Source organism: Narcine bancroftii, chromosome 11, assembly GCF_036971445.1.
Source record: "Narcine bancroftii isolate sNarBan1 chromosome 11, sNarBan1.hap1, whole genome shotgun sequence".
NCBI lineage: Eukaryota > Metazoa > Chordata > Chondrichthyes > Torpediniformes > Narcinidae > Narcine > Narcine bancroftii.
In genome coordinates, this window is record NC_091479.1 from 48,306,792 (window position 1) to 48,367,739 (window position 60,948).

A 60,948-nucleotide genomic window follows, 5' to 3' on the forward strand; every position below is an offset into this window, starting at 1 on the left:
CCTTTTCCCCATTTCCATTTCTCAGTTTTCTTTTTTTGAACGCACTGTATGACAACACTTCTAAAACATAAAATATTTCCACCATTCCCACATCTATAATTCCCTTAACCCCAACTGTCCCCCATCTCTGAGTCACCCCTTGTCCCTTGCTGGGCAACCACAACTTCCCTCTCCATTCAGACTGCGAACCCGTTCGCAAGTGTCAACTGATTTCGCAGTAACTGTTATTCTCTCCCACCCAACCCCCTCCAGAAAAGACTTTTATCTTCACATTATAACAAAGCTCCTACTCGTTTCTTCTCTTTTTCTTTTTATGTTTTATTTATTTATTTGTTAACTCCTCCTCTTTTCTTTCCCCCTACTCCCTGACTTCCCTTTTCTTCCCTCCTTTAGTTCTTACTTATACATTATTTTTACATCTTTATATATAGTTTATTGTTGTTCTTTGTTCTTGCAACATCTCTTCATCTCTCTGTCTGTCTTGTAAGTGTTCTGCAAATTCTCGTGCATTCTCCAGATCCGAGAACAGTCCGTTTTGCTGCCCCGGGTAACTATTTTAAGCACCGCTGGATATCTTAACATAAATTTAAAGCCTTTCTACCATAGGATCGATTTTGCTGCATTAAACTCCTTCCTCTTCTTTAGGAGCTCCAAACTTAAGTCTGGGTAGAAAAAAAATTGACCTTTGTATTCCAGTGGTTTTTTCTCCTCTTCTCTAATTTTATTCATTGCCTTCTCCAATATAGTTTCTCTTGTCATGTGCTTCAGGAATTTTACTAAAACGGATCTTGTTTTTTGTTGTGACTGTGGTTTCGGGGCTAATGTTGTGTGTGTGCTTTCTATTTCCATTCTTTCCTGCTTTTCTGGCATTCCCAGGACCTTTGGGATCCATTCTTTTATAAATTCTTTCATATCTTTGCCTCCTTCATCTTCCTTAAGGACCACTATCTTTATATTGTTTCACCTACTATAGTTTTCCATTATATCCAACTTCTGCGCTAACAACTCCTGTGTTTCTTTAACTTTTTTGTCACTTTCTTCCAATTTTCTTTTTAGGTTGTTCACTTCCATTTTTACCACCATTACACGTTCTTCCCCATTATCTGATCCTTTCCCTACATCTGTTATGACCAGCTCTATACTACTCACTTTTTCTTCTGTACTTTTAATTTCACTAAATTCTAGTGTCAGCCATTCTTTTAATGCTTTCATTTGTTCTTGAAAGATAATTTTTCTTTATGTACTCTCCATTCATTTTACCTCCGATTCCTCTGTGCAGAGCTTGGTGTTCTCCTTCTTCTTCTTCTGTGTCTGCTCTTGGGTTTGTGTCTTCTATTTCTCTTCCTTGTATCTGTATCTCTTTGGACTTTCTGGTTGAGCTGCTTGTCTCAGTGTAGAGCTCGTCGAAAGAACCAAAGACTTGTTGATCCAAACCAAGGCTTTTATTAGCAAAAGACCGGAGCTCTTCACAGGTGGCCGACCAGTCCGGAATGATCCGACCTGGCTAGGGACACAACCCTTTAAGGCCCAAACAATAGGTGTGGCTTAGCTCTCAGCCAATCGCTGTAAGCACAGTCTAGATACAGTAACTATATACACTATGTACATTGGTGATAGATCTGTACTATCACATTCACCCCTTCTTGGAGAATTGACCCGGGAAAAAAAAACAAAAACGAGGGAGAGAATGAAAAGGAAGGGGTAGGTCAAGGACTGTAGCGGTCAGGGGGTCTGACCATCCGGCGTGACCGCCGTGGCGCCGGGATTGGGGTCGCTGGAGTGGTGTCACCAGCGGGCTCATCGGGTGCGACTGCTCCGTCACTCAATTCCCCAGTCGTTTTGTCGGCAGGGTGGCCCGAGTCATTGGGGTGCTGTTGGTCCTTCTGTTGCGGCACAGGGCCTGGAGCATCAGGAGTTGGGGGGTTTGCTGGGTCTACCGCGTCCTGAGCTAGGTCCCGCACCGAAACAGTGTCCTCCCGCCCGTCTGGGAACTCCACGTATGCGTAATGTGGGTTCGCGTGGAGTAGAGTCACTCGGTCGACCAAGGGGTCGTTCTTTGAGTGCCGGACGTGGCGTCGCAAAAGGACGGGGCCAGGGACGGTGAGCCATGCCGGTACAGTGGTTCCCGATTCGGATTTCCTCGGGAAAAGGAACATCCTTTCGTGGGGGGTGGCATTTGTTGCAGTACATAGGAGGGAGCGGATGGAGTGTAAGGCACTAGTGAGAACCTCCTGCCAGTGAGAGGTGGGGAGACCTTTAGACCGGAGAGCCAGTGTAACCGCTCTCCATATGGTGGCATTCTCCCTCTCGACCTGGCCATTACCGCGTGGGTTATAGCTCGTGGACCTGCTTGAAGCAATACCACACTCCAGAAGGTACTGTTGCAGCTCTGCACTCATGAATGAGGACCCCCTATCACTGTGGATGGAATTGGGGTACCCGAAGATGGTGAAAATACTGTGAAGGGCCTGTATCACTGAGGTGGCAGTGGTGTCTGGGCAGGCCACGGCGAATGGGAAGCGGGAGTATTCGTCGATGGCCGTAAGGATGTAGGTATTACGGTTGGTCGACGGCAGAGGTCCCTTAAAGTCTACGCTAAGACGCTCGAAGGGGCGGGTGGCTTTGATGACGTGGGAGTTATCCGGACGGAAGAAGTGGGGCTTGCATTCGGCGCACACCGAACAGGCTCGGGTCATGGAGCGGATCTCCTCAACTGTGTAGGGTAAGTTGCGCGCCTTGACAAAGTGAGCAAACCTAGTGACCCCTGGATGACAGAGCGCCTCATGGAGTTTCCGTAGTCTGTCCATCTGTATGCTGGCGCACGTCCCCCTGGAGAGCGCGTCAGGCGGGTCGTCGAGCTTACCAGGCCGGTACAGGATGTCATAGTTAAAGGTGGAGAGTTCGATTCTCCATCTGGCGATTTTGTCGTTTTTTATCTTACCACGCTGGGTGTTGCTGAACATGAAGGAGACCGCGCGTTGATCAGTCAACAGTGTAAAGCGCCTCCCAGCGAGGTAATGTCTCCAACGACGTACCGCTTCAACTATGGCCTGGGCCTCCTTCTCGATCGAGGAGTGTCTACTCTCCGGACCCTGGAGGGTTCTGGAGAAGAAGGCTACAGGCCGACCGGCCTGGTTCAAGGTGGCTGCCAGGGCGAAGTCGGAAGCATCGCTCTCGACTTGAAACGGGACAGACTCATCGATCGCGTGCAGCGTCGCAGCAGCGATGTCAGATTTGATTCGATCGAAAGCCGCTGTGGCTTCGGTCGAGAGGGGAAAAGAGGTGGTCTTGATAAGAGGACGTGCCTTGTCGGCGTAGTTTGGAACCCATTGGGCGTAATAAGAGAAAAGGCCCAGGCAGCGTTTGAGAGCTTTCTGGGTATGTGGGGGGGGTAAGTCCATTAAGGGACGCATGCGGTCAGGATCTGGCATGACTATCCCGTTTTCCACCACACAACCTAGAATAGCGAGTCGTGTGGTCCGGAAAACACACTTGTCCAAATTGTAAGTCAGGTTTAGCTGACGGGCAGTTTGAAGAAATTTGTCTAGGTTGGCGTCATGGTCCTGCATGTCGTGGCCACAGATGGTGATATTGTCCAGATACGGGAAGGTAGCGGTTAGCCCGTTCTGGTCCACCATCCTGTCCATTTCCCGCTGGAAGACCGCGACACCATTTGTGACCCCGAATGGTACCCTGAGAAATTGATATAGCCGCCCATTCGCTTCAAAGGCCGTGAATGGTCGGTCCTCGCAGCGGATCGGGAGCTGGTGGTAGGCCGAACGTAGGTCAATAGTGGAGAAAATGCGGTACTGGGCGATCTGGTTCACCACATCCAGGAGTGTGAAGCGGTTAATGGTCTGGCTATAGTCGACCACCATCCGTAGTTTTTCCCCATTCTTGACAACCACCACCTGGGCTCTCCAGGGGCTTGAACTGGGTTCGATGATGCCCTCATCCAGCAATCTACGCACCTCACTCCTAATGAATTGCCTGTTTTCGTAACTATATTGCCGACTTTTGGTGGCCACAGGCTTCCAGCCAGGGGTGAGGTTTGCGAAGAGTGCTGGCGGGGCAATCCGGAGTGTGGAAAGGCCGCAGGATTGGCCCCGGGGCACGGGGGCGGGTTGCTCGGGTGCTTCGGGAGTGGGGCGATGGCAGACCGAGAGGGGGGCGTGGGGTCCCCCAAAGTGTAGGGACACCGTTTGGAACTGACACTGGAAGTCTAATCCCAGCAACACTGGGGCGCACAATTGGGGAAGGATGAATAATTTAAAGTGGGTGACCGTCACGCCCTGTACTTCCAGCGTGGCGATGCAATACCCCTTTATCCCAGTCGAGTGCGACCTCGTCGCTAATGAGATCCTCTGGGTAGTGGGGATAATGTCAAGTCCCCAACGGAGGGCCAGATCTGGCTGGATAAAACTGTCAGTTGACCCAGAGTCAAATAAGCAATTGGTGTAGTGTCCATGCACTTTAATCAGTTCCATTGCTCTGGTGAGGGGATGAGAGCATTGCTGGTTTAATGTTATTGAAGCAGTTGACAGGCAAGTTTTGCGCGATGACGTCACGCAACGGGATGACGTCACACAACGGGATGACGTCACGCAACGGGATGACGTAGTCAACGCTCGAGGAGAAGGTTGGAGAACCTCCCGGAAGTGCTGTTGTGGCAGGTGAATGGTAAGTAGTGGGGTTTGTAGTCGCTCGTGATCGGTGGTCGGGCCCTGGCGGTCGTCAGCGATGGACGCTAGGGTGAGCACCTGGTTGGCCGCGGGGGTGGCTGCGGCGGCGGTAGCGTCGGCCCCGGGGGTGTCTGTGGCGGCAGCAGCAGCGGCGGTAGCGTCGGCCCCGGGGGTGTCCGTGGCGGCGGCAGCAGCGGCTGTAGCGTCGGCCCCGGAGGTGTCCGTGGCGGCGGCAGCAGCGGCGGTAGCGTCGGCCCCGGGGATGTCTGTGGCGGCGGCGGCAGCAGCGGCGATAGCGACGGCCCCGGGGGTGGCTGTGGCGGCGGCAGCAGCGGCGGTAGCGTCGGCCCCGGGGGTGGCTGTGGCGGCGGCAGCAGCGGCGGTAGTGTCAAGTGTTCCGCACGGGGGCGAGAGGCAGGCCATCACCATGGTTGCGACGGTGGGTTGCCCCTTCCGGGTTCGGCGTCTCCGTGACGTCAGGCGTTGCCGTGCAGGGGAGCCCTCGCTCTCATTGGACGAGAGCTCTGGGGAAGAAGAGTTTGAATGGGATAGTGGCGGTTGAGCTTCACACGAGGCACTGTGTTTGCTGGCGGCCATTTTAGACCTACAGACTGCAGCAAAGTGGCCCTTTTTAAGGCACTTCTGGCACCTGGCTTTTCTTGCTGGGCACTGGGACCTGCTGTGCTTGTCCCTCCCGCAGAAATAACATTTCGGGTTCGCACGGGGCAGGGTAGCAGCAGCCGACAGGCCGTCAGGGGTAGGGTAGAAGGGCACTTTACTCACATCAGAACGAGGGGTCCAGTCCCTAGAGAGCTCGGTGGACTTTAAGGCTGCATCCTCCATTGTGATTGCAATCCGGGCCACGTCCTCTAGTTTTTCTACCCCTTGTTCGAGCAAACGCAGCCTCACTTCGTTCGACCGGAGCCCGGCCACATAGGCATCCCGGACGAGGTCGCTAGTGATCTCGGCAGCAGTTTTGTCCACACAGTTACAGTCCTTGCCCAATGCCTTTAATACTTGTAAATATGCCTTGCTGGACTCGCTGGGCTGTTGTTTCCTCGACGCAAGCATGAGCCGGGCATGAACTCTGTTCACCGGTTGATCATACAGTTCTTTCAGTACCTTTATGGCTGCGGTGTAAGTGGTCTCATCCTGGATGTTCTCGTAGACTCTCAAGGACACCATAGACAGCAATGCTGTTAGACGCTGGTTATCCTCCTCCACCCGAATGAATCTCAGGAAGTTTTCAAAGTTCAGCAGCCAGAAGTTAAAGGCTTTGAAGGCTGTAGCTGACTGTGGGTCGATATCAAGTTTTTCTGGCCGAGTTAAACGCTCCATCCCTTTCAAAAAAAATTCTTTTTGCTAATAAAATTGTAGAGCTCGTCGAAAGAACCAAAGACTTGTTGATCCAAACCAAGGCTTTTATTAGCAAAAGACCGGAGCTCTTCACAGGTGGCCGACCAGTCCGGAATGATCCGACCTGGCTAGGGACACAACCCTTTAAGGCCCAAACAATAGGTGTGGCTTAGCTCTCAGCCAATCGCTGTAAATACAGTCTAGATACTGTAACTATATACACTATGTACATTGGTGATAGATCTGTACTATCACACTCAGTTTGTTGGGTTTTTTTTCCATGGTTTCTTGATGTTGGTCCTCTTTTTCTGGGCTGTTTATCTGTTGTGTCTCTTGCTTCCTTTTTTCTTTCTCATCCCTCCCTTTCTAGTTGCTTTCTTTATCTTCCAGCTGGGAGCCCTGCTGTCGGGCATCTCACAGCTGTTGGTGCTGTGGAGTTTAACTCCACAGCCGGTCCCCCTCCCGTCAGTATTCCCTTGTCGTGCTCATCGCACATGCACGATTCTTCGCGTATCCGCAGTGGTGCACCCCTGTTTGGCTCCGTGAGCCATTTTTGCTGTCCCACAGTTGGTGGGTCGCGACCCTGCGGGGTCTCCACTCACCTCGGGGAGCGGGCTCCTCTTTCCACGGTGGGTCCCTGCTTTTTCGTGCAGGTAAGGCCTTCACTTTCTCTTCTGCTGTCTTTATTCTTTTCTTCCTGTTGTTTTGGCTTTTCTTTCTGAGGAGCCATTTTCTCCACACCTTTATTTTTTATTTGTTATGATTTGTGTGTCTGGGGCTGTAATGGAGGATTAAAACCATGTGCACAGATGCTTTTTGCTTATGAGGAACTGACGACACTGGGTCCACACGCAGGTCACCTTACTTTCAGAACTAGCAGATGTAATTAATCTCAGCCATGGGGATTTATCTGAAGATAGACTTTGAAATGGAATTCCACTGTGAGGCCCAGGGAAAGCAATTGTCAAATGCAACACTCTGAAATTGACGAATTGGTCATAACCTGTCTTGCTCGAGAAGTTTTAATAAGTCTTTGTATCTACGAGATAAACCAGGAAATCATAACATCCTGGTTCCATAATAATTAATCTTCTAAATTGTAGAATATAATGTTCAGTTTTGATTTTGACTGACAAATGTTAGAAGGAGGAGGCGCATGATTAATTGTTTTTGGGGTATATAAGCCTGTGGTCCTGCTACTGAAGTTTAGACTCTCCGAGGGGTGGGAACACCCCTTGTCAAGAAGGAAGAACAGCCAGAGTCCGAGCAACGTCCCTGTCGGGGGAGGTGGAGAAGCTGCTACCGGCGCCATGACAACCTACTACAAGTGTGCAGTCATTGCCTCGCTTCGGCACTTGGGACCAGTCCAAGCGTTGATAAGTATAGTTGGGAAGAGCTTGCATATTGTACTGTGAAATCAGCTTTTGAATTTGTAATAAACATTTGTATAAACTGAACTGTTCTCGGTGTGTGTGTGTCTATTTTCTTTCGGTAGCTCAAACACTGTGACCAATCTAAAATGAACAAAATGAGAGGTATAAGTTTACCCAAGACAGGGGCTTTGCTTTTTCTTCACTTATTTCCTTTTTTTCTGGAGAGGGCTGGTATTCTCCTACCGGCCACTACTCCATTACATGACTCTTCCAGTTTATCTTTCTTATTGAGGCGGATTCCACAATGTAACTTTGTTATTTGAATGAGTTCATCAGAATGAACATGTGATGTGATTTTTACCCGCCGTCTAACCTTGTAAGTGAGTGAGTCCCACTTTTTGACCTTCTTTTCTCATTGGAGTTTGACATTGAAAATGTTTTGTTAGTGAGTTCGACAGTGTAACCTTGTGATGTGAGTGAGTTCCAAAGAATAATCATGTTTTCTTTGTGAATCCCATATTGTAAACTTTATGTTAGTGAGTCCCACAGTGTAATCATGTCTTCTTTATGAATCCCACATTGTAAATGTTATGTGAGTGAGTCCCACAGAGTAAACTTGGTATGTGGGAGATTTGCACAGTATAATCTTGTTTACTTTGTGAATCCCACATTGAAAATGTTGTGTGAGTGAGTCCCACAGTGTAAACTTGGTATGTGAGAGATTTGCACAGTATAATCCTGTTTACTTTGTGAATCCCACATTGTAAATGTTGTGTGAGTGAGTCCCACAGTGTAAACTTGGTATGTGAGAGATTTGCACAGTATAATCTTGTTTACTTTGTGAATCCCACATTGAAAATGTTATGTGAGTGAGTCCCACAGTGTAAACTTGGTATGTGAATAATTTTCACAGTGTGACCTGGTGATGTGAGTGAGTTTCAAAGTGTGACATTTTTATGGAAGTGAACTTCACAGTATCAACCTGTAAAGTTCCTGAGTCTCAGAGTATAAAATTGGGATGTTAAAATGGAAAGGAACTACAAACACTAAAATAAATGGCATTTTGGGAAATGTTTAATCTTTGTTTTCACAAGCTATGAACTGTGTTGTGTATAAATTAACAGCACATGTAAAACGATTTTTCTTCAAGAAAACAAAATGTACATCAGGAAATTCACATCGACATTTCAATTTTAAATATGTGCTAAAATGTAACTACAAACACTAAAATAAATGCTATTTTGGGAAAAGTTTTATCTTTGTTTTCACAAACTATGAACTGTGTTGTATATAAATTAATTTCATATGTGAAACGTTCTCAGAGGTTGGAAAAAATACTTTTCTACAAGAAACAAAATGTAGATCAGGAAATTCACATCCTCATTTCTATTTTAAAAAAACATAATATAAATGCTAAAATTAAACTACAAACATTAAAATAAATGCTTTTTTGGGAAATGATTAAACATTGTTTTGACATCTATGAACTGTCATGTTTAAATATTAATAGCACTTGTAAAACAGTTAAAGAAGTTGAAATATGTACTTTTCAACCAGAAACCAGAATGTAGTTAGGGAAATTTGCATTTAAGTTTCAATTTCATCAAGGATTCCACAGTGTCAATCTGTCAGGTTAGTGTGTCTCCGGCGGCTGGCGTCCCTGCGGAGACTATCGACGACTCAACGAGGCAACCATTCCTGACCGTTACCCCATCCCTCACATCCAGAACTTTACGGCCAACCTGCACGGTGCGAGGGCTTTCTCCAAGGTTGACCTGGTGTGCGGATATCACCAGATCCCGGTGCACCCTGAGGACAGACCCAAGATGGCCACATCACCCCCTTTGTCAATATAAGCATCTGTATGAGTTAACCCTTGGATTACCAAATTAATCATCCTTTGGAATGCAGCAGGGGCATTTTTCATGCCAAAAGGTAACACGTTATACTCATATAAACCGGATGGAGTTACAAAAGCCGAAATTATCTTTCCTCTCCCAGTTAAAGACAGACACCAGTAACCTTTCAACAAATCCAACTTAGTAAGAAATTTAGCTTTGCCAATTTTATCAATACAGTCATCTGTTCTCGGAATAGGATAAGCATCTGTTTTAGTTACTGAATTAACCTTCCTGTAATCTGAACTGAACCTAATAATTCCATCTGGTTTCGGTACCAGAATACAAGAAAAAAAATCTTTCTGAGTTTGAAGGTCTAATAATGTCATTTCTCAACGTAAATTCCACCTCCTGATCCATGATTTTACTCCTTAATGTATATACTATATGGGTGTTTATTCATGGGACTTGCTTCTCCCACGTCTACATCATGATAAATCACTGATATGTTTATTTTGGGACATCAGGAACAAATCTGTAAATTTCAAAATTACTTCCTTCAATTGCATCTGTTTCTTGTGATTTAAGATGACCTAACTTTTCCTCCAAATTTTCCAAAATTGCTGAGTTCGACAGGCGCTCAGGAACCATGGTTTCTTTAAGGTTACCCTCACAAGATTTTGTTGCCATAATCTTATGATCGATAACTTCTTCAACCCTCTCAACAGCAAACACCTCTGAAACAGATGGTTCTCCACTCCCCTTATCCTCATCATAAGGTTTGATGGTGGTGCACATCTCTGTGAATGAACCGGCCCTGTTTGTACCACTGCGCTGGCGGGGCAGCTGAAGAAGATGGCACTGTCAGGGCTTGCTTATTGCCTCGTGGCCTCAGTTTGTGTCCCGGGCCACTTAATGACGTCACCACTGCGTGGGGCAGAACAAACGTTGGCCTTAAATTGGGGCGCTCCAAATTCAATTAAACAATTGTCCTGGAAATTCCATCAAGTCCTGTGGTGTTTTCTGTGTGTAGCGGCCATGACATTGGTGACCCTGCAGAGCCCAGATGACATCTGGTCTCAAATCATGGATTCCTCGGCGATCAGCACTGTCTCTGTGAAGCTCCCCCATTCTGGACCCACCGGCCCCGCACATGGATCAGGCAGGTGGAGGCGGAGCTTCAACTCCGGCAGATCACCATGTGTGTTCTACCACATGGTGAGTGTCCTCAACAAGGAAACAGCAGCCAGAGTTGATGATCTGATCCATGATCCCTCTGAGGAGGACAAGTACATCGCCCTCAAAACCCTCCTCCTCAGCATCTTTAGACTCTCCTTGGTCACCATTATCCCTATCCATGATAGGCCGAATTAAGATGATGATCTTACCTAAATTTTTATATATATTCCAAGCTATACCTATTTTTGTTCCTAAATCTTTTTTTGATAAGGTCGATTCTAAATTGTCCTCGTATATCTGGCAAAACAAGAATCCTAGATTGGGGAAAAAATATTTACAGAAATCCAAACTAGAGGGAGGGTTGGCATTACCCAACTTTAGAATTTATTACTGGGCAATTAATATTAGTTACTTAAGGTATTGGTTGAATTATTCAGAATTATCTCTAAATCCCCATTGGGTAAATTTAGAAATTAAACCGATGCAAAATTTCTCAATTAGCTCTATTTTGGGAGCTGCTCTCCCTTTTCCTCTTACTAAATTATATAAACAAATTGATAATCCAATGGCTAAACATACACTACCTATATGGTTTCAATTCCGGAGATTTTTTGGCCTAAGTCATTTTATCTTGGAAACTCCTATTGTACTAAATTTCCTTTTTCATCCCTCTCTAATTGATCAAGCTTATTTACTCTGGAAAGTTAAAGGTATCACATGCTTTTCGGATTTATTCTTGGATAACTCTTTCATGTCATTTGAACAATTATCCATGAAATATGATTTACCTCGATCTCTTTCGATATTTGCAGATTAGGAGTTTCTTAGTTTCGACTTTACCCTCTTTTCCCAATCGGGAGACTACGACTGTTTTAGAGGATATACTATATTCAAAATTCCCTCCAAAAGGTGTGATATCTAAATTATAATTACAAAAATAAATTCTGGGACTTTTGAAAAGTTTAAAAATGATTGGGAAGGAGAACTCAACCTTCATATTTCTAATGAAAATTGGAATAAAATTCTGCGACTGGTAAACTCTTCTTCTCTATGTGCAAAACATTCACTAATACGGTTTAAAGTTGTTCATAGAGCTCATATGTCTAAAGATAAACTCCATCGCTTTTATTCTCATATCGATCCTATATGTGATAAATGTCAATTGGAAATAGTTTCCCTTACACATATGTTTTGGTCCTGTCCCTCTTTACAGAATTATTGGAAGGAAAATTTTTCCATTATATCTACTGTTTTGAATATTGATTTACAACCACATCCCATTACTGCAATTTTTGGATTACCTATGATAGATTTGACTTATTTATCTCTTCCTGCGGATCGTATGATTGCTTTTCTTACACTAATGGCTAGAAGATCTATACTATTAAATTGGAAAGAGGTAAATCCTCCCACTGTTTTCCAATGGTTTACCCAAACCATACTATGTTTAAATTTAGAGAAAATTAGAAACTCTGTCTATGAATCCCCTTCTAAGTTTGAGTTAACCTGGCGACCATTTATTCAATATTTTCATTTGTGGTGAGTTGATCTGGCTCTGTTTTCTTTTTATGATTATGTATGATAATTGGGCTGTAAGATGAGATCGGAGTGATCGGCGTGGTTTAGCTATATCTGTAGGTTTTTTTTTTAAGTTTTTTTTAAATTCAGATTTGTTTTTTCTTCTTTCTTGGGTTTTTTTTTCTCTTTTTTCATATATTGTTATTAATTATATCTTTTTTTTTAGAGATAGTTCACACCCTAAACTGATCAAATTTTTTTTATGATATATTTTTATTATGTAATATTATTGTTTAATATCTCTGTATTAATTCATTACTTACTATGTATATTTTTTTATATCTCTTTGAACTGTATGTGTTTATAAATTATAATAATAATAAAAAGATTGAAAAAGAAAAGAAAGACTCTCCTGTCGGCAGCACGCAGCCAGGCTGATGCACCTCAATGGCCTGGGGGAAGACCTATATAGTATATACATTAAGGAGTAAAATCATGGATCAGGAGGTGGAATATATGTTGAGAAATTACATTATTAGACCTTAAAACTCAGAAGGTTTTTTTTCTTGTATTCTGGTACCGAAACCAGATGGAATTATTAGATTCTGTACAGATTACAGGAAGGTTAATTCAGTAACTAAAACAGATGGTTATATTATTCCTAGAACAGATGACTGTATTGATAAAATTGGCCTTGATGGACGAGATGCTTGCACTGATAGAAGGTCACAGACCCTGCCTGATGCTTGAGCAAGCCTACCTCGAACAAATGCCAGAGGACATCCCGTTCCTGCAAGCAGACGAGCACTTCTCAAATCCCAGGACAGTCGCAGCCCATGCCGATGTGTTTGGCGGACAATGAGAGAACGAGGCCACCATAAACCAGGTCAAAAGCCCTGTGCCTGAATGACCACAGCCCAGACAGAAGACGGAGGAGCACCAGTCGACCTTGTGCTTCTACAGGGGCACAATTCCTACTTCTTCAAAGCCGCCACCATCGTCCCTGGGCTGAAGAAGTCATCAGTTCTTGCCTCAGTGACGGCTGCCCTGTTCCACTTACATCTACCATCATGAAGTGCTTTGAGAGTCTCATCATGGGGCACATCAACCTCCTGTTGCTCCCCTCACTGGACCCCCTGCCATTCGTATATTGATCAAACTGCTCTATGGATTATGCCATCACCACCTCCCTCCATTTAGCCTCACCCATCTGGAAGCAAACACAGGTCTGTTGGAATGTTGTTCATTGACTTCACTTCAGCCTTCAACCCAATCAGACCTCAGTACCTGATGGAGACGTTGAACCTGCTGGGCCTAAACACTTCCCTCTGCAGTTAGATTCTTGACATCCTGTGGGGGAGATCTCAAGCATTCTGGGTCACAATCAGGACTTCCCAGATCATCACCCCTCCCCACCTCACCCGGGCTGTGGGCTTGTCCATTGGTGTCTACTCTGCTGACCCATGGCTGTGCAACTAGACTCAGCTCAAACCATATCCTCAAGTCCATTGATGATGCGACCGTGGTGGGCCTTATCAGCAAGAATGATGAGTCAGTGTTGAGGTGCAGTTGCTAACAGACTAGTGCAGAGCCAACAGTCTATATCTGAATGTTAATAAAACCAAAGAGATGGTTGTCCACTTCAGGGAGGCCCGAAGGATCACTCTTCACTGACCACTGACGGCTCCACCGTTGAGGTTGTGAAAAGGACCAGGTTTCTTGGTGTGCGTTTGGTGGAGAATCTCCCCTGGTCCTCAACACCAGCTCCATTATCGAGAAAGCCCAGTAGCATCTCTTCATCCTCTGAAGGCAGAGGAAAGTTCATCTCCCACCCTCCATCCACACGACATCCTACAGAGGATGTATTGAGAGGATTCGGAGCCATTGCATCACACTCTGGTTTGGAAACTGTACCACCTCAGACCTTAAAACCCTCCAGAGGATAGTGGAATCAGCAGAGAATATCATTGAGGTCTCTCTTCCTGCCATGATGGACATCTACAAGGCAAGATCCACATGGAAGGCAAATAATATGGTGAAAGACTTCACACACCCTTCTTGGAAATGGTCTCCATTCTTCCTTCTGGAAGGAGCGTTCGGGCCCACTCATCCAGATTGTGTAACAGCTTTTATCCGCAAGCCATCAGGCTCCTCTATTCCGAGAACATATGTGTACTCGTATATCATGGGTTTGTTTTCGTGGGTTTTTAAAAAAATTGTCTTATGACTTAATAGTTCATTCCGATTTATGTCAATATGCTCCTTGTTCCTAGAGAAACCCTCTCTCATCTTTCCTGTGATATTAATGGCAATGGTTTGAATGATAAATAAAGGTGACTTGACCACTTGGATTTCCTTCCCTTCAGACCCCAAAGAGTACGGATTGGTAAACTCATCTCCTCCACAATCAGGAGCGGAGAGTCACAGGGTGGCCAATTCCATCTCCTGCTCTATTCTCTTTGCACCTATGACTGATTCAGAAATTACATTTTCCAATCACTTATTAGCAAATGATACCACAGCAGTGCACTGTATAAAAAGGGTCAATGGGTCAGCACACAGGACGGAGACAGATATCTTGGCTGAAGCAATATAACACCCACTGTCTGCGTCAAAGAGCTGATTGTGGACTTCATCAATGTGTGACAGAGTATATAGATATGTTTTTGGGAGATCAATTGGGAAAGGTTTGTTAGAGCACTGTTCAGGTGTCCCAGCTATATTCATCCTTTATGAGTGACGAGCCACCTGCTGGTGAGGGGTAACAGGAAGTCCTCCCTATGGCGCTCCATTCCATCCAGTCGCTACTATGTACCATGACCAACACAACTCGTCACAAGCTCTTACTCAATTTGGAAAGTAGGTCGACATCGAGAACAACACTCCCAACCTGGATCACCACTCCGGGTCCAGTCCTTCTCAGGAAGCACGTGAGGAGAAGCAAGAACCGACCCCCTGGTGGAAAGGGCGAACCTGCTCCACAACAATCCCACGTATGCCTTTGTGGATACCCGGATGGGAGGGAGAACACGGTCTACATCAGGACCTGGCAACCACCAGATCAAAGGGTCTGTTGCCTCAGGTGCCCTGCAAGTCACGGAGCTCATTCTCACAGCCCCCAGTCAGGGCCTTGGGGGATCCAGTTCAGGAGGAAAGTGCATCCCCCTCCACCATTGAGCCAGAGGACCAGCCCACCTCTCCTCCCTCACAAGGGGACCAGGAGACCCAAGGAGCCTAAGGCCCCCCCCCCCAGTGCTAAGGTGCTCCACCAGGATCTCCAGGTCCCCGCATCACTTAATTCTGTAAATTTGTAAATGTATATTTTTCAACTTTTCTTCTGAACCCATGATCTGTCTTCATTCACAGACCCTAAATTCTACAAGAAGGGGTGAATGCAGTGAATTGGGATTCACTGGTAGTGGGTCGGGAAATGTTTGTATTGGAATATATGGGTCAGCACAATGTCAAGGGCCGAAGGGCCTGTGCTGTGTTTTGCAGGAAAGTGCACAGTGATTTTTTTTTCCAAAAGATCAGGTTGTATTTGACAAAATGTGTGGTGTTTTGGGGTCAAAAACCACAACTTTGCAGGGCCGAAATGTGGGCAGTTTTCATTTAAAAAGCCCAAACTGTGATTTACAAATTGTGTGTTTTGGTTTAAAAACCATGTCTGTACTTTGCAAAAGATGAGACAATGAGACCTAGGAGCAGGTCGGCCATTCAGCCCATCGAGTCCGCTCCACCATTTCATCATGAACTGATCGATTCTCCCATCGCCCCACTCCCCTGCTTCTCCACACAGCCTTGGTACCCTGACTGTTCAGAGAGCTGGGACTGGGAGAACATGGCAGCACTGGCAGAACTGCAGACCCATGGAGAGCGGAAACCCAGTGCTCCGTCGTGGGCTCCTACCATCCAGTCTGAATGCTGTTGGATCCGGACAGGCTTTAAAAACCTGTACATTGACCTGATGCTGGTTTTATTTGAAAAATGCTGCAGCCGTGGGGGCCGCCTCCAGGATAGCAGGGCCTATGATTGGCAGCAGCCAGGAGAGGTGAGAGACTTCGGGGAAGCAGAGGACTGGCTCAGGGCACCAGGAAATGGGGAGCCCACCCCGGTTTAAGAAGGAGATGCAGAGGAGGTGACCCCTGGGACAGGATCACAGAGGCAGCCCAGAGAGGGGTTCTGTCGTTGAACCCACAGGCAGGGGGGCGGGGGCGATTCGAGGGAAGCTGCTGACAAGTGCAGTTGAGGGATTCACAGGACTGCAGGAGACTGGCTCAAGACTGGCCGAAGTGGGTCCACGGATCTGAAGCAGGATGAGAGAGGGGGCCGAGGTCCCTGAAGGGTTCCTCATCATGATGGGGGCTCAGATCTGGAGCTCAAGCTGCTGATGGTTTGGACTAGATTCTGTGTGGTAACAGGGGCTATGGGAGGGTTGGAGCCAAATTGACGGACGCTCAGTGACTCTGGGAAGGTCTCGTTTGCTTCTCTTTCTCTGACTGTAAAGAGGTGCTTCAAGCAATTTCTGCCAATGTCAAATCTGTCTGCCCTACAGCAGATGAAAAACAAATTTTGTGTAATGTTGCACTGTCTTTATTACATGGCAATAAATTGAATCTTAACTCTTGGAAATGTGAGAGAGATCTGACTCTTTCATTTGTCCACACAGAGAGTGGTGCTGCCTGGAATGTATTGGCGAGGGTGGTGATCGAGGCTGGGACAACCGGGACATTGAAGACTCTTTGACAGGCAGATGGATGTAAGGATAATAAAGGGTGACGGGTGTAAGGTAGGTTAGATTGTTATGGAGTAGGTTTACGTCGGTCAGCACAACATTGTGGACTGAACGGCCAGTCTGTGCTGGAATGTTCTGTGTTCAATGCTGTTGAGCAAATAAGGAGGGTTCCAACAGTCCCAGTCAGGATGGTGATAAAGATGGGGACAGATGTGGCTTTGGTGAGGGCCCCTGCTTCAGCTCCAACTCTTCCCAACAAAGCCTGTGCACCGTGTACATGGCTCAATGTCCGTGGGACCTTCTCTCGTTGTCTTGTATTTCCTTGTGACAGGAAAGGAGGGGACTTGAGCTCTGCTTCCCTGTTCTCTCCCAAGAACTGATCCCAATTCTCCTCATATTTTTGCTGAATCATTACAATTAAATGCAGTTTGAATTTCCAGACTTTACTGTGGCATTCCCTGAAAAAAATTATTTCCCGCCACTCAGATCTTTTCACAGAGTCATAAAGTTTCACAGCGTAGAAACAGGCCCTTTGGGCCAACTACAGATTGACTGTCAGAGTTCAGTGCATGACGTCACATTCAACCCTGAGATTCTTGTTCCTGTAGGCGAGGCAGAGTTACCACTTCTTGGTCATGCCAAAAAGAACCAACTCAACCTACGCAGGGAAACAAATAAAGAACAACTGGGAACAAATGGTGCCATATTGATTCCGATTTATTGTCAAGTACACACATAAAAACTCAGAGATTCATTTTTCCTCTGGACAGACACAAATACCACTTATTGGAGGTCTAAAAAGCTGTACACAACATACACATGTAAACACATGAAGAACTGCAAACAAAGTGTACAATACATTTGAAAAAAATCGTTAAAGTCTAAACATAAGAATCCTTAAATGAGTCCCGTAAGCCAACTACCCAGAGCCGACGTAACCCCACTACCCACAGCTGCCTTAACCCCACTACCCAGAGCCGCCATAACACCGCCACCCAGAGCCGCCGTAAACCCACTAACCAGAGCCGCCATAACCCTACCACCGAGAGGTGCCGTAACCCCACTACCCAGAGCCACCGTAACCCCACGACCCAGAGCCAATGTAACCCCACTACTCACAGCTGCCTTAACCCCATGACCCAGACCGCCATAACACCGCCACCCAGAGGTACCGTAACCCCACCACGCCATAACCCCACCATCCAGAGCCGCCGCAACCCCACCACCCTGAGCCACCATAACCCCACTACCCAGAGCTACCATAACCCCACTACACAGACCCACCATATCCAAACTACCTAGAATCACCTTAACCCCACTACCCAGAGCCAGCGTAACCCGACTACCCAGGCCACCATAACCCCACTAAACAGAGCCACCATAACCCCACTATCCAGAGCCATCGTAACCCCACTAACCAAAGCCACAGTAATCCCCACTACCCAGCGCCAACGTAACCCCACTACCCAGAGCCACCGTAACCCCACTACCCTAGCCACCATAACCCCACTACCCAGACCCACCATAACCCCACCACCCAGAGCAACCGTAAACCCACTCTCCAGAGCCACCGTAACCCCACTACCCGGAGCACAATAACCCGACTGCCCAGAGTCATCGTGACCTGACTACCCAGATCCACCGTAACCAAACTACCCAGAGCCACCGTACCCACACTACCCAGAGCCACCATAATCCAACTACCCAGAGCCACCGTAACTCCACGACCCAGAGCCGCCGTAACTCCACAATCCAGAGCCGCCGTAACCCCACTACCCAGAGCCACCGTAACCCCACGACCCAGAGCCACTGTAACCCCATGACCCAGAGCCACCGTAACCCCACTATCCAGAGGCACCGTAACCCCCACTACCAGAGCCACTGTAACCCCACTACCCAGGGTCACCGTAGCCCGACTACCCAGAGCCACCGTAACCCCACTACCCAGAGCCACCTTAATCCCCCTAACCAGAGCCACTGTAACCCTACGACCCAGAACCACAAAAATCCCACGACCCGGAGCCACCTAAACCCCCACGACCCAGAGCCGCCGTAAACCCACTAACCAGAGCCGCCATAACCCTACCACCGAGAGGTGTCGTAACCCCACCACTCATAGCCGCCATAACCCCACAACCCAGAGACACTGTAACCCGACAACCCAGAGCCACCGTAAGCCCACGACCCAGAGCCACCGTAACCCCACTAACCAGAGCCACCGTAACCCTCACTACCCAGAGCCACCGTAACCCCACTACCCAGAGCCACCTTAATCACACTACACAGAGCCACCGAAACACCACGACCCAGAGCCACCGTAATCCCACATCCCAGAGCCACCGTAACCCCCATGGCCCAGAGCCACCGAAACCCCACTACCGAGTGCCACTGTAACCCCACGACTCTAAGACACCATAACCCCACTACCCAGAGCCACCGTAACCCCACTCCCCAGAGCCGCCATAACCCCACTAACCTGAGCTGCCGTAACCCCACCACCCTGAGGCGCCGTAACTCCACCACCCAGTGGCGCCATCACCCCACGACCCAGAGCTGCCTTAACCCAATGACCCAGAGCCGCCGTAGCCCCATGACCCAGAGACACCATAGCCCCACTACCCAGAGCTGCCGTAACCCATTACACAGAGCCGCCATAACCCCACTACCCAGAGCCACTGTAACCCCACTACCCAGAGCCGCCGTAACCCCACTACCCAGAAACGCCGTAACCCCATTACCCTGAGCTGCCATAACCCCATAACCCAGAGCCGCCGTAACCCCACGAGCCAGAGCCACCGTAACCCAACGACTGAGAACCGCCATAACCTCATGACCCAGAGCCACTGTGACCCCATGATCCAGAGCCGCCGTAACCCCACTATCCAGAGCCGCCGTAACCCCACGACCTAGAGCCGCCGTAACCCCACGACCTAGAGCCGCCGTAACCCCAATACCCAGAGCCGCCGTAACCCCCAACCCAGAGCCGCCCTTACCCAACTACCCAGAGCCTCCGTAACCCCACTACCCAGAGTCGCCGTAACCCCTCTACCAGAACCGCCGTAACCCCACAACCCTGAGCCGCCATAATCCCACGACCCTGAGCCTCCGTAACCCCATGACCCAGAGCCACCGTAACCCCATGACTGAGAGCCGCCATAACCTCATGACCCAGAGCCACAGTGACCCCACGATCCAGAGACGCCGTAACCCCACGACCCAGAGCCGCCGTAACCCCACGACCCAGAGCCGCCGTAACCCCACTAGCCAGAGCCGCCGTAACCCCACGTCCCAGAGCCGCCGTAACCCCACGACCCAGAGCCGCCGTAACCCCACGACCCAGAGCCGCCGTAACCCCACGACCCAGAGCCGCCGTAACCCCACTAGCCAGAGCTGCCGTAACCCTAGTACCCTGAGCCGCCGTAACCCCACTACCCAGAGCCGCCGTAACCCCACAACCCTGAGCCGCCATAATCCCACGACCCAGAGCCGCCGTAACCCCATGACCCAGAGCCACCGTAACCCACGACTGAGAGCCGCCATAACCTCATGACCCAGAGCCACAGTGACCCCACGATCCAGAGCCGCCGTAACCCCACGACCCAGAGCCGCCGTAACCCCACGACCCAGAGCCGCCGTAACCCCACTAGCCAGAGCTGCCGTAATCCCACTAGCCAGAGCCGCCTCAACCCGACTACCCAGAGCCGCCGTAACCCCACTACCCAGAGCCGCCGTAACCCCACTACCCAGAGCCGCCATATCCCCACTACAAAGAGCCGCCGTAACCCCACTACCCAGAGCCTCCGTAACCCCACTACCCAGAGCCGCCGTAACCCCACTACCCAGAGCCGCCGTAACCCCACTACCCAGAGCCGTCGTAACCCTACTACCCTGAGCCGCCGTAACCCCACTACCCAGAGCCACCGTAACCCCCACTACCCAGAGCCACTGTAACCCCACTACCCAGGGCCACTGTAACCCCACCCTGTGCAGTGGCATTTCTAGTTGGGACGTGCCTTTGTTTTTGATCATTTGAAAACAGCTTAAATGTACTTATAAATACCACTGATATTATTATTTTACATTCTATAAAATTCCAAATTCTGAAAGTGTCTGGTCCACAGGATGTTGGATAAATGATTGAGCACCTGGAAACAGAAAGAAGAAAGAGTTAGAGAAGAGAAATCAAACTATTATATAAACACAATATCATAACAGTCAAATGACAACAAGGTTGTAAATTACTTCAACAATTATAACATGGCGAATTGTAAAAAGTCACAAAATTATTTAATACGACAAATTCTATCCTCTCACCTTCTGAACTTCTCGGGTAAGTACAAATCATTTCACTATCATTAAAGTAAAACACAAAATAATAAAGCAAGTTTCTAGTGATCTCATAAATTAGGAAAATATTGAATAAAAAGGAGCCCATAAGCAGAGATAGATTAAATGTGATCAAGGTAGAAGAACATCGGAGATTCCCCAAAGTATCTTTTCCTTTAGCAGGCCCTTTCCACATCCAGAAGGACTATTACACAGCTGACATCCGCCAGGAGGCGCAGTCCAAATCCGGCACCTGTCAGACAGACCATCCACAACAGGCACCTGACCAATCCTCATCTGGCATCTGGGAGATGGACTATCCACACCTGGCACCTGGCAGGTGGACCATTCCACATCTAGCAGGCAGACCATTCCATATCTCGCAGGCAGACCATCCCACATCTGGCACCTGGCAGGCGGACCATTCCACATCTGGCAACTGGTAGGCGGACAATTCCACATCTGGCATCTGGCAGGAGGACCATCCCACATCTGGCATATGGCAGCAAAGCTATTCCACATCTGGCATCTAGCAGCAGGAACATTCCACGTTCGGCACCTGAAAGGTGGACTATTCCACATCTGGCAGGCCGACCATTCCACATCCGGCATCTTGCAGCAGAAACATTCCACATCCGGCATCTGGGATTTGGAGGATTCCACATAAAGCAGGAGGAAGAGACTACTGGGGAAATGACCAACTCACACAAACCAGAAGCAACACCAAATAAACAAAGAAGGCTGCAGATTTTCACGAAAGTCAAATTCCTAAGCATTAAAATTCTGAGGATCTGTCATGGAGTCTCCATGGTGATGCATTCAAAAAAAGGGCTATTGGTTATACTGTGTGATATGCCTGAGGAGATTCATTATCGCAATGAAGACACACCTTAACCTCCACAGGTGTACTATGCAGATCATTCTGGTAGGTTGCATCACTGCCTGGTCTGGAGGTGCCATCTCTCAGGAAAATCATAATTTCGAGAGGGTATTTAACTCTCCCTGTAACATCACAGGCACCAGAATTCACTCCAGTCAGAATCTATACATGACATGCTGTCTTAAAATAAAAGTCTCTATCGTGGAAAACCTCCACCACCCAGACCATAACTTCCTCACTCTACTATCATTGGATAAGGTACTGGAGCCTGAGGAATAGAGGTCAATGCCACAATGTCAGTTTCTTCCCTGATGCCACCAGATCCTGTATAATCAAGGAGCCAAAGACACAGCCTTGCTTTTTTGTGCACTGTGTTAGGTCTGCTTTGTTCATGAATGAGTGAGACAAACACCAGGCTGAGTCGAAATCAGGGTTCTTTGTTCTTTATTACCGGATTGTAACACTTGCGACCAACCAGGTTAGTCGGAGAATGCATTCTGCCGTTATCAGCAAAATGGTGATTTTTTATACCCTTGGATACATGCTTAGAACATCATCATATCATTACTTGTCCAATGACTAAAACTGTAGCTATCCTTTCCCTGCTAGCTTCCTGCCTCTCAATCCATCAATGTCTCTCTTATCTTGTAAGTACAAGGATGCATTCTGTTACTCCTTAGTACTGGGTGACTCCTTCTCCGGTCCCATCTCATGATGTTTTACCTAACAGGAGTACAAGGACACCTCCCCTTCTTGTTACTGCCCTGTACAGGGTAACTCCCTACACATTCCCATCTCATGATGTTTTACCTTACAACTGTTAACTTTATTCTTAAGAGTAGTTCTGAACGATGGTTATAAGATGAATGTTTGCTCCATCCTGCTGCCCCAAATCACCAAATATTAGAACATGCTCTTGACAAAAAATCCTGATTCTGAACCTGACAAGACATGAAAGGTATCTTCACAAAAAGTGGAAATAGGTGCATGAGACCAAAAAATATGTAAACAATTACCTTCCCAGCAGGAGGCACACTGCACATCCGGCATCCGGATTGAGGCTCTTTCCACATCCGGCAGGAGGACTATTCCACATCCAGCATCCGGCAGGAATCCCATTCCACATCCGGCAGGAGGCCCATTTCACATCCGGCATCCGGATGGAGGCCCATTCCACATCCGGCAGGAGGACTATACCACATCCGGCATCTGGCAGGAGGCCCATTCCAAATCCGGCTGGTGGCCCCTTTCATATCCGGTACCCGGCAGGAGGCCCTTTGCTTCAAAGGCATGAGGCTCTCTTTTAAAATATTTTCAGTGGCCTTTAAGAAACAAGAAACAAACAGAAGCCATTAATCAATGGTAATACATAAAAAGGAAGATTCAGATAAAATACAAATTATAAAAATAATTTATCATGTCTAACCATTATATCATAACAAACAGAAATAAAGTGATAAACATTTAAACAATTATAACATATGTCTAATAGAACATGATTTAAAGAGTATACGATAATCCAATTTCATTCCCCTTCCCTTCTGAAGTTCTTTAGTGAGTACATAATATTTCAATATCATTAAAGAAACACAAACATATAAAGCAAGGTCCCAGTGATTAAATGTAAAAAAATGTTGAATTAAAGGTGCCCATGGACACAGAATGTTTAAATGTGAATCTGTGGAAGAACATCTGATTAATTCTAAGTAAGGCCTGCCACCATATTACAGCGTAATTGAGTGTTTTTAGGGGCAACAGCATCTTTCCAACTCATCAATATTGAACGTCGATCAACAAGGGAGGCAAAAGAGATGACATGTGGTTAATTCATAGTTCAATTCATTTAGGTTGTCTCTGTTGATCCAAAAGGAGCAATATTAGATTAGTTATCCACTTCAGGACATCCTTCAATACCATTGTTCCCTCAGTGCTGGTCAAAAAGCAACTAACTCTATCCCTCTGTACCTCACTCCGCAATTGGATCTTTGACATTCTCATTGGAAGACTACAGTCAGGACGAATTGGAAACAAGGTCTCTTCCCCACTGATCATCAACACAGGCGCAGTCCAAGGATGTGTGCTTAGCCCCCTGCTCTACTCTCTGTAAACCCATGACTGTGTGTGGTGAGCCATAATTCCATTGCTATCGACATGTTGGCGGATGACACTACAATTGTCAGCAAACAATAAATGGCAATGATGAAGCGAAGAAGGAAGGACATAGATCAGCTGGTTGAATGCTAACAAATCAAACTTTTCACTCAATGTCAACAAAACAATGGATAAGATTTTGGATTCTGCAGGAAGTCAAAAGAACACGACCCAGTCTTCATGGAGGTCTCAGGAGTGCAGATGTTAGCGAATGTCAAATTCCTAAGCATTAAAACTCTGAGGATCTGTCATGGAACCTCCATCGTGATGCTTTCACAAAAAAACCTCACCATTGGCTATACTGTGTGATGTGCCTGAGGAGATTCATTATCGCAATGAAGACACTCCTTAACCTCCACAGGTGTACTATGCAGATCATTCTGGTAGGTGCATCACTGCCTGGTCTGGAGCTGCCATATCTCAGGAAAATCATAATTTCGAGAGGGTTTTTATCTCTCCCTGTAACATCACAGGCACTAGAATTCACTCCAGTCAGAATCTAAACATGACATGCTGTCTTAAAATAAAAGTCTCTATCATGGAAAACCTCCACCATCCAGACCATAACTTCCTCACTCTACTATCATTGGATAAGGTACTGGAGCCTGAGGAATAGAGGTCAATGCCACAATGTCAGTTTCTTCCCTGATGCCACCAGATCCTGTATAATCAATGAGCCAAAGACACAGCCTTGGTTTTTTGTGCACTGTTAACTTTATTTTTAAGTCTAGTTCTGAACGATGGTTATAAGATGAATGTTTGCTCCATCCTGCTGCCCCAAATCACCAAATATTAGGACATGTTCTTGACAATAAATCCTGATTCTGAACCTGACAAGATATGAAAGGTATCTTCACAAAAAGTGGAAATAGGTGCATGAGACCAAAAAATATGTAAACAATTACCTTCCCAGCAGGAGGCACACTGCACATCCGGCATCCGGATTGAAGCTCTTTCCACATCCGGCAGGAGGACTATTCCACATCCAGCATCAGGCAGGAGTCCCATTCCACATCCGGCAGAAGGCCCATTTCACATCCGGCATCCGGATGGAGGCCCATTCCACATCCGGCAGGAGGACTAAGCCACATCCGGCATCTGGCAGGAGGCCCTTTCCACATCCGGCTGGTGGCCCATTTCATATCCGGTACCCGGCAGGAGGCCCATTGCTTCAAAGGCATGAGGCTCTCTTTTAAAATATTTCCAGTGGCCTTTAAGAAACAGGAAACAAACAGAAGCCATTAATCAATGGTAATACATAAAAAGGAAGATTCAGATAAAATACAAATTATAAAAATAATTGATCATTTCTAACCATTATATCATAACAAACAGAAATAAAGTGATAAACATTTAAACAATTATAACATATGTCTAATAGAACATGATTTAAAGAGTATACGATACTCCAAATTCCTTCACCTTCCCTTCTGAAGTTCTTTTGTGAGTACATAAAATTTCTCTACCATTAAAGAAAACAAACATATAAAGCAAGGTCCCAGTGATTAAATGTTACAAAAATGTTGAATTAAAGGTGCCCATGGACACAGAATGTTTAAATGTGAATCTGTGGAAGAACATCTGATTAATTCAAAGTTAGGCGTGCCACCATATCACAGAGGAATTGAGTGTTTTTAGGGGCAACAGCATCTTTCCAACTCATCAATATTGAACGTCGAGCAACAAGGGAGGCAAAAGAGACGACATGTGGTTAATTCATAGTTCAATTCATTTAGGTTGTCTCTGTTGATCCAAAAGGAGCAATTTTGGATGAGTTATCAACAGCAGGACGTCCTTCAATACCATTGTTTCCTCAGTTCTGGTCAAAAATCAACTAACTCTATCCCTCTGTACTTTACTCTGCAATTGGATCTTTGACATTCTCATTGGAAGACCACAGTCAGGACGAATTGGAAACAAGGTCTCTTCCCCACTGATCATCAACACAGGCGCAGTCCAAGGATGTGTGCTTAGCCCCCTGCTCTACTCTCTGTAAACCCATGACTGTGTGTGGTGAGCCATAATTCCATTGCTATCGACATGTCGGCGGATGACACCACAATTGTCAGCAAACAATAAATGGCAATGATGAAGCGAGGAAGGAAGGACATAGATCAGCTGGTTGAATGCTAACAAATCAAACTTTTCACTCAATGTCAAAAAAACAAAGGACAAGATTTTGGATTCTGCAGGAAGTCAAAAGAACACGACCCAGTCTTCATGGAGGTCTCAGGAGTGCAGATGTTCACGAACGTCAAATTCCTAAGCATTAAAACTCTGAGGATCTGTCATGGAGCCTCCATGGTGATGCTTTCACAAAAAAGCCTCACCATTGGCTCTATTGTGTGAGGTGCCTGAGGAGATTCATTATCGCAATGAAGACACTCCTTAACCTCCACAGGTGTACTATGCAGATCTTTCTGGTAGGTTGCATCACTGCCTGGCTTGGAGGTGCCATATCTCAGGAAAATCATAATTTCGAGAGGGTTTTTATCTCTCCCTGTAACATCACAGGCACTAGAATTCACTCCAGTCAGAATCTATACATGACATGCTGTCTTAAAATAAAAGTCTCTATCATGGAAAACCTCCACCATCCAGACCATAACTTCCTCACTCTACTATCATTGGATAAGGTACTGGAGCCTGAGGAATAGAGGTCAATGCCACAATGTCAGTTTCTTCCCTGATGCTACCAGATCCTGTATAATCAATGAGCCAAAGACACAGCCTTGCTTTTTTGTGCACTGTTAACTTTATTTTTAAGTCTAGTTCTGAACGATGGTTATAAGATGAATGTTTTCTCCATCCTGCTGCCCCAAATCACCAAATATTAGGACATGTTCTTGACAATAAATCCTGATTCTGAACCTGACAAGATATGAAAGGTATCTTCACAAAAAGTGGAAATAGGTGCAAGAGACCAAAAAATATGTAAACAATTACCTTCCCAGCAGGAGGCACATTGCACATCCGGCATCCGGATTGAGGCTCTTTCCACATCCAGCAGGAGGACTATTCCACATCCAGCATCCGGCAGGAGTCCCATTCCACATCCGGCAGGAGGCCCATTTCACATCCGGCATCCGGATGGAGGCCCATTCCACATCCGGCAGGAGGACTATACCACATCCGGCATCTGGCAGGAGGCCCATTCCACATCCGGCTGGTGGCCCCTTTCATATCCGGTACCCGGCAGGAGGACCATTGCTTCAAAGGCATGAGGCTCTCTTTTAAAATGTTTTCAGTGGCCTTTAAGAAACAGGACACAAACGGAAGCCATTAATCAATGGTAATACATAAAAAGGAAGATTCAGATAAAATACAAATTATAAAAATAATTGATCATGTCTAACCATTATATCATAACAAACAGAAATAAAGTGATAAACATTTAAACAATTATAACATATGTCTAATAGAACATGATTTAAAGAGTATACGATACTCCAAATTCCTTCACCTTCCCTTCTGAAGTTCTTTTGTGAGTACATAAAATTTCTCTACCATTAAAGAAAACAAACATATAAAGCAAGGTCCCAGTGATTAAATGTTACAAAAATGTTGAATTAAAGGTGCCCATGGACACAGAATGTTTAAATGTGAATCTGTGGAAGAACATCTGATTAATTCAAAGTTAGGCCTGCCACCATATTACAGAGTAATTGAGTGCTTTTAGGGGCAACAGCATCTTTCCAACTCATCAATATTGAACGTCGATCAACAAGGGAGGCAAAAGAGATGACATGTGGTTAATTCATAGTTCAATTCATTTAGGTTGTCTCTGTTGATCCAAAAGGAGCAATGTTGGATGAGTTATCAACATCAGGACGTCCTTCAATACCATTGTTTCCTCAGTTCTGGTCAAAAATCAACTAACTCTATCCCTCTGTACCTTACTCTGCAATTGGATCTTTGACATTCTCATTGGAAGACCACAGTCAGGATGAATTGGAAACAAGGGCTCTTCCCCACTGATCATCAACACAGGCGCAGTCCAAGGATGTGTGCTTAGCCCCCTGCTCTACTCTCTGTAAACCCATGACTGTGTGTGGTGAGCAATAATTCCATTGCTATCGACATCTTGGCGGATGACACCACAATTGTCAGCAAACTAAAATGGCAATGATGAAGCGAAGAAGGAAGGACATAGATCAGCTGGTTGAATGCTAACAAATCAAACTTTTCACTCAATGTCAACAAAACAAAGGACAAGATTTTGGATTCTGCAGGAAGTCAAAAAAACACAACCCAGTCTTCATGGAGGTCTCAGGAGTGCAGATGTTCACGAACGTCAAATTCCTAAGCATTAAAACTCTGAGGATCTGTCATGGAGCGTCCATGGTGATGCTTTCACAAAAAAGCCTCACCATTGGCTCTATTTTGTGATGTGCCTGAGGAGATTCATTATCGCAATGAAGACACTCCTTAACTTCCACAGGTGTACTATGCAGATCATTCTGGTAGGTTGCATCACTGCCTGGTCTGGAGGTGCCATATCTCAGGAAAATCATAATTTCGAGAGGGTTTTTATCTCTCCCTGTAACATCACAGGCACTAGAATTCACTCCAGTCAGAATCTATACATGACATGCTGTCTTAAAATAAAAGTCTCTATCATGGAAAACCTCCACCATCCAGACCATAACTTCCTCACTCTACTATCATTGGATAAGGTACTGGAGCCTGAGGAATAGAGGTCAATGCCACAATATCAGTTTCTTCCCTGATGCCACCAGATCCTGTATAATCAATGAGCCAAAGACACAGCCTTGCTTTTTTGTGCACTGTTAACTTTATTTTTAAGTCTAGTTCTGAACGATGGTTATAAGATGAATGTTTGCTCCATCCTGCTGCCCCAAATCACCAAATATTAGGACATGTTCTTGACAATAAATCCTGATTCTGAACCTGACAAGATATGAAAGGTATCTTCACAAAAAGTGGAAATAGGTGCATGAGACCAAAAAATATGTAAACAATTACCTTCCCAGCAGGAGGCACACTGCACATCCGGCATCCAGATTGAGGCTCTTTCCACATCCGGCAGGAGGACTATTCCACATCCAGCATCCGGCAGGAGTCCCATTCCACATCCGGCAGGAGGCCCATTTCACATCCGGCATCCAGATGGAGGCCCATTCCACATCCGGCAGGAGGACTATACCACATCCGGCATCTGGCAGGAGGCCCATTCCACATCCGGCTGGTGGCCCCTTTCATATCCGGTACCCGGCAGGAGGCCCATTGCTTCAAAGGCATGAGGCTCTCTTTTAAAATATTTTCAGTGGCCTTTAAGAAACAGGAAACAAAAAGAAGCCATTAATCAATGGTAATACATAAAAAGGAAGATTCAGATAAAATACAAATTATAAAAATAATTGATCATGTCTAACCATTATATCATAACAAACAGAAATAAAGTGATAAACATTTAAACAATTATAACATATGTCTAATAGAACATGATTTAAAGAGTATACGATACTCCAAATTCCTTCACCTTCCCTTCTGAAGTTCTTTTGTGAGTACATAAAATTTCACTACCATTAAAGAAAACAAACATATAAAGCAAGGTCCCAGTGATTAAATGTTACAAAAATGTTGAATTAAAGGTGCCCATGGACACAGAATGTTTAAATGTGAATCTGTGGAAGAACATCTGATTAATTCAAAGTAAGGCCTGCCACCATATTACAGCGTAATTGAGTGTGTTTAGGGGCAACAGCATCTTTCCAACTCATCAATATTGAACGTCGATCAACAAGGGAGGCAAAAGAGATGACATGTGGTTAATTCATAGTTCAATTCATTTAGGTTGTCTCTGTTGATCCAAAAGGAGCAATATTAGATTAGTTATCCACTTCAGGACATCCTTCAATACCATTGTTCCCTCAGTGCTGGTCAAAAAGCAACTAACTCTATCCCTCTGTACCTCACTCTGCAATTGGATCTTTGACATTCTCATTGGAAGACTACAGTCAGGACGAATTGGAAAAATGGTCTCTTCCCCACTGATCATCAACACAGGCGCAGTCCAAGGATGTGTGCTTAGCCCCCTGCTCTACTCTCTGTAAACCCATGACTGTGTGTGGTGAGCAATAATTCCATTGCTATCGACATCTTGGCGGATGACACCACAATTGTCAGCAAACTAAAATGGCAATGATGAAGCGCAGAAGGAAGGACATAGATCAGCTGGTTGAATGCTAACAAATCAAACTTTTCACTCAATGTCAACAAAACAAAGGACAAGATTTTGGATTCTGCAGGAAGTCAAAAAAACACGACCCAGTCTTCATGGAGGTCTCAGGAGTGCAGATGTTCACGAACGTCAAATTCCTAAGCATTAAAACTCTGAGGATCTGTCATGGAGCGTCCATGGTGATGCTTTCATAAAAAAGCCTCACCATTGGCTCTATTGTGTGATGTGCCTGAGGAGATTCATTATCGCAATGAAGACACACCTTAACCTCCACAGGTGTACTATGCAGATCATTCTGGTAGGTTGCATCACTGCCTGGCTTGGAGGTGCCATATCTCAGGAAAATGATAATTTCGAGAGGGTTTTTAGCTCTCCCTGTAACATCACAGGCACTAGAATTCACTCCAGTCAGAATCTATACATGACATGCTGTCTTAAAATAAAAGTCTCTATCATGGAAAACCTCCACTATCCAGACCATAACTTCCTCACTCTACTATCATTGGATAAGGTACTGGAGCCTGAGGAATAGAGGTCAATGCCACAATGTCAGTTTCTTCCCTGATGCCACCAGATCCTGTAAAATCAATGAGCCGAAGACACAGCCTTGCTTTTTTGTGCACTGTTAACTTTATTTTTAAGTCTAGTTCTGAACGATGGTTATAAGATGAATGTTTGCTCCATCCTGCTGCCCCAAATCACCAAATATTAGGACATGTTCTTGACAATAAATCCTGATTCTGAACCTGACAAGATATGAAAGGTATCTTCACAAAAAGTGGAAATAGGTGCATGAGACCAAAAAATATGTAAACAATTACCTTCCCAGCAGGAGGCACACTGCACATCCGGCATCCGGATTGAGGCTCTTTCCACATCCGGCAGGAGGACTATTCCACATCCAGCATCCGGCAGGAGTCCCATTCCACATCCGGCAGGAGGCCCATTTCACATCCGGCATCCGGATGGAGGCCCATTCCACATCCGGCAGGAGGACTAAGCCACATCCGGCATCTGGCAGGAGGCCCTTTCCACATCCGGCTGGTGGCCCATTTCATATCCGGTACCCGGCAGGAGGCCCATTGCTTCAAAGGCATGAGGCTCTCTTTTAAAATATTTCCAGTGGCCTTTAAGAAACAGGAAACAAACAGAAGCCATTAATCAATGGTAATACATAAAAAGGAAGATTCAGATAAAATACAAATTATAAAAATAATTGATCATTTCTAACCATTATATCATAACAAACAGAAATAAAGTGATAAACATTTAAACAATTATAACATATGTCTAATAGAACATGATTTAAAGAGTATACGATACTCCAAATTCCTTCACCTTCCCTTCTGAAGTTCTTTTGTGAGTACATAAAATTTCACTACCATTAAAGAAAACAAACATATAAAGCAAGGCCCAAGTGATTAATTGTTACCAAAATGTTGAATTAAAGGTGCCCATGGACATAGAATGTTTAAATGTGAATCTGTGGAAGAACATCTGATTAATTCAAAGTTAGGCCTGCCACCATATCACGGAGTAATTGAGTGTTTTTAGGGGCAACAGCATCTTTCCAATTCATTAATATTGAACGTCGAGCAACAAGGGAGGCAAAAGAGACGACATGTGGTTAATTCATAATTCAATTCATTTAGGTCGTCTTTGTTGATCCAAAAAGGGAAATCATGGGGCAAAGGAGTTAAGGGTTATGGGGATAAGGCTGGAAAGGGGTATTGATGGTAGTGATCAGCCAGGATTTGTAAAATGGTGGTGCTGGCTCGACGGGCCGAAGGGCCCACTCCAGCTCCTATTGTCTATTGTAAATATCAGATTGACCCTGAGAACTAAAGTGTGCTCTTCATTGACTACAGCTTGTCCTTCAAAACTGCTATCAACTCAGTGCTGGTCAAGAAGTAAAATCTCTCACCCCCCTGTACCTCACTCTGCAATTGGATACTTAACTCTCTCAACCAAAGACAACAGCCAGTATGAATCGGAAACTATGTCTCCTCCCCACAGTTTCTCAGCACAGGCCCACTCTAAGAATTTGTGCTTTGCCCACATCGCTCTCATTATTGTTAACACGTGACCATGTGGCGAGGCACATTTCCATTGCTTTCTGCGTGTTTCCCGATGACAGGACAAATCTCGGCCAAATAACAAATGGAATGACAAAGTGTACAGGAGGGACATAGATCAGCTCGGCTACTGTGTAACAACGACATCCTTTCCCTCAATGACACCAAAACAGAGGAGATAATTATGGATATCAGGGTGAAGTCTGCAGACCACGATTCGATCTTCATGGAGGATTCAGCAGTGGAGATGATCAAGAATCTATTCAGAAAGAAGGCTCGCCAGTGGCTATACATTCTGAGGTGTATTAGGTGCTTTGGTATTTCATCCAAGACACCGGTTAACCTCCACAGGTGAACTTTGGAGAGCATTCTGGCTGGTTTCATCACTGCCTGGTATAGAGGCGCCAACTCTCAGGAAGTTCACCCTGCCACATCATCGGCGGCAGAATTCACTTCATCGACAACATCTACGTGAGGCGTTATATTAAAAAAGAATCCTGTATCAGCAAAGACCCCCACCACCCAGACCATAATGTCTTCACTCTGCTACCCTTCGGAGAAAGGTACTTGAGCCTAAGGACAAGCAGCGCATGCCACGAGGACAGCTTCTTCTCCGATGCCACCAAATTCTTGAATAATCAATGAGCCAAAGACACTGCCTTGTTTTTTTTCCACTGTTAACTTCATTTTTTAAAGCAATGTTAAAAGATGGTTATAACATGAATGTTTGCACTATTCTGCTACCCCAAATCACTGAAATTCATTACTTGTTCTTGACAATAAATTCTGATTCTGAATCAGAAAACATATGTTAGACTTCTTCACTAAAAAGTTCAGAGAAGAGTGAGAGAAAAAAAAATGGAACAAAATCTTCTCTTTAAAATCATCTCTTCAGAATTTAGCTTAAATTATAATGGGCACCCCCTCCTCACACGCACGCACGCACGCACGCACGCACGCACGCACGCACGCACGCACGCACGCACCCACCCACCCACCCACCCACCCACACATTCATTTGCACATTGTGGGGTTAAGTTACATTTATGTTTAGAGTTAAGGAACAAATGATAAACTATAAATAAATAAAACGATTGTTTGGAAGATATTGTTTTCTTTGTGAATTTCTATTGCTGCTGGTCTCGTATTTAACACATTCCCTGGCTTTCTTCCTATAAACCATGATTCCCTGACAAATCCTATACATCTCAATCTCTGCCTTAATTACTCCCAATGACCTCACTTCCACAATCGCCTTTAGCAACAAGCTTCACAGACTCGTGAGCCCCGGACTAAAGAAATATTTTGCATCTCTGTTTTAAATTGACACCCTTTTATCCTGACATTATGCCCTCTTATCCTACAATCCACTGTCATGGGAAACATCCTTGACACATCTACTCTGGCTCGGCCTTCCAGCATTTGAACTGCCTCAATAAATTTCCCCTCATCCTCTGTACTCTATCAAGAACAGCCAAAAAGCTTAAAACGATTCCTCAAATGCTAACCCTTTGAATCCTGGTATCATTCCAGTCAATCATCTCTTAACCCTCTCGTCTCCTAAATGCAATTCTACGATTAATGGTCCAATAGACAGTATGCCTTGTTAATCACAGAATCAACCTGAACAGCTTTTTGGAGCCCCCTATGGACTCAAACCACAAGATCCCTGTGATCCTCCACACTGCCAAGAGTCTTACCATTAAAACTAAATTCTGCCATCATATCTGACCTACCAAAATGAACCAGTTTGCATTTCTTTGGATTGAATTCCAACTGCCACTACTCAGCCGGGGTTTTGCTTCCAAACAATGTCCTGCTGTAACCTCTGACAGGCCTCCACACTATCCACAACACCCCAAATCACTGTGTCATCTGCAAACTGACTAACCCATCCCTCCACTTCCTCATCCAGGTCATTGATCCAAATCACAATGGTTCCCAGAACAGATCCCTGAGGAACACCACTGGGCACCTACCTCCATGCAGAATAGGACCCGTCCACAACCACTCTCTCCCATCTGTGGTCAAGCTCATTCTGCATCCACAATGCAATGCCCCTTTGGTTGCTTTGCCTCCATACCTTCTCAATAACACTTGCATAGGGAACCTTATCAAATGCCTTGCAGAAATTCATATACCCAACATCTCCTGCTCTTCCTTCATCAATGGGTTCAGTCACAGCCTCAAAGAAATTCAATCAGGCTCGTAAGGCTCAACCTGCCCTGTACAAAGTCACGTTGACTCTTCTCATTGTATTCCACCTCTCCAAATGTTCATAAATCCTGCCTCTCATCATCTTCTCCATCAATTGACCAACCACTGCTCGATCATTTCCTGGGCTACCTCTACTCACTTTCCTGAATAAAGAATCAACATCCTCCGGAACCTCTCCCGTCCCATCGATGATTCGAAGATCGTTGCCAGAGGTTCAGCGATCTCCTCCCTCACCTCCTCCAGTCGCCTGGGATCCATGTCATCTGGTCCCAGCCACTTCTCCAACTTGATGCTTTCCAAAAGCTCCACCACATCCTCTCTCTTTTATCTCCAGGCTCAAGCTTTTCAGTTTGCTGCAGGTCATCACTTCAATCACCAAGATCCTGTTCCATCGTCAAGTCTTCATCAACCCCTCTGCTATTTCCTCACTTTCCCATTGTTACACTTGATAGGTCCTATTCTTTCACGTCTTATCCTCTTGCTCTTCACCCACTTGTAGAATGTCTTGATGATGTCGTGGTCTTACAGTTCAAAAATACACGCCACTTTTGAACAAATCTGCTCCTACACCCCCACTTATCTACACCACTGTGTCAGCAGGATCAAGGCCTGTCCGACATGTCCTGTGCTGGGAAGGGAGCTGAATCTCATGCTCGGAATCAGAGATTGACAAGAATATGTGTCACAAATTTTGCTGAAACTGAATAACATTAATATTGACTTCTCTGGCTGTCGTTAAGCTCCCCACTTCAATTCTCCCTCATCACCTTCCCCAAGATCTGTCTCTCTCCCCTTTCCCTTTCTCCTTTCCCACAGACATCATCAATGCTCACCTCTCTGTTGGATATGACACCATTACGTGTATGCAATGATTTATACTGAATATTTGGTAGTAATTTCTGTAGTATGTAATGAATAAAGCATTGAGTTAGTCGGCATTGACGATATGACTGTCATTATTTACAATGGGGGGCTCGAACATAACAGTGGCGACGAGGATTCAAGAACTCACTCAACCATGACACATTTATCATTTCTACTCCAGAAGACAGTGAGATGACGGCAGCAGTTCCTGCAGCTCCCTTAGACTAATCCAATGAAGATGAAGACACGTGGGAAGCTTATGTAGAAGGTTTTGATGATCATTGTATTGCACATGATATGACTGAAAATCCTACATCCAATAAAAACGGGCATTGTTTTTAACCCTAATGGGAGGAGGCACCTGAGCTCTTAAGATCGCTGACGAGCTCACATATGCCTTCAACAAAAACATCTGCTGAAATATGTCAAGTGATCGCTCAGCACCTTAACTCCACACCTCCATAGATGACAGAAAGTCATAAATTTTACCGACATCAACAACAACACAGAGAGTCTGTCCCCAATTTCATGGCTGCATTATGTAAACTCTCTTGATACAATGCAGTTGGACAGATCAAAGACGTCAAGAGATCAATTCATAATGGGTTTAGCTGAACAAACGACCCGAGGAAAACAAATTGCAACACAAAATCTGACACCTGAACTGGAGTTAGACATTGCGACTGCCGCCGAGACAGTGGGAAGCAATGCAGATGTCTGTCCGAGAGACTTGGCTATCAATAAATCTTGGCGCCAAGATTCTTCCCGCCAGGAACCTGCCCGCCAAAAATGTTTTCGCTGTGGTGAAATCAAAGTCCCAATATTTGCTATTTCAAAAAGCCAAATGCCACAAATGCAATGTGAAGGGGCACATCAAAGCAAGATGCCCATTGATTAAACTGAGGAATGATTACCAGCCAGCCTCCTGAAAAGTACATTTTGACCAAGAGACGGGAAAAGCCAGACACTGAAATCCAGATACCAATGAATCAGAAGTGGAACCAAACCAAAGTAAACATGTTATCCATCCGTGGGCCACAAAGAGCCAAATTTTTACATCCATGTCCACATGAACAACAAAATGATATGGATGGAACTCAATACAGAAAGAGAGGTTTCCCTCAGGCCCAGAACAATGAAGGAGGGCCAGCTACCACACACAGATGCTCCATCTTAAAAACAGTTATAGGGGAGGAAATACAAGTTCTTGCCAAGTGCCATTTACACGTTAAGTACAAGGATTAATCGAATTAGTTGCCCCTCTATATCACCGAGAGGCCAGAATTGCTCGGTCCTCATGGTTAACAACTTTCAGCTGGATTGGCAAGAAATAGGGAACATAATCAGTCAAAAGAACAAAGAAAAGTGGGATGAACACCTGCAGCAAACCACACACCTCAAACTGGCTCCAATTTTAAAATGTGATGGTAAGGAGATCAAAGCAATCCTGGTGTCTCACCAAGGTTTAGATAATTAAAATAAGAAAATATCGCTCCTGTCCAGGTGAATGCAAGACTATGGAGCAGAAATAGTCTATTCAGCCCCACTACCTGGCCTTCTCCCCTTGATGCTCTGACTAATCAAGAATCTCTGCCGATGACCTGGCTCCATAACTGCCTGTGGCAACAAATTCCACAGATTCACCACCCTCTGGCTACAGAAATTCCTCCACATTTCTGCTCTAAGTGGAATTCCTTCAATCCTGAAGTTGTTCCTTCTCTTCAACTCTTCCACCATTGGAAACAACTGTTCTACATCCACTCTGACTATGCCTGTCAACATTCAAAATGTTTCAATGAGGACCTTCCCCCTCAAACATTCTCCTAAATTCTAACGAATCCAGGCCAAGAGCCAGCAAACGTTCCTCATGCCATGTATCCCACACACTTGTTGCACCAGGCTGTTAGTTTTCCCACAGCTTCCAAGTCCTGCACCATTCCTACTTGGAAATATATTGCTGGTCCTTCATCATCCTTGGATTTTAATCCTGGAAGACCCCCCTCCCCCACCCTCCTGCCTAAAAGCAGCTTCACCAGAAAGATGGCTGCAGTTCAAGAAGGCAGTTCAGCCCCACACTCCCCAAAGCTGAGTGGTAAATACTTGCTTTCGGATCAGATTAGATACGATTTATTGTCATGTCATCAAACAGAAATGTAATATTACACATCATCAACAATATTACAGCAGCTATCATCAAGGATCCACACCACACAGCACATGTTCTGTTCTCACTGGATAGGGTGTAGGGGCCACAAGACTCACACCACTAGGTTCAGGAACAGCCGCTCCCCCTCCACCATCAGACTCTTCAACAACAAACTCAATCAGGGCTTCATTTAAGGACTTTACTTTGCCACTTTATTGATTTTTCCTACTTCTCTTTATTGCACAGTTTGTTTCCATTTCTTTATTTGTTTCCGCAGTGTCCAGTTTTTTCTTGCAATTCCAAGAAGTCGTCATTTGGCCTGGCCCACAAGATAACAAATCTCAGGGTTGTATGTGCGATCATTCATGTACCTTGACTATAAATCTGAATCTGAAATCATTGCCCTCAGTCTGACAATAATGCAGACAAAGATTCACTGTGAGCCTGAACATTGACTGGCTCCCCTTACAGTCAGGCAAAGAGAGGTCAAAGAGAGTCCCTTCACAGTCATTGGGTGACCGTGGATTTGTCTCCGATGCTCCCGCAGCCTCTGCCAGACTCCTGTTCAGTTCAAATCGTGGCCCGTTCCAAACCTACAGCACAGTGAGGAAGTCTTCAAAGCCCAAGGCATACAAAACGTGGATGTTAAACTGATTGGAATCCAGCATCTCAGACAGCAACTCACTTGTACATGAGAAATGACATCTATTCGAGTTGACTTGTTCATGTGAAGTCTTGTTTGACGTCTATCATTTCCATTTCTTAAGAAAGTGCATCCAGAAATGTGAAAAGCTGAGACATGAAACAATGTACCTCAAACAAGTTTAAAGGGATGTCCATCAAATTTGTATTCAAGAATATGCCTTAAATATTGTACCTCCCCATGGTAAAATTCCAATGAGATTCTTGTATTAGCCAGGTGACACTGTCCACCTGACATTAATACTACTTATTCCCGCTGGTGTGACTCGAATTAAAGCCGTGTCTTGTACTTTGTGGTTGTGCTGGGATTTTTGAACCTCACAGGAGGCACAATGATACAAGGGTAGTTCTATTGCGTCTCTTTCTTCATGGGACTTCGTGTAACCCTTGCTTGGGTTTTTTAAATCATTGGGGAAGAAAAACGTCCTGAAATTTCCATGCAAGAGTGGAAAATCAGTCATATGAAGAAACAATTCTTTGGAAGCAACTTGACAAGAAATTTGTGAGTTTTGAGGTCTGATGCCTCACGCTTCCTCCATAATTGCTTTTGAACAGCAGTAAAGACTATTTTCAACACAAACATTTCTGAGACTGAACATTAAAATCATCTCTTCAGAATTAAGCTTATAATTTAATAGTTTAGGTTTTTCCCCATGCGCGCATGCACACACATTTTCACATCATGTGGATAAGTTAGATTTAAGTTTCAAATGAAGTAAGAGATTATTAATAAATAAATGATTGTTGTGAAGATACCCTTGCCTTTGTGAATTTCTATTGCTGCTGGTCGAATATTGAACACATTCCCTGGCTTCTTCCCTTAAACCAAGATTCCCAGACTAATACAAAGCATAGCAATCTCTGCCTTAAATACTCCCAAAGACCTCGCTTCCACAGCCGCCTGTGGGATCAAGCTCCACAGATCATGAACCTCTGGCGAAAGAAATTTTTCTGAATCTCTCTTTTAAATTGGCATCTTTTCTCCAGAAATTATACCCTCGTCCTAAAATCCAGGCCATGGGAAACATCCTTTCCCCATTTACTCTGGCCAGGCCTTTAGCATTTGAACTGCCTCGATATGTTTCCCCTCATCCTCTGTAATCCAGCTGAAAACCATTCCTCATAATGTTAACCCTTTCAATCCTGGTCTCATTCCAGTAAATCTTCTCTCAACCCTCTCCGAAGCCAGCACTTTGTTTCTCAAATAAGGCACCAAAACTGTCCCCAATACTCCAAGAGAGGCCTTACCTGAGCTTGATGGAGTCTCAACATCACACCCCTGCTCTTGCCTGCTGTCCCTCTGGAAATGAATTCCAACATCGCATTCACCCTGTTTATAACAGAATGGAATGTTCTAGAACTCATCAGGATGACCAAAGGCCTTCATCGCAATCCATCAATAATGGTGATTTCAGGTGGGATTGTGATGAATAAATTAGAACTTCCCTGGACATTCCATGTTGTCTTTTGAATGTCCCTCTTGTTCCAGCCTCCATCACCACCCTTGGCAATGCATTCCAGGCACCCACCACACTCTGTGGAAAATAACATCTGGCCTCTGTTATCACCACTAAACTTTCCTCTGAAACTACATTTTCATAAAATTGAATTATTCCCAATCAACTCACATGATCCTATATATGACAATATACCATTTAAGATTGTTTTTTTTTTAATTTTTTATTTTTCACACCATAAACCACATTGACCAAGATACATACATTTTCCTTTTCAAATATAAAGTGTCATTTTCTACCCCACCCCTCCCTCCTCCCATCCCACCCTCCCTACCTCCCCCCCATTCATTTAAAGTACAGAATCTAAGATACATTAAACCAGTCAAACAATGTTGTCATTCAATAAAAATAAACAAGAAATTCCACTGAGTAAATTCTTTTCATTTCCTTCTCCTTTCGTTAATTTAGGTGGTAGATGTCCCCGGTAGGTTTTCTCAATTATGTTTCATGTATGGCTCCCATATTTGTTCAAATATTTCAATATTATTTCTTGATTATATGTTATTTTTTCTAATGAAATACATTTATTCATTTCTATATACCATTGTTGTATTCTCAAATTATCTTCTAATTTCCAGGTTGACATAAAACATTTTTTTGCTACGGTTAGAGCTATCTTAACAAATCTTTTTTGTGCATCCTCCAAATCAATTCCAAATTCTTTGTTTTTTATGTTACTTAGGAGGAAGATCTCTGGGTTTGTTGGTATATTGTTTTCTGTAATTTTATTTAATATCTGGTTTAGATCTTCCCCAAATTTTTCAACTTTCTCACATGTCCAGATTGCATGAATTGTTGTTCCCATTTCTTTTTAACAACGAAAACATCTGTCAGATACTGTTGGGTCCCATTTATTTAACTTTTGAGGTGTAATGTGTATCCAGTGTAATGTGTATCCAGTTATATTGTATCATACATAACCTCGTGTTTATTGTATTTCTCATAGTTCCAGAGCATAAATTCTCCCATGTTTCCTTCTTTATCTTTATGTTTAAATCTTGTTCCCATTTTTGTTTAGTTTTACCATTTGTTTCCTCATTCTCCTTTTCTTGCAGTTTAATATACATATTTGTTATACATTTTTTGATTATCATTCTATCTGTAATCACATATTCAAAATTACTTCCCTCTGGTAACCTCAGACTGCTTCCCAATTTGTCCTTCAAGTAGGATCTCAGTTGGTAGTATGCCAACACTGTATCTTGAGTTATGTAATATTTATCCTTCATTTGTTCAAAGGATAGTAATTTATTTCCTGAAAAACAATTTTCTAATCTTTTGATTCCTTTTTTCTCCCATTCTTTCAAGGAAAGGTTATCTATTGTAAAAGGGATTAACTGATTTTGCATCAGTATTAGTTTTGGTAATTGGAAATTTGTTTTATTCCTTTCTACATGAATCTTCTTCCAAATATTGAGCAGATGATGTAATACTGGAGAACTCCTACATTGTACCAATTTTTCATCCCATTTATATATGTTCAGGTATCTTCTCCCCTATTTTATCTAGTTCTAATCTAGTCCAATCTGGCTTTTCCCTTGTTTGATAAAAATCTGATAGGTATCTTAATTGTGCGGCTCTATAATAATATTTAAAGTTTGGCAGTTGTAAGCCCCCTTGTTTATACCATTCTGTTAATTTATCTAGTACTATCCTCGGTTTCCCACCTTTCCATAAAAATTTCCTTATTATTTTCTTTAACTCCTTGAAGAATTTCTCTGTCAAGTATATTGGCAATGCCTGAAATAGGTATTGTATCCTTGGGAAAATGTTCATTTTAATACAGTTTATCCTTCCTATTAGTGTTAGTGGTAAATCTTTCCAATGCTCTAAATCGTTCTGTAATTTTTTCATTAGTGGATAATAATTGAGTTTATATAGATGGCCGAGGTTTTTATTTATTTGTATATCTAGGTATCTTATTGCTTGCATTTGCCATCTGAATGGTGATTCCTTCTTAAATTTTGAGAAATCCGCATTATTCATTGGCATTGCTTCACTTTTATTTGCGTTAATCTTGTAACCCAACACTTCTCCATATTCCTTCAATTTCTTATGTAATTCTTTTATTGACAATTCTCGTTCTGTTAAGTATACTATAACATCATCTGCAAATAAACTGATTTTATATTCCTTGTCTTTTATCTTTATCCCTTTTATTTTATTTTCTGTTCTTATCAATTCTGCTAGTAGTTCAACAGCTAACGCGAACAATAAGGGTGATAGTGGGCATCTCTGCCTTGTTGATCTGCTTAAATTAAATTACTTTGATATATATCCATTTACTGTCACTTTCGCCAATGGCCCCTTATATAATGCTTTAATCCAATTAATATATTTCTCTGTTAAACTGAATTTTTGCAATGCTTTGAATAAATAATTCCATTCTACTCTGTCAAAGGCCTTCTCTGCGTCTAAAGCAACTGCTACTGTTGGCGCTATACTCCCTTCTATTGCATGAATTAAGTTAATAAATTTACAAATATTGTCTGTTGTTCGTCTTTTTTTAATAAATCCAGTTTGGTCTAGATTTACCATTTTAGGTACATAATTGCCTAATCTGTTTGCTAATAGTTTAGCTATTATCTTATTATCTGTGTTAAGTAATGATATTGGTCTATATGATGCTGGTGCGAGTGGATCTTTCCCTATCTTTGGTATTACTGTAATTATTGCTGTTTTGCATGAATCTGGTAAGCTTTGTGTTTTGTCAGTCTGGTTGATTACTTCCAGGAGGGGAGGAATTAATAAATCTTTAAATGTTTTATAGAATTTTATTGGGAATCCGTCCTCTCCTGGTGTTTTATTATTTGGTAGTTTTTTAATTATCTCTTGTATTTCTACTATTTCAAATGGTTCTGTTAATTTATTTTTTTCCCCTATTTGTAATTTTGGTAGTTCAATTTTAGTTAAAAATTCATCTATTTTCCCTTCTTTCCCTTCGTTTTCAGTTTGGTATAATTGTTCATAGAATTCTCTGAAGTTTTCATTAATCTCCGTTCGATTTTATGTGATTTGTTTGTCTTTTTTCCTTGATGCCAATACCATTATCTTAGTTTGTTCTGTCTTAAGCTGCCATGCTAGAATTTTGTGCGTTGTTTCTCCTAGTACATAATATTTCTGTTTTGTCTTCATTATGTTCTTCTCCATCTTATATGTTTGTAGTGTTTCATATTTTATTTTTTTTATCTGCCAATTCTTTTCTTTTAGTTGTGTCTTCCTTCATTGTTAATTCTTTTTCTATATTTACTATTTCTCTTTCCAACTGCTCTGTTTCCTGATTGTAGTCCTTCTTCATCTTGGTTACATAACTTATTATTTGCCCTCTGATGAATGCTTTCCTTGCGTCCCCTAGTATAAACTTATCTTTCACTGATTCCGTATTTATTTCAAAGTACATTTTAATTTGTCTTTCAATGAATTCTCTAAAATCCTGCCTTTTAAGTAGCATGGAGTTTAATCTCCATCTATACATTCTTGGATATTGTCAATAACAAAGGTGAATGGTCCGATAATATTCTAGCTTTATATTCTGTTTTTCTTACTCTGTCTTCCATACGAGCTGAGTATGTTTTATGTCTACCCGAATAATATGAATATTCCTTTTCCTTTGGGTGTTGTTTCCTCCATATATCCAAAAGTTGCATTTCTTGCATCGATTTAATTATAAATTTGGTTACTTTGTTCTTTCTGTTAATTTTTTTCCCAGTTTTATCCATATTTGAATCCAAATTAAAGTTAAAATCCCCTCCTATTAATATGTTTCCTTGCGTGTCTGCTATCTTCAAAAAAATATCTTGCATAAATTTTTGATCTTCTTCGTTATGTGAATACACATTGAGTAAATTCCAAAACTCCGAGTATATCTGACATTTTATCATTACATATCTCCCTGCTGGATCTATTATTTCCTCTTCTATTAAAATTGGTACATTTTTACTGATTAATATAGCTACTCCTCTAGCTTTTGAATTATATGACGCTGATGTTACATGTCCTACCCAATCTCTCATTAATTTCTTATGCTCCATTTCAGTTAAATGTGTTTCTTGCACGAATGCTATATCAATTTTTTCTTTTTTCAGTAAATTTAGCAGTTTCTTCCTTTTGATTTGGTAATGTATTCCGTTAATATTTAAAGTCATATAGTTCAACGTAGCCATTTCATACTTTGTTTATCTTCCCTTTCCGTTTCTTCATCATCACCTTTCCTTCTTATCCATTTCTGCTTTCTTGTTTTGAACACTTTATAAGACAACATTTCTAAAACATCAAACATTTCCCTTATCTAAAATTTCTTTAACCCCTCTATCACCTCCCCTTCCTGAGTTGCCCTTTATCCCTTTTCGGGCAACCACATCTCCCCTCTCCATTTGGATTTGCGAATTCATTCGCAAGCATCAACTGATTTCGCAATGACTGTAACTCCTCCCCACCCAGCCCCCCCGGAAAAGTTTTCAATTTTCATATATAACAAAGGTCACTCTTTTAATTCCCTTCTTATTACCTCTGTTCCCTTTCATTCCCTTATTAATTCTTATCTATACTCTATATATTTTCCTCTAAATACGGATACACTCATGGACACACATATATACATACACATCTATATATATATATATTACCCATATACACACATACATATAGTTCGTGGTCATTTTTACTCTTATTACATGTCTTCATCTCTCTGCTTGTTTTGTAGTTGTTCTGCAAATTTTCGTGCTTCCTCCGGATCCAAGAATAGTCTGTTTTGTTGCCCTGGAATAACTATTTTAAGTACCGCTGGGTACTTTAATATAAATTTATATCCTTTTTTCCATAGGATCGTTTTTGCTGTATTGAATTCCTTCCTCTTCTTCAGGAGTTCAAAACTTATGTCTGGATAGAAAAAAAAATTTTGACCTTTGTATTCCAGTGGCTTTTTGTCTTCTCTTATTTTCTTCATTGCTTTCTCCAATATATTTTCTCTTGTTGTATATCTTAAGAATTTTACTAAAATGGATCTTGGTTTTTGCTGCGGTTGTGGTTTCGGGGCTAGTGTTCTATGTGCCCTCTCTATTTCCATTTCTTCCTGTAATTCTGGTCTTCCTAGGACCCTGGGGATCCAATCTTTTATAAATTCTCTCATATTCTTGCCTTCTTCATCTTCCTTAAGGCCCACTATCTTTATATTATTTCTTCTATTTTAGTTTTCCATTATATCTATCTTCTGAACTAACAGCTCATGTGACTCTAACTTTTTTATTAGATTCTTCTAATTTATCTTTTAAGTCCTCTACTTCCATTTCTACGATTATTTCTCGTTCTTCCACATTATCCACTCTTTTTCCTATCTCTGATATGACCATTTCTATTTTATTCATTTTTTCTTCTGCACTCTTAATTCTTCTTTTTATTTCATTAAATTCTTGTAATTGCCATTCTTTTACTGATTCCATATATTCTTTAATAAAAATGTATCCATTGTCCTGCCTTTCCCTTCTTCTTCCATTTCTCTATGTTCTTCTTCTTCTTCTTCCTCTGGGTTGGCCATCTGTTGTTTCCTTGTTTTCTTTTTACCCACTTCTTTCTTGTTCTCGTTGTTTTCTGTGTTCTCTTCCTGTTGCTGTGTTGCAGCTGTCACTCTCAGCTGTGGACATCGACTCCTCAGCTGTTCCCCCCTCCCGTCAGTGTGTTTTTTTTCATGCGCATACGCGGTTGCGCACTTTTACTCGGCTCCGCGAGACATTTTTGTAGTCCTGAGCTTGGGACTTCCACCGACCTTAGGGAGCGGGCTTCTCTCTCCGCGGCAGGTCTCCTCGGACAGGTAAGGCCTTCACCTTCTTCTTCCGACGTTCTTTCTTCTTCTCTTCTTCCCGTTGCTTTCGACTTTTCTCTCTTCGCTGCCATTTTCTTCTCACCTTTACTTTTACTTTGTTTTAATTTTTATTCTTGTACCTTTGTGTTTTGTGTGTTTTTTTTTCAACTTTTCCAGAGAGGGCTGGAATTCCCTGACCGGCCACTCCTCCATCACGTGACTCCTCCACCATTTAAGATTGTTAAAGAGCATTTTATTTATTTAGGTGTTAAAATCACCAGGAATTTTAAAGATTTGGTTAAATTAAATTTTGCTCCTTTATTTGTTTTTGTGAAGCAATCTTTTACTAGATGGGCCCTGTAGACTTTGTCTTTGGTTGGCCGTATTAATGCTGTTAAAATGATAACATTATTTAAAGTTTGAAATCTATTTCAAGCTGTCCAAATTTTAATTGCGAAATCTTAATTTGATGATATTGATTTGAAGATTTAATCTTTGATGCACCATCAATAATCACATAAGACTGAAGTGAAACTGATGGGCTTTTATTAACTATAGACTGGAACAGCCGTCACCCTCATTGACTGATCGAGACAGAGTGGATTGGGGAGCAAACAAAGAATTATGGGTAGGATCGGTCTTGGGAGGCATTTCCATGTCAGCAGCACCCAATCACAGCACGACATCGGTTTACCACACCATTATATTTGGAATGGTGAAGGCATCAGATTGGGCTTCACTTCCAGAAACCTAAGAAGGATGGTGGTCTGATTTTACTATTGGGCACTTAATATTTCTTGTCTGATTTTTTTTGGATTTATTACTTGGATAAATTTGATCGTCCACACTGGGTAGATTTGGAATTGAAATCTGTCTAGAATGATTCCTTCACTTCTTTGTAGGGTCAGCATGACCTTTTAGATGACCTCAGATCAGTAAGTAGATTTCCAAACCCGTGTCCTATTGTTGCAACCACTTCAATCCAGAGATAAAGCCTCTGACTATCCAACAATCAATGCCTCTCATTATCTTAAACACCTCTATCAGGCGCCTCTCATCCTCCGTCAGTCCAAGGAGAAAAGGCTGAGTTCACTCACCTGCTTTCACAAGGCACGTTCCCTAAACCAGGCAACATCCTTGTAAACCTACTCTGCACCACATCCTTCCAGTAGTGAGGTGACCAGAATTGAGCACAGTACTCCAACTGGAGTCTGACCACGGTCCTATAGACAAAGGACCACCCTTGGCAATGCATTCCAGGCACCCACCACACTCTGTGGAAAATAACATCTGGCCTTTCTCATCTCCACTTAACTTACCTCCACTTGCCTTCAACAGGTGCCCTCTGATTTTTGCTGTTGCTGCCCCAGGGAAGAGGTGTTGGTTCTCCATCCTATCTAAGCCCATCGTCATCTTATGTACTTCTATTAAGTCTCCTCTCTTCCTTCGAGAGGTTCTGTGGTGAGGAGCCAGGAGATGGGTGATCAGCCGTTGTTCTTGGTACAGAGTAACAAGATGGTCAGCGAGGCAAGAGAAAAGTGGGGAATGTCTGGAATGAATCATTCAGGAAGTGATAGCAGGCCATCTAACGTGATGGTGGGATGAGACAGAGGCGATGGAAATGGTGTTGGATTCAGCTATCCAGTCCTTTTGAGGATGTCATTGTCAGATTAGATGAGTGGGAGCCAGATTGGGTGTTGATCCATTTTAAGGCATTTGGAAAGGTGCTTCACGAGAGACGATGAAACAAAATAGGAGAATGGGTGATTGTGATTGAGGACTATATACTGACATGGAGTGTGGGTTAGTTCATGGACAGAATATGGACAGTATGGCTGTTCACCAGTCTTTTGCAAACTGGTGAAGGGCAGCTGGTATCATCCCAACTGTTCATAATTCATGTCAGTGATGTGGTAAAGAGGTCCAAATGGAGGGAGGTTGCATTCGAACCTTTAATGACATGGTGGGAGACAGGGTGGTTGGGAGAGATGTGGCCAATGCTGTGCCACAGGAATCAGTGTTGGTCACTGAGGCATGGCTTTAAGATGGGAATGAACATTTGCAGTGCCTGAGGAACAATTTGTTACTGAGAGGGCGATCCATATCTGGAACAAGCTGCTAGAGGAAATTGTGGGGGCAAGTACAATTATGATTTTAATAGATATTTAGACAGATATATGGATGGGAAGAGCTTGGAAGAATCTGGGCCAAATGCAGGAAATGGGACAAGCCCTTAATCCTAAGTTGGTCGAGGGGAACATATTAGATGGAAGGACCTGTTCCATGCCGTAGTTCGCCAGGATTAAGTCAAGTCCAGTTTTTTGGCATCTGACTGTACGAGCACAAGCCGACGAAACGGCATTCTCTGGTCCTCGGTGCAAACATTCCGACACAAAACCAGACATATCACACATAAAAACAAACAATACATATGCAGAAGTATTTTTCTCTGAAGGAAATACTATTTTGTCCAAATTAGAGCCTTGGATGTTAGTGTGAGCAGATCCTTTGGTCATTCACCATTCTCACCACCTGTGGGAAGGAACTGTTCCTCAGCCTTTTATGACCATATAACAATTACAGGATGAAAACAGGCCACATGGGCCATTCTAGGCCGCACTGATTTAAGTGAACTCCACTAGTTCCACCTACCTGCTCACTGCCAAAAACCCTCATATCCATGTACTCATCCTTTGGCTTGGCTTCGCGGACGAAGATTTATGGAGGGGGTAAAAAGTCCACGTCAGCTGCAGGCTCGTTTGTGGCTGACAAGTCCGATGCGGGACAGGCAGACACGATTGCAGCGGTTGCAAGGGAAAATTGGTTGGTTGGGGTTGGGTGTTGGGCTTTTCCTCCTTTGCCTTTTGTCAGTGAGGTGGGCTCTGCAGTCTTCTTCAAAGGAGGTTGCTGCCCGCCAAACTGTGAGGCGCCAAGGTGCACGGTTTGAGGCGTTATCAGCCCACTGGCGGTGGTCAATGTGGCAGGCACCAAGAGATTTCTTTAGGCAGTCCTTGTACCTTTTCTTTGGTGCACCTCTGTCACGGTGGCCAGTGGAGAGCTCGCCATATAATACGATCTTGGGAAGGCGATGGTCCTCCATTCTGGAGACGTGACCCATCCAGCGCAGCTGGATCTTCAGCAGCGTGGACTCGATGCTGTCGACCTCTGCCATCTCGAGTACTTCGACGTTTGGGGTGTAAGCGCTCCAATGGATGTTGAGGATGGAGCGGAGACAACGCTGGTGGAAGCGTTCTAGGAGCCGTAGGTGGTGCCGGTAGAGGACCCATGATTCGGAGCCGAACAGGAGTGTGGGTATGACAACGGCTCTGTATACGCTTATCTTTGTGAGGTTTTTCAGTTGGTTGTTTTTCCAGACTCTTTTGTGTAGTCTTCCAAAGGCGATATTTGCCTTGGCGAGTCTGTTGTCTATCTCATTGTCGATCCTTGCATCTGATGAAATGGTGCAGCCGAGATAGGTAAACTGGTTGACCGTTTTGAGTTTTGTGTGCCCGATGGAGATGTGGGGGGGCTGGTAGTCATGGTGGGGAGCTGGCTGATGGAGGACCTCAGTTTTCTTCAGGCTGACTCCTGTTAAATGACAACCTCCTGTTAAATGACAAAATTGACCCTACTGTAACGACCTCTTCCGAAAGGTCATCCCACTCAGCCACCACTCTCTGAGTGAAGAAGCTTCTTCTTGTGTTACTTCTAACATTTTGCCATCTAACCCTTAACTTATGACCCCTCGTTCCAATCTCTCTTACCCTCAAGGAGAAGAGGCTATCTGAAATAGGTATATGACAAAGTAATGTTATCATTTTAACAGCATTAATACGGCCAACCAAAGACAGTCAACAGGGCCCATCGAGTAAAAGATTGCTTCACAAAAACAAATAAAGGAGCAAAATTTAATTTAACCAAATCTTTAAAATTTCTGGTGATTTTAACACCTAAATAAATAAAATGCTATTTAACAACCTTAAATGGTGGAGGAGTCACGTGATGGAGTAGTGGCCGGTCAGGGAATTCCAGCCCTCTCCGGAAAAGTTAAAAAAAAAACACACAAAACACAAAGGTACAAGATTAAAATTTACAATAAAGTAAAAATAAAGGTGAGAAGAAAATGGCAGCGAAGAGAGAAAAGTCGAAAACAACGGGAAGAAAAGAGGAAGAAAGAATGTCGGAAGAAGAAGGTGAAGGCCTTACCTGTCCGAAGAAGCCCGCCGCAGAGAGAGAGACCCTCTCCCTCAGGTCAGTGGAGGTCCCGTGCTCGGGACTACAAAAATGGCTTGCAGAGCCGAGTAAAAGTGCGCAACCCCGCATGCGCGAGGAGTCACGCATGCGCAATGCGCATGAAAAGAAACACACTGACGAGAGGGGGGACCAGCTGCGGAGTCGATCTCCACAGCTGAGAGAGACACCTGCAACACAGCAGCAGGTGCAGAACACGGACAATAACGACAACAAGGAAGAAGAGTGTAAAAAGAAAACAAGGAAACAACAGATGGTCAACCCAGAGGAAGAAGAAGAAGAAGAACAGGAAGAAGTGGAAGAAGAAGAGAAAAGCAGGACAATGGATGAATCTTATTTTAAAGAATATATGGAATCAGTGAAAGAATGGCAATTACAAGAATTTGATGAGATAAAAAGAAGAATAAAAACGCAGAAGAAAGAATGAATAAAATGGAAGTGGCCATATCAGAATTGGCAAAAAGAGTGGAAAATATGGAAAAATGTGAAACATTTGTAGACATGGAAGTAAAAGACTTAAAAGAGAAATTAGAAGAATCTAATAAAAAAGCTAAAGAAGCACAGGAGCTGTTAGCTCAGAAGATAGATATGATAGAAAACTATAATAGAGAAATAATATAAAGATAGTGGGCCTTAAGGAAGATGAAGAAGGCAAGAATATGAGAGAATTTATAAAAGATTGGATCCCCAGGGTCCTAGGACGACCAGAATTACAGGAAGAAATGGAAATAGAGAGGGCACATAGAACATTAGCCCCGAAACCACAACCGCAGCAAAAACCAAGATCCATTTTAGTAAAATTCTTAAGATATACAACAAGAGAAAATATATTGGAGAAAGCAATGAAGAAAGTAACAGAAGACAAAAAGCCACTGGAATATAAAGGTCAAATTTTTTTTTTCTATCCAGACATAAGTTTTGAACTCCTGAAGAAGAGGAAGGAGTTCAATACAGCAAAAACGATCTTATGGAAAAAAGGATATAAATTTATGTTAAAGTACCCAGCGGTACTGAAAATAGTTATTCCAGGGCAACAAAACAGACTATTCTCGGATCCAGAGGAAGCAAGGAAATTTGCAGAACAACTACAAAACAAGCAGAGAGATGAAGACATGTAATAAGAGTAAAAATGACCACGATCTATATGTATGTGTGTAAAGGGGTATATGTGTGTATATATATATAGTGTGCATACATGAATGTATCCGTATTTAGAAGAAAATATATAGAGTATAGACAAGAATTAATAAGGGAGGGAAATGGAATAGAGGGAATAAGGAGGGAATTAAAAGAGTGACCTTTGTTACATATGAAAATTGAAATCTTTTCTGGGGGGGGCTGGGTGGGGAGGAGTTACGGGTCACTGCAAAATCAGCTGACGTTTGCGAGTGAATTCGCAAATCCAAATGAGAGGGGAGATGTGGTTGTCCGACAAGGGATAAAGGACAACTCAGGAGGGGGAGGGGAGAATGGGGTTAAAGAAGTTTTAAATAGGAGAATAATGAAAATGTTTGATGTTTTAGAAATGTTGTCTTATAAAGTGTTCAAAACAAGAAAGCAGAAATGGATAAGAAGGAAAGGTGATGATGGAGAAACGGAAAGGGAAGATAAACAAAGTATAAAATGGCAACGCTGAACTATATGACTTTAAATATTAACGGAATACATAACCAAATTAAAAGGAAGAAACTGCTAAATTTACTGAAAAAAGAAAAAATTGATATTGCATTTCTGCAAGAAACACATTTAACTGAATTGGAGCACAAGAAATTAAAGAGAGATTGGGTAGGACATGTAACAGCAGCGTCATATAATTCAAACGCAAGAGGAGTAGCTATATTAATTAGTAAAAATGTGCCAATTAAAATAGAAGAGGAAATAATAGATCCAGCAGGGAGATATGTAATGATAAAATGTCAGATATATTTGGAGTTTTGGAATCTACTCAATGTATATTCACCTAACGAAGAAGATCAAAAGTTTATGCAAGATATTTTTTTGAAGATAGCAGATACGCAAGGGAACATATTAATAGGAGGGGATTTCAACCTGAATTTGGATTCAAACATGGACAAAACTGGGAAAAAAATTAACAGAAAGAACAAAGTAACCAAATTTATAATTAAATCGATGCAAGAAATGCAACTTTTGGATATATGGAGGAAACAACACCCAAATGAAAAGGAATATTCATGTTACTCGGCTAGACATAAAACATACTCAAGAATAGACCTATTTTTGTTATCAGCTCGTATGCAAGATAGAGTAAGAAAAACAGAATATAAAGCTAGAATATTATCGGACCATTCACCCTTGATATTGACAATAGAGTTAGAGGACATCCCTCCAAGAATGTACAGATGGAGATTAAACTCCATGCTACTTAAAAGGCAGGATTTTAGAGAATTCATTGAAAGACAAATTAAAATGTATTTTGAAATAAATGCGAAATCGGTGAAAGATAAGTTTATACTATGGGACGCAATGAAAGCATTCATCAGAAGGCAAATAATAAGTTATGTAACCAAGATGAAGAAGGACTATAATCAGTAAACAGAGCAGTTGGAAAGGGAAATAGTAAATATAGAAAAAGAATTAGCAATGAAGGAAGATACAACTAAAAGAAGATAAGTGGCAGATAAAAAAAATAAAATATGAAACACTACAAATGTATAAGGTGGAGAAGAACATAATGAAGACAAAACAGAAATATTATGAACTAGGGGAAAAAACGCACAAAATTCTAGCATGGCAGCTTAAGACAGAACAACCTAAGAAAATGGTATTGGCATCAAGGAAAAAAGACAAACAAATCACATATAATCCAACGGAGATCAAGGAAAACTTTAGAGAATTCTATGAACAATTATACCAAACTGAAAAGGAAGGGAAAGAAGGGAAAACAGATGAATTTTTAACTAAAATTGAACTACCAAAATTACAAATAGAGGAACAAAATAAATTAACAGAACCATTTGAAATAGTAGAAATACAAGAGATAATAAAAAAATTACCAAATAATAAAACACCAGGAGAGGATGGATTCCCAATAGAATTCTATAAAACATTTAAAGATTTATTAATTCCTCCCCTCCTGGAAGTAATCAACCAGACTGACAAAACACAAAGCTTACCAGATTCATGCAAAACAGCAATAATTACAGTAATACCAAAGATAGGGAAAGATCCACTCGCACCAGCATCATATAGACCAATATCATTACTTAACACAGATTATAAGATAATAGCTAAACTATTAGGAAACAGATTGGCAGAGTATGTACCTAAAATGGTAAATCTAGACCAAACTGGATTTATTAAAAAAAGACGCACAACAGACAATATTTGTAAATTTATTAACTTAATTCATGCAGTAGAAGGGAATAAAGCGCCAACAGTAGCAGTTGCTTTAGACGCAGAGAAGGCCTTTGACAGAGTAGAATGGAATGATTTACTTAAAGTATTGCAAAAATTCAGTTTACCAGAGAAGTATATTAATTGGATTAAAGCATTATATAAGGGGCCATTGGCGAAAGTGACAGTAAATGGATATATATCAAAGCAATTTAACTTAAGCAGGTCAACACGGCAGGGATGCCCACAAACACCCTTATTGTTCGCGTTAGCTATAGAACCACTAGCAGAATTGATAAGAACAGAAAATAAAATAAAAGGGATAAAAATAAAAGACAAGGAATATAAAATCAGTTTATTTGCAGATGATGTTATAGTATACTTAACAGAACCAGAATTATCAATAAAAGAATTATATAAGAAATTGAAGGAATATGGAGAAGTGTCAGGTTACAAAATTAACGTAAATAAAAGTGAAGCAATGCCAATGAATAATGCGGATTTCTCAAAATTTAAGAAGGAATCACCATTCGGATGGCAAATGCAAGCAATATGATACCTAGGTATACAAATAAATAAAATTCTCAGCCATCTATATAAACTCAATTATTATCCACTAATGAAAAAATTACAGGACGATTTAGAGCATTGGAAAGATTTACCATTAACACTAAGAGGAAGGATAAACTGTATTAAAATGAACATTTTCCCAAGGATATTATACCTATTTCAGGCATTGCCAATACACTTGACAGAGAAATTCTTCAAGGAGTTAAAGAACATAATAAGGAAATTTTTATGGAAAGGTGGGAAACCGAGGATAGCACTAGATAAATTAACAGAATGGTATAAACAAGAAGGCTTACAACTGCCAAACTTTAAATATTATTATAGAGCCGCACAATTAAGATAGCTATCAGATTTTTATCAAACAAGGGAAAAGCCAGATTGGACTAGATTAGAACTAGATAAAATAGGGGAGAAGATACCTGAACATATATAAATGGGATGAAAAATTGGTACAATGTAGGAGTTCTCCAGTATTACATCATCTGCTCAATATTTGGAAGAAGATTCATGTAGAAAGAAATAAAACAAATTACCAATTACCAAAACTAATATTGATGCAAAATAAGTTACTCCCTTTTACAATACATAACCTTTCCTTTAGAGAATGGGAGAAAAAAGGGATCAAAAGAATAGAAAATTGTTTTTCAGGAAATAGATTATTATCCTTTGAACAAATGAAAGATAAATACAATATAACTCAAGATACAGTGCTGGCATATTACCAATTGAGATCCTACTTGAAGGACAAATTAGGAAGCAGTCTGAGGTTACCAGAGGGAAGTAACTTTGAATATGTGATTACAGATACAATGATAATCAAAAGATTTATAACAAATATGTATATTAAACTGCAAGAAAAGTAGAATGAGGAAACAAATGGTAAAACTAAACAAAAATGGGAACAAGGTTTATATATAAAAATAAAAAAGGAAACATGGGAGAAGTTATGTTCTGGAACGATGAGAAATACAATAAATACGAGGTTACGTATGATACAATATAACTGGATACACAGGCTATACATTACACCTCAAAAGTTAAATAAATGGGACCCAACAGTATCTGACAGATGTTTTCGATGTAAATGAGAAATGGGAACAACAATTCATGCAATCTGGGCATGTGAGAAAGTAGAAATATTTTGGGAAGATCTTAACCATATAGTAAATAAAATTACAGAAAACAATATACCAAAAAATCCAGAGATCTTCCTCCTAAGTAACATAAAGAACAAAGAATTTGGAATTGATTTGGATGGTGCATAAAAAAGATTTGTTATGATAGCTCTAGCCGTAGCAAAAAAATGTATTATGTCAACCTGGAAATTGGAAGATAATTTCAAAAAAAAACAATGGTATATAGAAATGAATAAATGTATTCCATTAGAAAAAATAACATATAGTTTAAGAAATAATATTGAAATATTTGAACAAATATGGGAGCCTTACATGAAACACAATAGAGAAAACCTACTGGGGACATTCACTACCTAAAGTAACGAAAGGAGAAGGAAATGAAAAGAATTGACTCAGTGGAATTTCTTGTTTATTTTTATTGAATGACAACATTGTTTGAATGGTTTAATGTATCTTAGATTTTGTACTTTAAATGGATGGGGGTGGAGGTAGGGAGGGAGGGATGGGAGGAGGGAGGGGGGGAGAAAATGGTACTGTATATATTTGAAAAGGAAAATGTATGTATCTTGGTCAATGTGGTTTATGGTGTGAAAAATTTAAAAAAATTAAAAAAAAAAGAGACTATACACATCTACTCTATCTATTTCCTTCATAAATTTATATACCTCTATCAAATCGCCTCTCAACCTTCTGCATTCCAATGAATAAAGACCCAGTCTACTCAAACTTTCTCCGTATTCTACATACTGCAATCCAGGAAACATTTTAGTAAATCTTCTCTGCACCCTCTCTACCTTATTGATATCCTTCCTATAATTTGGAGACAAGAACTGCACACAATATTCCAAACCTGGCCTCAACATTTCCTCCCACCTCCTATATTCTATGCTACGATTTATAAGGCCACCATACCAAAAGCCTTCTTCACCAGCCTATCTACATGAGTCGCCACCCTCAAAGAACGCTGAACCGTTATTCCAAGATCTCTTGGTTCTTCTGCATTCATCATCACCCCCTCCCCTTCACTTCATTTTGTGTATTTTTCCCAAAATGAAGTACATCTCTCTTCTCTACATTAAACTCCATCTGCCACCATTCAGCCCACTCTTCTAAGCCGTCCATATCCTTCTGCAGTCCACAAAAACCCTCCTCACTATCCACAACACCCCCACTTTTGTATCATCCACATATTTACTACCCAATTTACCACGCCATCATCCAAATCATTCATGTAAATGATGAACAATAAAGGACCCAAAACCGATCCCTGAGGCACACCGCTGGTCACTGACTTCCATCCTCACAGACAGTTGTCCACCATGACTCTCTGGTGCCCATCTGACTACCTCAACATCTATCCCTAGTGACTGAACCTACCTCACCATGTGGAACCTTATCGAAAGCCTTACTGAAATCTAAACAGACCACGTCTACTGCTCTACCTTCATCAACTTTTCTATTCACTTCCTCAAAAAATTCAACAAGATTTGTCAAACATGACTTCCCATCACAAACCCATGTTGGATGGCGCTGATCAATCCCTGCCCCTCTCGATACTTATACATATTATCCCTAAAAATACTTTCCATTAGTTTACCCACCACCGATGTCAAAATTACTGGCCAATAATTGCTGGGCCTACACCTTAAGCCCTTTTTAAACAGAGGAACCACATTTGCAACACGCCAATCCCACGGCACCACACCCTCCTCCAGTGACTGTGGAAAAATCACTGTCAGAGCCTTTGCTATTTGCTCCCTGACTTCCCTTAAGGTTCTGGTGAAAATTCCATCGGGATCTGGAGACCTATCCAGCTTTATATACCTCAGAAGTTCGAACACCCCCTCTTTGCTGATCCCTATGTTTTCCATAACTACCCCTTTTGCCTCACTTATCCTACACAATTCCATAGCCCTTTCCCTAGTGATTACTGATGAGAAGAACTCATTCAATATCTCTCTAATCTCATTTGGCTCCTTACATGCTCCGATTCTCCAGTGGACCAATTCTATCCTTCACTCTCCTTTTGCTATTCACATAGCATAAACCCTTCGGATTTACTTTCACTCTATTTGCTTTTCCCACCTTGTACCTTCTTTTCGCTTTCTTAATTTCCTTCTTAAGCTTCTTTCTACAATCTCTGTATCTTTCAAGCATCTCGTCTATCCCTTGCTTCCCGTATTTAATGTAAGCCTCCTTCTTGTCTTGAACCAACTTCCTAATCTCTCTTGAAAACCACGGCTCTCGTGAACATCTGGCCCTGTCTTCTATCCTGACAGGAACATAAAGATTCTAAACCTTCAAAATCTCACTTTTAAATGTCCTCCAATTCTCCACCTCCTTCCCAAAAAAAGACAAATCAGCCCAAACCACACCCTGCAAATCCCTTCTCATTTCATCAATCTGGCTTTCCCCCACTCAAAGACCTTCATCATCGGACCAGACCTATCCCTTTCCATAATTATGCAGAAACTAATGGTACCATGATCACTGGATCCGAAGTGCTCCCCAACAGTAGGTCCAACACTCCCCCCTCTCTCGTGGATACCTTAACATATTGCTGCATCAAGCTATCCTGCCCACATTTGACAAATTCTAAGCCACCCAGGACTTTCACTGACGGCGTCTCCCAATCTATATTAGGAAAATTAAAATCCCCAACTAACACAACTCTGTGCTTATTGCACACCTCAGCTATTTCCTTCCACATTTGCTCCTCTAGTTCTCACTCTCCACTAGGTGGTCTATAATACACCCCTATAATTGTAACCTCACTTTTTCTATGTTTTCATTCCACCCACACTGCCTCCCTCGATGAGCCCTTCAATATATCACGCCTCACCACTGCTGTAATATTTTCCCTGACAAGTAATGCCACACACCCGCATAACCCTCCCCCCCACCCCCCCCCCCCCCCACTTACCCCTCCAATTCTCTCACGTCTAAAGCAGAAAAATCCTGGAATATATAACTGCCAATCACATCCCTCATGCAAACACATCTCACTAATATCCACCACATCATCCTGCCAAGTGTCTATCCCACCTTCAGCTCGTCCACCTTACTTTTGATAGAGTTGAATGGAGATACTTGTTTGAAATTTTGGAAAGGTTCAATTTTGGTTTTGGACTGAATTCCTGGATTAAGTTACTTTATTTGAAACCAACTGCAGTAGTTATTACGAATGATCTCAAATCTTCGCCACTCACATTGTTTTGATGTACTAGACAAGGCCGTCCCCTCACACTTCACTTTTTAATCTGGTGTTAGAACCCCTTGCAATTGCACTCTGTAATTCAAATGAGATTCAAGGAAGAGATGAAGGACATCGCCTCTCTCGATGCAGATGATCTTCTCGTCTCTATTTGAGATCCTGCTCGTTCTATCCCTGCGATGCTTGCTTTACTATCACATTTTGGGAGGGTTTTCTGGATATAAACTACATTTTCATCAAAATGAATTATTTCCAATCAATTCACATGATCCTATTTATGACAATATACCATTTAAGATTGTTAAAGAGTATTGTACATACTTAGGTGTTAAAATCACCAGGAAATTTAAAGATTCGTTTAAATTAAAATTTGCTCCTTTATTCGCTTTTGTGAAGCAATCTTTTACTCGATGGGCCCTGTTGACTTTTTCTTTGGTTGGCTGTATTAATGCTGTTAAAATGATAACATTACTTTGTCATATACCTATTTCAGCTGTCCCAATTTTTATTCCGAAATCTTAATTTGATGATATTGATTTGAAGAATTAATCTTTGATGACTAATCAAACTGATCGACTTTTATTAACTATAGACTGGAACAGCCGTCAACCTCATTGACTGATCAAGGCAAACAAAGAATTATGGGTAGGATCAGTCTCGGGAGGCATTTCCTGTCAGCAGCACCCAATCACAGCACGACACCGGTTTACCACACCCTTATATTTGGAATGGTGAGGGCATCAGACTGAATCAGCTTCACTTCCAGAAACCTAAGAAGGAGGGAGGTCTAGCCTTACGGAATTTGAGATTTTGCTATTGGGCACTTAATATTCGCTGTATGATTTTTTGGGTTTATGACTTGGATAAATTTGATCGTCCATTCTGGGTAGATTTGGAATTGAAATCTGTCCAGAATGATTCCTTAGCTTCTTTTTAGTGTCAGCGTTACCTTTTGGACGACCTCAGATCAGTAAGTAGATTTCCTAACCCGTGTCCTCTTGTTGCGATAATTCCCATCTTGGGAAAAACCTTCTCACTATTCACATCATCAATGCCTCTCATCATCTTAAACACCTCCATCAGGTCCTCTCATCCTCTGTCAGTCCAAGGTGAAAAGCCCGAATTGACTCACCTGCTTTCATTAGCCATGCTCCCCAAATCAGGGAACATCCTTGGAAATCTCCTCTGCACCCTTTCTATGGTTTCCACATCCTTCCAGTAGTGAGGTGACCAGAATTGAGCACTCTACTCCAACTGGGGTCTGACCATGTCCCCATATCACTGCAACATTACATCGTGGCTCCTAAATCCAATTCCACGTTTAATCAAGGCCAATACACTGATCAGCTTCTTAATCACGAAATCAACCTGCACAGCTGCTTGAGTCTCCTATGGACTCGGACGTCAAGATCCCTCTCATCCTCTACCCTGCCAAGAGTCTTCCCATGAAAACTATATTCTGCCATCCTTTAACAAACTGTTTAAAGACAGCTCGGAGGAGTTGGCAGCAGGACTAGGCAGCAGTACCATGTGGGAGAGCACTGTGTCTCCACTGGCTGAACACGCTGGATTTGTACAAGTGACAACGCTGCCATTTCTCAACACAGTTTGCCAGTGATATCTGATCCCAAGAGACAAGAGATAGACACTGTAGAGAGCTGATAGTGGAATCAGTGGCCAAACCTCGTGGCTGAGGACATCAGCATATGTGGGGGCTGCCCAGTTGGTATCTTGGGGTAGAAAGGGCGAGAGGAATATTATTCATCCTAGCTCTGCCTCTCAGAATCTTGTAGACCTCTATTAAGTCTCCTTTCGTCCATCTTCACTCCAAAGAGAAAAGTCTCAGCTCTGGTTAAGACTTACTTTCCTATCCAGGCAAATTCCTGGGAACTCTGTTCTGCACCCTCTCCACAGCTTCCACATCCTATAATGGATGATGGTAGATGGGGAGAGAGGGGGTGGGACAGATGATGGATGGAATCTACAGTTCTATATCCTCACAGTCACATCAAAATGAGGTTAATTACTCCCTGACCAACAGGTGATCTCTCTGGGACCAACAGGTGAATCGACCCTGACCTACGTGTGACCCCTGTCCAATAGGTGACCACTCTTTGATCAAAAATGACCTGTCCCTAACCTACAGGTGACATCTGACCAACAGGTGACCTCTGAACAGCAGGAGACATCTCCCTGACCTACAGGTGACCCATGACTAATAGATGACCTCCTGACAAAACGAAGACCTCTCCCTGACCCACAGGTGACCCCTCGACCACAGGTAACACCTTCCTGACCAACAAATGACCCCCTGACTAACAGGTGACTTGACCAACAAGTGACCACTGCTTGACCAACATATGACCCTGACCAACAGGTGATGTCTCCCTGACTAACATGTAGACTCCTTCCTGACCAATGTAGACTCCTTCCTAATCAACAAGTGACTCTCTCTGACTAATGGATCACTCCAGGCTAACAGGTGACACCTGACTAACAGTTGATTCCTGAACAAGATGACCCCTGACCAAAAGCTGACCTTGAACAACAGCAGATCTCAGACCAACAGGTGACCCTTAAAAAACAGAAGACTTCTCCCTGACCAACAGTTCATTTCTCCCTCATTAACATCTGACCACTGACCAAAAGTTGACACTTGACCCATTGGTAACCCTTGGTCAATATGTGGTCCCTCTCTCATGTATAAAAACAACTGACCTTCTCCAGCAAACCATCAAAGTCAGTCTCCTGGTTCATCTGTTGTTTTTAGGTAAGCAAGAACCCTTTAATGATTTTTGTGCACTCTTCAAAGGCCTTGCCAAAAGGAATCAAGAGACAGTATGTCTCTTGCTGTTGCTTTAA

The 60,948-nt window shown here is 42.8% G+C and overlaps 1 long non-coding RNA gene across 1 annotated transcript; it reads right to left on the reverse strand.

Moving 5' to 3' along the window:
• Positions 1-29,125: 29,125 nt before the first annotated feature.
• Positions 29,126-39,543, reverse strand: LOC138745346 (uncharacterized). The gene is made up of 3 exons (XR_011346199.1): positions 39,496-39,543; positions 31,065-31,370; positions 29,126-29,330 (listed from the first exon to the last, which is right to left on the reverse strand). It is a non-coding gene; the product is annotated as an uncharacterized lncRNA (long non-coding RNA).
• Positions 39,544-60,948: the final 21,405 nt, after the last annotated feature.